Here is a 65,059-nt window from a genome sequence, read left to right as displayed (position 1 = left end):
ATCGGTACCGCTTTTCGTTTGTTAGAATTATTACAAGTTTAGTTTAAAAGCTCTCTCTCTGGAATATTTTTTTTGTGTGTGTGTCAAGTTGAACATTTAATTTTTTTTTTGAACAAGAGAGCTCAATACAATACAGTGGAGCAGCATACAATCAAACTGAGGACATTAAAATAAAGGAAATAAAGCAAAATAAATTAATTACCCCTGTTGTCATCTCCGACATTGCCATCAACAACAACACAGTTCCTGCTACTCCACTCTCTATAACTGGTCAAGGACTATTGATACACCTCTTCTGAACCACCTTCTTTGGAATTAAAAATACGTCTGTTCCTCTCAAGCCATATATTCCAAATGACCGCAAAGAAGCACCTTAACCACCGATTCCACTCCTCATTACTGTTCACGACACTTGTCCAACTCTCAAAATGTTCCTTGAGTGAGCCCGGAATAGACCACGCTCTCCCGAGATCAGAAAGCCATTGACACCATACCTGCCAAGTAAACTCACACCCCAGGAACAGGTGGTAAATATGTTCAACATCTCTTTTACAAAACACACATATATTGTCCCCATGCCTAAGTATTCCCAATCTATGTAGTCTTTCTTTAGTGTTTACTCTTTCTATCAGCACAAACCAAATAAATAACTCCACTTGTGGTGGCGCCAAACCTTTCCAAATGGTTCTGGTGAAGCTGAAACTTGTGATATCCTCTGGGAGAGTCTCTGATTGCACCACCTGCACAAAAGAGTTAGTTAAAAAAATTCCTTCCTTGCCATACTTCCATACAAGTCTGTCTTGCTTATCACTTGCTAGTTTTATAGGCCTTAAAACCTCATGTAACCTATTCAATAATTCCAACTCCCATTGATATAGGCCTCGCCTCCACTGGAAATTCCATACCTACTCTAACCCATCCCAAAACCCGCAATCCCCTATGACAGATCCTTGCTGGTTTGAAATAGAGAAAAGTCTCGGAAACCTCAACCTGAGGGAACCGCCTTGTAACCAAACATCTTCCCAGAAAAGAGTCCTCCTGCCATCACCCACCTCCATAGACAACCCAGTAATCATCTTGTCCCTTACATTACTATCCTTGAGCTGCAACTGGCATATGTCCTTCCACGGTCCCCCTTTAGTAGGCATTTGCTGAGATGATAACATCATATTGGGCTTCAGGTCGTAACAGGAGCAAACAACCTTCTTCCATAAAGGGCACTCCTCCTTTGAAAATCGCCACCACCACTTAAATAGTAGGGCGGAGTTCCTAATCACTGCATCTCCTACCCCCAAGCCTCCCTCATTTTTAGGGGCCTGAACCACTTCCCACTTGACTAGTGCTATCCCATTCCTTCCTTCCTCCTTACTCCATAAGAATCTTCTTTGTAATGATATCAACTTTTCTGCCACGGCCTTCGGCATCTTGTACAGGCTCAGATAGTACACTGGCAAGCTATTCAACACAGACTTAATAAGGACTAGCTTACCCGCTTTATTTAGCACCTTAGCCTTCCACAAACTGAGCTTTTCCTCAACCTTGTCAATTATCGGCTTCCATGTCTTTACCAGCCTCGGGTTTGCTCCTAAAGGAATGCCAAGATAACGGACTAGGAGGTTCGCTTCTTTACATCCCAATAAGCTACACATGTTGTCAGTCCAGAGCTGTTCACAATTGATTGGGATTAAGCTGGATTTATCAAAGTTAATCGTTAACCCCGACATAATCTCAAAACACCTTAAGAGTCTGGCATAGTTTCTAATGGTCTCCTCCTCCGGTGGGCAAAATAAAATAGTGTCGTCTGCGAACTGGAGATGTGATAACTCTATGTTTTTCTTCCCCACCAGCAGCGGCGAGATTCGTCTGTTTCTCACTGCCTCCCCTATCATCCTGTGTAAGACCTCCACAACCAGAACAAACAAGAACGGGGACAAAGGGTCACCTTGTCTCAAGCCTCTCTCCATCTTGAATGGTTTGGAAGGGGAGCCATTTATCAGAATTGCCATGGATGCGGAACCGATACTCTCCCTAACCCACTCTCTCCATCTCCGCCCAAATCCCATCTTCTGCAGCACAATATCCACAAAGTTCCACTTCACTCTATCATAAGCCTTCTGGAAGTCTAATTTAATAATTGCCGCCTTCTTCTTCCTTGCCTTCAGCCATTGCACTGTTTCGCACGCAATCAGAGCCCCATTATGAATTTTCCGACCTTTCACAAATGCATTTTGAGTCTCCCCTACTAAGCCTGGCATCACTGATCTCATCCTTCTGACCATCACCTTTGAAATGACTTTGTAGATGCATCCAACCATGCTGATCGGCCTGAGGTCTTTGATCTCTTTGGCTCCAGTGAACTTCGGAGCCAGAGCCACCCAAGTAACATTGGAATCAGGCGGCAACCTTGATGACCGAAAGAAATCCAGAACAGCTGTCGAGAACTCCTTGCCGATCTCATCCTATCACTTTTTGATGAAGTTCATATTATACCCATCACTACCTGGAGCCTTAGAGGATTCACAGTCCCAAACAGCCTCCCTAATCTCCACCAATGATGGTATGCACTCCAATGCACTGGATTCTTCTTCGTTAATCCGATTAACCAGACCGTCTCTAAACCCTATTACCGGGGATCTCTCCTGGTGATACAACTCTCTGTAGAAGTCTCTGATGGCAATCTTGATCCTACCTTGATTTCTTACCAACCTACCATTAATCACCAAAGCATCGATCCTATTGTTCCTTCTTCTTGCCGACGCCAAACTATGAAAGTACCGAGTGTTTTTTTATCCATGTCCTTCGCATGCCTAGAATGCGACATCTGTTTCCAGTGAACCTCTTTCCTCACATACCACTGCTTGCAACAACTTACTAGAGCCTTCCTTCTAGCCTCCATAGTACCATCATAGACACCATTTCCAACCATATCATCCACCCTCTTAATCTCCTCCTCAAAACGCTGAATTTTCTTTTCCAAGTCACCAAATTTCTCTTTATGCCATTTTCCCAAAGGCACCGTAAGAGCCTTCAATTTATCTGTGAACTGTCCCTCTCCAATATTCCGCCATTCCTCCCTGACCATTCTTAGGAATCCTTCATGTGTAAACCATGAGTCTAAAGTCCGGAACGGACGTGGGCCTCCTCTAAACTTAGTAACTTTGACTATTATTGGGCAATGATCTGACAAGCCTCTCGGACCACCTTTTAAACGAATCTCCGGGAACTCCTCAGTCCATTCTACACTCAGCAGGACTCTGTCAATACGACTACAGGATCCACCTCTATACCATGTAAACTTGCGATCATTCAGCGGTAAGTCCACTAACTGCATATCTTGGATCCAACCCTTGAAATCTTCTGCAGACGCTGTTAATCTGTCCTGATTTTTCCTTTCATCAACCCGTATCACCTCATTGAAGTCACCCAAGTAGCATATCGAGACTTGACATAACCCTGCTATATAGCTCAGTTCCTCCCAAACAACAAGTTTTTCAACTCTCATATGCGGACCATAAACCAAACAGAAAGCACAATGGAACTCATTTTTCAAAAAAACTACCTCAACACATAGCCACCTATCCCCTTTGTAACAGTTATTCATTCTAAATAGCAACTCATCCCACATTAATAACAGACCCCCAGATGTGCCTACCGATCCTACAAACTCCCATCCCACCGCATCATTTCCCCAAATACGTACGACATCGAATTTATTCACAACTTGCAATTTTATTTCAACCAAGCCTAACATATTTAATTTTTGCTTTTTTTTGAGCTCTTTTATCATACTCAATTTTCCAACCCCCCTCAACCCCCTAACATTCCAAGAGCTAAAAATCATTTTAAAACATTGTTACACACCTGTTTAAACTTTTTCGGTCTGCTTCTTCGCACCTTCTCTTTCAGTTTTGCTATCCTCCTCTTCTCAGCTATCGCTTCATTTTGTTCTTGTAATATCCTCATTAAGTCGTCTTCTTCGTCGTACTGTACTGCTCCGGATTCAACAGCTAAATCCCACGCCTTTCTATTCTCAGCCAACTGTTCTTCAATTTTAGATATTTGTTGCCCTTCATTTGTTTCCACGATTCCAGTTGCACTACTGCCCTCATCCACTATTGCAGGAGCCAGGCTTCTCTCTTCATCCACTGCATCAGCCCCCTCGGACATCGCTCCAGCCTCCTCGGCGTTTCTGCCAGTCCCACCTGCGCCGAACAGAGCAACTCTCTTCATATCCTGCCATGGAGCCACAGGACGTCTTGACAGGTTTCTAGGTAGACCATGGAAGCCCGCATCGCCATCTGTCCTCAGCACGGCATCCCCTTCAACTATCCCGATGGAGCCGTGGTAAGCGTCCAGGTGGTCTCTGCCTCGTCGTGGTACTGCCACTCCGGACTGACCATTGCACGGCGTCTCCATAGCCGTCAGGTCATCAGCCACAACGCTATCCTTCACTGCTAGACATCGCGAACCCAGATGGAGCATTACTCGGCCCGCTTGAGATGACGCACGCTCCCCATCAGTCCGAGTTTGATCCTTGGCTGGGCTGCATGTGCCAAATTCAGCTTGGTTTGGGCCTGCGGTGATGTAGCCCACGTTTAAATCCTCCAACCTGCTGTATCTCTTCTGATTTTTGGCCCAAACCTCATCCCATGCTTGGGCTCCCTTTTTTGTACAATAACAGTCTTCCTTCAGCCCATTATCATATTCCCAACTAACCATTTGTTCTGAACACGAATCATTAACCAAATCAGTAAATTCCTTTAATTTAGCGATTCTATCTGAAACAAAGCCTTCCGTTACTCTTGGAATTTGAAAATGAATTGAATTGTCATTATTCCATTCATTCAATATGTCTTCTTGAATTACCAAATTGTCCTTTCCATAATCTTCCTCCCTTGGAGTCGCCATCACCAAATCAGCCGCCGGATCACCAATTACCAAACCACCGCGCGCACCGGAGCACTCGCATATTTCTGGAAAATAAGTTTTATCTGTTTCCGCAATCTTCAGCTCCCTTCCAAGGCTCTCATGATTAACCTCTTTAACTAGAACGTCAAATCCACTAGTCCCAATTGTGATGTGGATCCACTCGTTGATTCTGTCCATACAATAAGTGTCAATTTGTACCCGCACCACGCTGAAGGAGAGGCAAGATTCCGTGGCCTGATCGCATCCAACAACTTCCCCCCATTGGCTCCCTATCAACTTGAATGTATCTGGTGACCATGTATGCAAGGGAATACCGAAACACTCTAGCCATACCCTTCGAGTATCGCTCCGCTCCTCCTCATCCCATCTCCATACCCTATGAAAAAACTTGAGAAGGTTGTTCAGTTCGAACGTGTACGCCTCTTCAGCACTAAGAATACTGTCAAACGTCAGGAGTGCTTTGTGTGCTCCTAATTCTCTGATTTCCACCACCTGGGGTACATTCTTCTTAATCATTGCCTTCAAAGAGTTATAGTCAATTGTCTTTGTCGTTCCGCCTACTAGACTACTCTGCAGCCAGACCAGGTTTTCTTTTGCCACTGGCACTTCCAACTTCTTCATCCACCTATTGCCGAGCGGTTCCCCTGGTGCTTCGTTCTTCTTAACCTCTTTCACATAGCCGATCTCTTCCTTTTGTCGCACTTCATGTAAGGGTTGAGCCTTGATTGAATTCCGTGCGTGGTTTTCCTCTTGATGTCCCATCGTCGATTTCAATTCCTTAGTGCGTCGATATCTAGCTTCTCCTACTGTGATAAACTTCCCTCGTAACCTCATCCCATTCATTTCCGCGATAGCCTTCGTAGCTCCTCCCTTGGTTGTATATCGGATGAACGCGAAAATGTACAGGGTTCCATGTTTTTGTTTTCGTGACAGGTAGATATCATTAATCCGCCCAGTCCAATTGAACAGATGATGCAACTCCTTCTTAGAAATATCTTCTGGAAGATGATCAACGAATATAGTGAACGATTCATTTTCCAATCAATAGTACTCTTCTCTATTCCAAACCCTAGGATCTTTACGAAAATCCTACTTCTACCCCTCTCAGTGTTTCCCACCCCTCTCTCTCTCTCTCTCTCTCTCTCTCTCTCATCCTCATATCTGATTCCAGTACACAACAATCCTCTACATCAAGTGTAACCAAGTAAGGAAGATTGCTGGGTAAATTTCCTTTCAGTTTCGGACAGCTTGTCAGAGATAAGTTGAACATTTAATTTTAACCAATGGAATGTTATTTAAAAAATAAAATAAAGAGAAAAAAATAGGTCCTTGACCTTTAGTCCCACGGACATTTTCGTTCTTGGTTTTTGAAAAATACTTTTAAATTTCTGATTTTCACAAAACTTGGACGGATCAATCCCTCCATTCAAATGCCTCCGTCAGAGTGTCATACCCAACGAAAAAGTCTGACGTGGCTCCTGTAATGCTTGTCACGCGCGTACGCGTTGCTTGGCAGATTTCCCTCTCACGCGTCGCCATGAATTCAACAAATCCTCATTTTTTTCATGAATTTTCTACTTTGCATGATTTTTTTCCATTTCTTTCAAGTCATTCTTGTCTTCAAAACTTTAAATTACTCAAACAAACATATCAAGGCATCGAATGGGAGAAAAGTAAATTAAATTTAGCTCTAACCCGATTACAATCCTTGAAAAGACCTCTTGATATGTGTATCCATGCATTGAATATATGTTGATTGGTAGAAGAAGAGCAAGCCTTAGAAAGCAAGATTAGTAGAGAATTGAGAGAATCGACCCTCAAACACTAGGGAGATTAGAGTACAAACACTTCCGGTGAGGGTTCAATAATACTCATTCCCTTGTTCCTTACTTTCACGAGCTTTCTTCTTGCAAGTATATTTATACTTCATTTTGAGATTTGAATTAGTGGAATTCATAAATCATCATACTATCTTAGCCTTACTTGTTCATATATGTTCTTGGAGATTGATTCATTTTTAACCAAGTAGGTAGACGCATTTTGCATATTAGTTGATGAACTACAAGAGTTTAGCATGAGGATATGCTAATGTTTAAGTGTGAGAAAGTTGATGAACCACAATTTTATGGTTTATATTGTATTGAATTTGATGGATTTTATCAACTTTTTCCATATTTATTTACTAAAATAGCATGGTTTTGTGAATTTCTCCTAAGTGTGTTTAATTATTGAAAACATGCTTTCTAGGTTTTTCTTGAAAGAGCCTAGCAGCGGAAACGACACAAATATCCAACACAAGAATAATATGGAAGCACTCATAACACAATATGGCAGCAACTATAACAAGCAAATATAGCAAGTAAAGCAATAATAAGAACACACTGAGATTTTAACGTGGAAAACCCCCTCAATGTGAGAGGTAAAAATCACGAGTCGTCCAGACCAATGAAATAGCTCCACTATAATCAAATGAGGTACAAGAGATTCTCAAACAAAGCACAAAAAAAGTGCATATAACCCGCCAAAACATCAAAGCACCAAAGCTTACAAATTAGAAACAAGAAGATGAAATATACCCAAAAAACAGAGCTGCTGTCGAAGCCAATTTCTCCCTCTGCAGACCTCCAATTAAAATCTTCACCGTTCAGAATAAAGAAAAAGATGTGAAAAATCTACAGTCCAAATTTCACGTTGATCTAACGGTGAAAGAATGAGAAACTTCTGTTCCAAGATTGCTGCTCTGTATAAAAATGGGAAACCTAATTTCTCTCTTGTGAAGCCAATTTCTCTCACTGCAAATCTCCAATCAACATCTCCACCGACTAGAATGAAGAACAAGATGATAGTAACACACATTTTAAATTTTAAGCTGATCCAACGGTGAACAATTGAGAAAATGCCATTTAAAATTTACTGCTTTGGACAAAAATGATAATTCTATTTTTTTCCCTTCTCTTTTTCTCTTTGGTGGCTACTCTCTTTTTCTCAAATGACCTCCAAAATCTGAATTAGGGTTGTGATACTAGGGTGCAAGAATACACCCCCCAAAATATTGGGCTTGGACCTCACAAAGGAGAGAAAAAAAACCCAACAAATCTCCCCCTTCTCGACTAGGTGGAGGCTCTCGCCATTCCGGCGATCAAACAACATGTTTCAAACTTTTCTCTTGACAATGCTTTTGTCATCATATCAGCACCATTGTCATCAGTGTGAACTTTCTCAAGTTCGAACAACTTGGAATCTAACACATCCCGTATCCAGTGATACCTAATATCAATATGTTTAGATCTTGGATGAAAAGTAGAATTCTTGGCAAGATGAATAGCACTTTGGCTATCACACAATAACACATAACGGTCTTGCTTGAAACCAAGTGCTGCAAGAAACTTCTTCATCCACAACAACTCTTTACATGCTTCAGTTGCTGCAATAAACTCTGCCTCTGTGGTAGAAAGTGCAACACACTTTTGTAGCCTTGACTGCCATGAAATAGCTCCCCCTGCAAACTTGACCAAATAACCTGAAGTAGACTTTCGAGAATCAATATCTCCTGCCATGTCTGCATCAGTAAAGCCAACTAGCAAAGGTTTCTCACCACCAAAACTCAAACTCAAGTTAGTTGTACCTTTGAGATATCTCATAATCCATTTAACAGCATTCTAATGTTCTTTACCTGGATTAGAGAGAAAACGACTCACAGTACCAACCGCATGAGCAATGTCTGGTCTAGTATATACCATAGCATACATCAAGCTTCCAACAGCTGAGGCATAAGGAATTTCATCCATTGCTTGTTTCTCCTCATCAGTGGTTGGACACTGCTTGGTACTCAACTTAAAATGAGGAGCAAAAGAACTAGCAACACATTTGGAATCATTCATGCCAAACCTTTGAAGCACCTTCTTTATGTACTTCTCCTGTGACAAATAAAGCTTCTTGGAATCTCTATAACGAGTAATAGTCTCCAAAATTTGTTTGGCAGGACCCAAGTCCTTCATAGCAAAGAACTTGCTCAATTGTTTCTTCAACTCATTAATCCTCAAAGCATTCTTACCCACAATCAAAATATCATCCACATAAAGCAAAAGAATGATAAAATCATTATCAGAAAATTTTTGCACAAATACACAATGATCTGAAGTTGTCTTACGGTAACCATACTTCCCCATAACAGATTCAAACTTCTTGTACCACTGTCTTGGAGCTTGCTTCAACCCATAAAGACTCTTCTTAAGCTTGCACACAAAATCTTTCTTTCCTTTAACAACAAAGCCCTCCGGTTGCTCCATGTAGATCTCCTTATCTAAATCACCATGAAAAAAAACTGTCTTCACATCCATTTGCTTAATCTCCAAATCAAGAGACGCTGCTAATCCAAGCACAGCACGAATGGATGACATCCTCACAACAAGAGAAAAAATCTCCTCATAATCAACACCTTTTCTTTGGCTAAAACCTCTAACAACCAATCTAGCCTTATACCGAGGCTTAGAATTGTGTTCTTCATTCTTGATTCTGAATACCCATTTGTTCTTCAAAACTCGCATACCCTTCGGTAGCTTCACCAACTCATAGGTATCATTCTCAAGCAAGGACTTCATTTCTTCTTGCATAGCTTCAAGCCATTGAGCTTTGCTTTCATCTTCAACAGCCTCTCCAAAGTATTCAGGTTCTTCCCCATCAGTCAACAAAACAAACTCATGTGGAGAATACCTTGATGAAGGCTTTCTCTCTCTTGTAGACCTTCTAAGTGCATTTGCAGGAATTTCTAAAGATGGTTCTTCATCTTGATCATCATCACCAACTTCATCAAGTATCGAATCAACTGTTCCATCTTCACCTGCACTTGTATCATGCTCATTATTTTGAGCTTCAACTCTACCATCTTCTACCATAGGCATAGAGGGAGTAATATCCAAGTCAGAAAAATCATCACTAGGCTAAACCATTGGCTTCTCCGCATTATCAACATCCTTCAATGTTTGGTCTTCAACAAAGACAACATCTCTACTCTGAATTACCTTCTTGCTAATAGGATCATAAAACCTGTAACCAAACTCATCCATGCCATAGCCAATAAAAATACATTGCCTAGTCTTTACATCAAGCTTAGATCTCTCATCTTTAGGAATATGAACAAAAACTTTACATCCAAAGACTCTTAAATGATCATAAGAACATCTTTACCTGACCATACCTTCTCTGGCACTTCAAATTGCAAGGGAACACATGGTGTCTGGTTCAAGACATGAACAACAGTGCTCAAAGCTTTACCCCAAAAGGATTTTGCCAATCCAGACTGTGACAATAAGCACCTAACTCTTTCAACCAATGTTCTGTTCATCCTTTCAGCCAAGCCATTCAACTGAGGAGTCTTCGGAGGAGTCTTCTGATGTCTTATATCATGCTCTTTACAATAAGCATCAAATGGACCTGAGTACTCACCACCATTGTCAGTACGAATGTATTTCAACTTCTTCCCAGTTTCTCTTTCAACAGAAGCTTGAAATTGCTTGAACACATTCAAAACTTGATCTTTGGTCTTCAAAGTGTAAACCCATAATTTCCTAGAATGATCATCAATAAAGGTTACAAAATAGATAGACCCTCCAAATGTTCTTGTCTTCATCGGCCCACATACATCAAAATGCACCAAGTCAAGTATCTCTGACTTCCTTGAAGGTGGGTGGCTCTTGAAAGAAACCCTGTTCTGTTTCCCAGCAAAGCAATGGTTGTACTTTTGCAAAGCAATCTTACAACCAGATAAAAGATTCCTCTTGGATAACATATTCATGCCCTTCTCACTCATATGACATAATCTCTTATGCTATAAATCAGTTTCATCAACAAACTCAGCAGCATTAACAACATCTTTCACAATCTTTACTTGAGTTAAATAAAGAGTAGCGTGTCGAGTACCTCTAGCAACAACCATGGAACTCTTGGTGAGCTTCCAACTATCACGAGAGAATGAGCTATCCAAGTCTTCATCACATAACTTACCAACAGAAAGTAAGTTCAACCGAATATCTGGAACATGCTTCACACGCTTCAAAGTCAACTTGGTACGGTTGGAGATTTCCAAGCAAACCTGTCCAACACCGGCACATTTTGCAACACCTTGATGAGCCATTTTCACATCACCAAAATCACCAGGAGTATAAGACGTAAACAAATCCCTCCTAGATGTAACATGAATAGAAGCACCGCTATCAATCACCCAACTAGTGCTATTATCAACAAGGTTAACAGATTCAAAATTCTCAACAACAAAAAAATCATCATGAGTTACATTAACCTTGTCTTCCTTGCTACCATCATCTTTATTTGTGCTCTTGTCTTTACTTGCCTTGGCTTTCTCCTTCTTTAGCTGCCAACAAAATTTCTTCACATGTCCCTTTTGACCACAATGATGACATTCAATATTCTTATACTTTCTTCGAGACTTGCTTCTGCTTTGATCTCTACCTTTAGGACCTCGACTTTTGCTTCTCCCCCTAAACTCAGAAACAAGAACATCTGAATGTGTAGTCGATGTACCTTGTGACTTTCTTCTCATCTCTTCATTCAAAACACTACTCTTGGCAAGATCTATAGAGATTACACCATCAGGAGCAGAATTGGACAATGACATTCTGAGAATTTCCCACGAGTCTGGTAAGGAGTCAAGAAGTAACAATCCTTGAACCTCTTCATCAAACTTGATACCCATGAAAGATAACTGATTCATAATTCCTTAGAAATTATTCAAGTGATCTGTCATTGATGTCCCATCTGTATACTTCAAAGCCAACAACTGTTTGATCAAAAATATCTTGTTATTCCCAGTTTTTCGAGCATACAACTGTTCAAGCTTAATCCAAAGAGTCCGAGCATGTGTCTCTCCAATAATATGGTTCAACACATTATCGTCAATCCACTGCCTAATATATCCACAGACTTGTCTATGCAACAAAGTCCAATCATCATCAGATTTATCATTAGACTTCTCTGTACCAAAAACTGGTTGATGAAAACTTTTGACATAAAGTAAATCTTCCATTTTTGACTTTTACAAATCATAATTAGGACCATTAAGAGTGATCATCCTACTAGTATTAGTATTAGCTTCCATTGTTCATAAAATCACAAGCCCAGAAAAATACCAACAAGCTCTGATGCCAGTATGAAAGAGCCTAGTAGCGGAAACGACACAAATGTCCAACACAAGAATAATATGGAAACACTCACAATATAATATGGCAGCAACTATAACAAGCAAATATAGCAAGTAAAGCAATAATAAGAACACACCGAGATTTTAATGTGGAAAACCCCTCAATGTGAGAGGTAAAAACCACGAGTCGTCCAGACCAATGAAATAGCTCCACTATAATCAAATGAGGTACAAGAGAGTCTCAAACAAAGCACAAAAAAGTACATATAACCAGCCAAAACATCAAAGCACCAAAGCTTACAAATTAGAAGCAAGAAGATGAAATATACCCAAAAAATAAAGCTGCTGTCGAAGCCAATTTCTCCCTCTTTAGACCTTCAATTAAAATCTTCACCGTTCAGAAGGAAGAATAAGATGTGAAGAATCTACAGTCCAAATTTTACGTCGATCCAACGGTGAAAGAATGAGAAACCTCCGTTCCAAGATTGTTACTCTGTGTAAAAACGGAAAACCTAATTTCTCTCTTGCGAAGATAATTTCTCTCACTGCAAATCTTCAATCAACATCTCCACCAACCAGAATGAAGAACAAGATGATAGGAACACACAGTTTAAATTTTAAGCCGATCCAACGGTGAACAATTGAGAAACTGCTATTTAAAATTTACTGCTTTGGGCAAAAATGAAAATTCTGTTTTTTTTTTCCTTCTCTTTTTCTCTTTGGTGGCTACTCTCTTTCTCTCAAATGACCTCTAAAATCTGAATTAGAGTTGTGACACTAGGGTGCAAGAATACACCCCCAAAATGTTGGGCTTGGGCCTCACAAAGGAGAGGAAAAAAACCCAACATTTCTCTCATTCGATGCCTTGATATGTTTGTTTGAGTGATTTAAAGTTTTGAAGGCAAGAATGACTTGAAAGAAATGGAAAAAAAGCATACAAAGTAGAGAACTCATAAAGAAATGAGGATTTGCTGAATTCATGGTGACGCGTAGCGCGTACGCGTGAGAGGAAAGTCTGCCAGGCGATGTGTACGCGTGACCCACGCGTATGCGTGACAAGTATTACGGGAGTCACGTTAGACTTTTCCGTTGGGTTTGACGGAGGCATTTGGACGGAGGGACTGATCCGTCCAAGTTTTGTGAAGGTCACGGACTTAAAAGTATTTTTCAATGGTTAGGGACGAAAATATCTGCGGGACAAAAGATCAGGACCTATTTGTCATTTTCTCTAAAATAAAATAAAATAAAATGATAATGCATGCTATGTTCTTTAATTTATATCTATAAATAAATGACATATGCAAGCATTAGACTAGTACTAGTATTTTTACCCATAATAACATTATGAGAATATAAACCTTTTAAAATTACGTCGGATTTGTCTTAACATTATAGATTATGGTATAAAATATTTATAGAATCAAACTAATTTTACAAAAAAAAAAATCGTAGGGGACAAAAGTCGCATCGGCTAAGAAGACCAAGATCTCCGTTGATTTTACGGGAATATAAATATTTTAAAACTACATCGGTTTTGTCCTGACATTATAGATTATGACACAAAAGATTTATAGAATCAAACCACTCTTACAAAAAAGTCGTAGGGGACAAAAGTCCCCGTTGAGTAAGAAAGACCAAAGTCTTCGTAGATAAAAAAAATCAAATAATAAGATTTTTAATTATTATTTTCATGTGAAAAAGTTTAATTTATTAATAATAATTAATTTTAACATTTGATTAGGTGTTAAGTTTGTTACACAAATAGAAATAATTAATTTTTATGCTTGCTATTTAAAATAATTATTTTTCTCTCTTTTTATATAAAAATATAATTAGATATTAGTATAAAAAAATTATATTGATAGTTGTAAAATTAACTCAAAATCAATTTTTTATACAATTGAATGTTGATTCTAACTTTAATCATAACATTAGTATTCTATCCAAATTATATGTAATAAATATTTGAAAGAAAAGAAATAAAAATATAGATTAGAAAGATAAACGGTGAAAATTTAAAACTAAATAAAAAAACTAAACAAATATGTATATAATAATAATAATATTTTTTATTTGAATTATATCATTTTGTTAAATTTATTTTTTGTAGAATAGAAAGGTAGAAAAAATAGAGAATGAGAAAAAAAAAGAGAAAGATAAAGATGAAGAATGATAGAGGGAGTTTGTTAATTTTGAAAGAAAAAATTTATTTTAATTGTAATAAAAAAATTTCAGGTAGTACATTTTAATTTGTCAAATTACTAATATAGAATATAAATTATAAATTATATATAGAGTTGGAAGGGTAGAGAGAAATAGAAAAAAAGGAGAGGTAGATGAGAGAATTTAGGAAGATAATTTATTAATTTTGGAGGAAAATATTTTCTCTTCATTTTAATAAGAGAGTGTCATGTGACACATTTAGTTATTAAATTAGATAGTAATATATAATATATAATATATAATATATAATATATAATAAATTATATATAAAGTGAAAATGGTAGAGAGAAATAGAAAAAAGGAGAGAGGTGGATGAGAGAATTTAGAAAGGGAGTTTATTAATTTTGAAAGAAAATATTTTTTCTCAATTTTAATAAGAGAGTGTCATGTGACATATTTGGTTATCAAATTTAGATAGTAATATATATTTCAATTTTAATACAATTAAAAAATATTATATTGTATATTTTAATTGTCAAATTTGTAATTAGTCATTGATAATGATATATAAAAGAGATAGAGTGGTTGAAGGAATGAGAAAGATAGAGAAAAAGAAAGGGAAGAGGGGAGAACTCTTTAATTTTTTAGGAAAATATTTGATTTCAATTGCAATGATGAAATGACATGTGGTATATTTTGATTGTAAAATTAGTAGGAAGGAGAAAAGGACTCTTTAATTTTAGAAAAAAAATTGATTTCAATTGTAATGAGGGAGTTTTGATTGAAAAATTAATAGGGAAGAGGAAAGATCTTTTTAATTTTGGAGGAAAAGATTTGATTTCAATTATAATAAAGAAGTAACATGTGACACATTTTAGATGTAAAATTAGTAATATATAATAGATAATAGATAAAATAGATATAATAGATGTAGCAACAACAACAATAACAACAATAACAACAATAACAAGTATGATCAAGAAATAAAGATGCAATAACTTAAAGTGACTCTTGACACTCGACTCATGTATAATGTATCAAATTAATTTTTAAGATTTTAATTGTCTTATTAAATATTAATACCTTTGAAATTGATTTTCGAATGCTATAACGATTCTTCAACTTCTTTTAAAAAGTAACTCTTCCGAGTTCGGACAGATTAATAAGTTGACATTCTTAATACCATGCAGGATATATTTAAATAAAACAAAATTGTTAAAATTGTTTTATTTTGGCCACCAATAAAAACATATGCAATGTAATTTTGTTATATCTAGGTTGCATTTTTTGGTTTGATTTTGCAAGAAAAGGTGTGCTAATGTTGGTGAAGAGTAAGGCATTGTTTGGATGCAAGATAAAAAATAAGAGAAAAGAAAATAGAAGGAAAGAAAATGAGAAGAAAGAAAATAAAAGAAAAAATAATTTTTTTATATGTTGTTTGGATGAAGAGAAAATTGATGGAAAGAAAATAGAAAAAATTTTTTCTTTTGTTTGGATGAAAGAAAAGGGAAGAAGAGAGAAAATTATACCAGAGTAAAATTATATTTACCCTTACCTATATTATATATAATTATACTTTAGGGCAAATGACTTGATTAACTCCAATGCATTTCAATATGTCCTGAATGTCCCAAATCAAAAAATGCAACGTCAAAGTCCCAAACTAGATTTCTATGTAAATCGAATTGAGTGAATTTGATTTAGTGTAACACGTAGTAAATCGAATCAATTTGATTCTAATTAGGTAAAAAACGAACTTCAATTAAAATCGAATCAAATGATCAATTCGATTTAGTGATGAACATAAATCGAATGAATTAAATTCAATTTACACATGCAACCAACGTTAAAGTAAATCGAATTTAAATGTTTCGATTTACAAAGCAATGAGGTATATAAAAATGAGCTGGTATACGAAATTTTGTAGAAGAGTGAGATTCACAATGGCTAGTGATGAGAGTTTTGTAGCTCTTGTGCACTATAGAGGGTCCATTAAGAAGAAAACGCGATCGAGAATTAAGTTCACTGACAAGGACCCGCTGAGTGTTTTTTTCAAACCTTCGACCAGTTTCGTTGAGTTTAAGAATACTATACTCCAGAGACTAGGACTGCATGGCGTGAAACGGGTGGAGAAGTTGTTCTATCGAATTCCAATTTCCGTGTTACGCGATGATGTAAAGTATGATTCATTCGTTATTAGCAGTGACGAAGATATGCAGGTGCTGTTTCATTGCCGCCGTCAATTTCCTGAGGTGAGGACTCCGGAGTTGTTGCCAAAAATTGTGGATGTGGCATCTAATTCTGGAGGCTTGAACAGGAATATGCACTCCACAGGACATCTAGCCAGCTCTAGTGCATTGCCTGTTGGATCCTCATCAGCAATGCCGGTGATTGCACCCTAGCCAGATTTAGTGACTTCACCATCCTTTGCCATCAATCTGAATCGCAGTTGTGATGCATTAGTTGGCGAGGCTGGACCGTTGGGAGACAGTGCTTTCGCGGCGCCCAGTTCTCCTCCGTGTGTTCTGGTATTGGGAGAGGTTGGAGCACCCAATGGGGTTGAGGATGCATTGCAGGATGATGATGATGATGATGATGATGATGTGGAGCCTGCACGATTGCTACAGATGATAGCGAGGAGGAGACACCACGAACGACTCCACCTGTGAGTGGAAAAGCATCTAGTTCAGGTACTAATCAGTACCTCCCGGACTTCTCTGCTCTGGACTTAGATGCCATGGCACCTTAGGAGGATCCCTCTGTACCTGTTGGTTTCGGGGCAAGAGACTCCCAAAATGCAGGAGGTGTAGCTGAATTTCAGGTCGGTCAGCAGTTTCAGGATAAAGAGGAAGTCGTGCTTAGCATGAAGACCTATAGCATTCGCCACGGGGTTGAGTACAAGGTATTGGAGTCGGATCACCGCAAGTACTATGGCAAGTGCAAGGAGTTCCGGAGCGGTTGCGTATGGCTAATCCGGGTCAGCCTCCACCAGCGAAAAAGGATTTGGGAGGTAAAATGGTACAATGGTCCTCATACTTGTCTAGCCACATCGATCTCTAGTGACCACAGAAAGCTTGATTATCATGTCATATCGGCCTTCATTATGCCCCTGATCATAGCAGATGCTACCACGTCGATTAAGGTACTGCAGATGCCATGGAAGCACACTTCGGGTTCAAACCGATGTATAGGAGGGTTTGGATGGCCAAACAGAAGGCCATGGCACAAATTTACGGAGGCCCCTTGTCGCTCAAGCTCGGCTGATAACCTCCCTATCTGATAACCAAAACATTTAGTTAACAATAATTTTAAATGCTTAAAAATGGAAAATACTTCACATAAGTAAATGGATACTACCTCGACGCCAACGGCCAATGAAATACATCAAATTCGTCCCACCAGAATCCAGGGAACCTCCAAAAGATCCACGACTGGAGTAGCTACAGTGGACCAGCCAACTTGATGACATTTCTGTTTGCCACACGGCACATGCACCTGTATAGCCATGACAACGTAGCAGAACCCCAACTGTACTGACCCATGTCCTCCAACCTGGCGAGGTACGGCAGCCATCGGATATGGAGGCGGGTACCTGACTTGTCCCCAAACAGCTGCATCGATAGGAGCATCATCATGTACGCACGGGCATACCTCCTAATCGTCTCCTCATCTGCCCCCTGTGGAAGCTCACTAAACGTCTCCTCAAACTATGTGCACTTCACTGTGAACTTGTCGATGTAGTTCGCATGAGGAATACCTCAAGCAGCTCCTCAAACCAAACCCATGGTGGTCGGCCACCCTCAATATATCGTGGAAAGTCTGTCAGGCATCTGCTAACATACTGACCGTCGATCGGGAGACCAAGGTGGTACGCTACATCCTGTAGTATGATCGTGCACTCGCCAAATAGCATGTGGAATGTATGCGTCTCGGGGTGCCATTGCTCTACGAAGGCGCTGACCAACGGCTCGTCCAACCAAAACCAGCGCTCGTTCAATCTTGCAAGATGGTAAAGACCAGCCATCTGCAAGTAAGGAACGATCCTATCATCCAAAATCATCCCGTGCTGCCGTCTCATGTTGTTGATGCATCGATGGGGCTGCATAAGAATACAAGATGACTTCTCACATTCGTCACAAAAAAACTGCTCGATGCATCAAAATTTCTAGTTACCACAGACATTGCATGTCATCACTTTGCAAATATTTTTTCACTAAATCCCTACCAATCTTTTAAAGATAATTACGCTAACCTCTACACTACTCACGATCCAATTCTTCCTTTTAACAAAAAAATATTAATATGAGATAAAAACATGTTCTTTTTATTATTAACACACATAAAAACCTGTACTTAACTCTGTTGATGACTCTACGGCTAACCCTGTTCTATTTCTAATGACTCACTAAGTCTGACATGAACTAAATTCAAATATCTGTTTTTGGATTTATTTTAAAAATCCCACACTAACAGTTCTAACTAACTACTAATTTATTTAAAAAAAATTAAATATTTAAAACCACTAATCTCAAGGTGGATGGCACCAGTAATATGCGCGACTCCATCCAGTCGATACAGACGATTCGGATCGTCCTTCATGCATACAGATTTGGTTGTTCCCGGGGGTTGCTTTCAGAGAATTTCGGATCTGGTGGTGGGGTTGGGAGTGGGGTATGAGGCTTCTAGTTCGAATCAACTGATTTTGATTTGTTTATATAGCAAAGATGCAAGCAAATCGAATCAATTAGATTCGAATTACATTTGACGACAAGTACATGTAAATCGAAACAAGTAAATTCGATTTACAAAACCATCAAATCGAATTAAGTGGTTTCGATTTACATTGGACATGAAATCCGTTGGCTAAAACGAATCTTGTTAATTTGATTTACACGTATTTAAAAATCGAACTCACTAAATTCGATTTATTCATTTCTTTATCATTCACGTAATTCGAATTGACTAGTTTCAATTTTTATTCAATTTCCTATTTCAATTAATTCGAATTCACTCAATTCGATTTATATAGAAATGTAGTTTGAGACTTTGACGTTGTATTTTTTGGTTTGGGACAATTAGGACATATTGAAGTTCTTTTGATTTATTGAAGTCATTTGCCCTATACTTTATTAATATATTCAAGTCATTTTTTTAATAGAAAAAAATCATCCAAATTATATTTTAAGATTTTAAAATATTATCTGTGTTAACAATAATAACTTTTTTTGAAGTTATCATTTTTTATTGTCTTTTAAATGTCATAAACAAAAAGATGTATCATTGTTTTTTAAATATATACAAATAAATAATTTTATAAAAGAATAATAAAATTTATTCATAGATTACATCATTAATCTTTTTAATCATATTTAAGAAAAAATTTTAATAAATTGTCTTTACAAAATAAAATATTAACATCAGAAGTGACTAACATTTCTTTCTTATTACATGCAATAAAAAATCATATACAATTTTTATAAACATATAATAAAATACCAAAAGAGTAACAATGACCAGGACTCCAGGAGAGTAATATTTTATCACCACACACCGATTTCAAAAAGGATAATTCTTCATAGTTAGAGTCATCAATATACGCTTACTTCCAAAAATCAATTCTACGTAGCTGGAGCTATCGAAAATGGATCCTCTCCAGTTTTTTCAACACTTGAGAAAATGCAGTGTGATCTCTCACTGTTAACTTTATAAGTGGGGCCAAAATTAAATATGAGAGAGAGAACAATGAAGGGTGAAAGATCACAATTGACACCATCCAGTTTTTTCTTCACTAGAGAGGATCCACTTCCGGAGTTATCCATACATATCTACTTCAAATAAAAAAAGATTTTTCTTAGTTAAAGATATTACCAGATGATTCATTTCTGCTTGTACTAAATAGTATACTAAATATTTTCAAGTATTATGATTTCTACACAAGCATATACAACAAATATAAATTAACACAAAAATCAGAGTTGATCATAAAAAACTATTTTATCGATATTTTTTTATTTAAACAACCAACCAATCTCAAACTATCAACAAAAAGTGACTTGCAACCATGTATTAACATAAATAAAACAAAGAATGATATGTTGTTCAAATACATGAAGATATACTCATATTTTACGACAATAAAAAACACATAATCAATTGTTAAAAACAGTAACCTCAAATTAACCAGAAATTAAGTGCGTATAAAAATTATACCTGTAATGGTGAATGTTTTCTAGAAGTATCACATCTCCTAAGCGAACACCAGCATCAGTCATGAAATGAAAAAGAGCATCTAGTTGCATTTCAGGTGGGATACCAAAAAGTTTGACAATTTTTCTACCCAGTTTCACATAAAAACTAATAACATTGCATCTGACATGAACCTACCAAACCTAATTCAGTCAACATATCTCATACATCTGAATCGTTGTAAAAGTGAGGCCTGCTTTGTTGCATAATCAAGGTTCTGAAAATCGAACCGGTCATCAAACCGCTCTAGCTACTGGTTCACTGGTTCATAGGTTTAACCGGTTCGACCGTGGTTGAACCGAAAAAACCGTTTTATAATAAAATAATAAATAAAATATAAATAAACACATAAAAATATAATTATATTCTAATGTAAACTTTAAAATATCATTCAAATTAAAAATACTACATAAACCAGAATGTTATAATCTCATTCAAATACAAATTCAAAAGTCAAAAAATAAAACAACCAATCAAACATAACATAGCAACATCAATATGCACAAAATTTCAGAATAGAAGAAAATTTTATGGAGTAAAACAGCTACCTATTTGCTCATTCAATCAAAGAGGAAGGAGGAAGAAAAAAAGGACAAAGTCCATATCATCCATAGTTAACATAGAACTCTACCTCATGCTAGGGGAATGAAGAGCAGAGTAGAGTACTTTGCTAACTTACATATCTGAGTTGAGATATTCAATAAAGGTTCACAAAACTTACAGTGCAAGATGCCTGTGATGGAGGCTTATTTATTTCTGATTGAATATAATCATCAACAAGCTCGAATAACTGTAAAGATGTCTGCATCTTGTAAGGGAATGCTCGAAAGGTGCATATATCTTCCCATCTAGGTTTTAGCCTAAATAAAACAAATGCCTTAAGAAATGAGAAAACAGCACAAAGAACAATATACTAATCATAGAAAGTGACAGCCACCAAAATCAAATGTTATTATATCAAGGTACATGAAAAAATCCAGTTTTAGGATGCATAACAAAACCAATGAGGACTAATTGAAGATCAGATCAGATCCAATATATATATATATACATAACAAAACCTATAAGGACTAATTGACATGATGAAGATTTTGCATTCTCAAAACCCTGGAGAAAAGTATAAACTATTAATATTTATATAAAAAACAATCTCGTCCCAGATAAGATTCTAATGCTGAAAAGAACTCCTAAATAATAGCTACAGACAAATATACTAAGAAATTTACAAATAAGGAGTAAGTCATACATGCGAGAATCAGGATCTTTGCGTGGATCATATCCTTTCTTGATCCAGAACCTTAGAAATGGTCCATTGAAAAAGTAGTAGGAAATTCTAGACAAAAGCCTACAAGAATAAAGAATAAAAGGTTACTGCACAAGTATCTAGCATTTCAATTGCTGCAAATTAAAAAGCCAATGACTAGATTTTGGGCAAGTCACCTTCTAAGCTTGCTATGTGTAAATCTTAAGCCGATATCAAGCAAGCGTTCAGTAAGAGCATTTTTGGACCATATAGGCCGTTCATCAAACAATCTAGATACAGCCATGTTCAGTTCATCAGAATTCAGTTCATCAGAATCAATGAAATCACAAAATCAGTTCATAACAGTTTCAGAGAGTAGAGACTCAGAGTTCAGTTCATCAGAATCAGATTTCATCACAAAATCATGTTCATAACTAAATTAAAAATTACCTGGAAATGAGGAAATCTATTGCTTTCTCTCAGAGCTCGAAGGACAACGCTTCAACGCTTCAACGCTTCTCTATTGCTTTTTCAGAGGCAGAGCTCGACGGAGGTGACATGCGAAGTGGCTGAGGGCGCGACGGAGCTGTGTGCGCGACGGAGCTGACGGCGGGAAGGTGCTGACTGCGCGAGGTATCGGAAGGCGCGACGGACCCAACAGCGCCACGGAGCTGACGGCGCGACGCTGGTGACGGCGTGACGGTGCTGAAGCGCGACGGAGGTGAGTGCGTTGAGGTGAGTGCGACGGCGGTGAGTGCGTTGAGGGCCTCGTGGAGTCGTGGGTGTTGTTCTGTTCTGTGGGAGGCTGGAGTGATGAGAACTGAGAAGCTGGAGGCTGGACGAAGTGGAGGCTGCGAAGGGGAGAAGGGAATTAGGGTTCCCACAACACAAAACGGCGGCGTTTTGCTGCAAGGTTAAAAAACCGGCCGGGTTCCGGTTCGGTTCGACCGATCGGTAACCGGCCGGTTCGTCGGTTCAAGGCCGGTTTTCAAATTCTGCGGTTTTTCTTATTATCCGAATCGCTTCAACAGCCGGTTCACGGTTCGACCAGCCGGTTCGAACCGGTTTTCAGAACATTGTGCATAATAGCTAATACTTTTTCAGCAATTGTAACTTATCTTTCAATTAATGAGACTTGTTTTTCAGTAACAAAAACTTATCTCTTAACCACAGAAGCTTGTCTCTTAACTGATTCAACCTGTGTCTCTGAGCCACATCATCTTTTGCAGCATCGGCCATAGTAGTAATTCCAAATGCAACTTTCTCATATTGTGCCTCCAAAAAATCATTCATAGGAGACTCACGCTTTGTACCTCTTGAAGTTGAAGTCTCTCCTAATTGATTTAGCTAAGTATAAGGTGCACTTGGTGAATCTAAATTAGCAAAAAATGTAGAAGTATCTGTTCCATATTATAACATCTATGTCAGAAAATCCAATATTTTCAAACAAGTCATTCAAGTCAATAAAATTTCTATCAAGTTGTTGAATTCTTTCTCGTGAAGTAGCTGTCTCTTTACTAGTAGCTCTATCAGTTTTGAACAACTCTTTTAAAGTATCATAATGCTTAATTTGTATTTTTTTATTTTTCTACATGTAGTTTTTCTTACCTAAAAAAAAATGCTAAAATTATTTTGTGACTAACTGCATCAATAATAAAAATAAGGGATAAGTACGATTTTGGTCCCTAACGTTGAGGGTCAGAATCGAAACCGTCCCTGATGTAATTTTCAACTTAAAATTGTCCTTAATGTTGCATTTCAATTTAAAATCGTCATTTTTAATAAATTTTTTTAATTTATTCCAAATTTACCCTTACTTTAATAAAAAAATATAAAATAAAAAAAACACGTTTTGTGGGGGGGGGGGAAGCAAAGGGTATACGAAGGGGGAGGGGAGGGGGATGGGGAGGGAAAGGGGGAAGGGGAAGGGGGGAGGGGGGACGGCGCCGGCGGCGAAGCTTGGAGGGGAAGGGGAAAAGACATGGGGTTCGGGGTTCGGGGAAAGGACGTGGGGTGGAGGTGGGGGGAAGGGGAGAGGCGGAGGGGGGAGGGAGAAGGGGAAAGGAGGAAGGGGACGGCGGCTGTCGCTGTCGCCTCGGCTGTTCCCACCGCCTCTGCCTTTGCCTCGCCTCCACCTCTGCCTCGCCGCGTTTGCCTCGCCGCCTCTACCTCTACCTCGCCTCCGCCTCTGCCTCGCCGACCCACCGCCGTACCGCCGCCCACCGCTTCTTCCCTTATTGTTGCTGATTTGTGAAATATTATTGTTGCTTTCTGTTTCTGATTTGCTGATTGGGGAAAGGGGGAGGCAGTGAGGAGGAGGGGACGCGGGGTGGGGGTGGGGGGAAGGGGGAGGTAGTGAAGGGGGAGGGGACGCGGGGTGGGGGAAGGGGGAGGCGGGGAGGGGGAGGGGAAAGGGAAAAGTGGGGAGGGAGACGGCAACGGCGTTAGTGGTGGTGGAGTGGCAGTGGGGAAGGGGGAGACAGGGAGGGGGAGGGGACGCGGGGTGGGGTGGGGAAGGGGGTGGGGAAGGGGGAGACGGGGAGGGGAGGGGAGGGATGCGGGGTGGGGGTGGGGGCGAAAGGGGAGGCAGTGAGGGGGAGGGGGTGGGGGAGGCGGGGAGGGGGAGGGGGACGGCGGCGGCGTTGGTGGTGGTGGTGGAGTGGCAATGGGTGTTGATGATGATGATGATGTTGATAATGGTGGTGGAGTAGCAGTTGGTGGTGGTGGTGGTGAAGGAGGTAATTATGTTGGTAGTGGTGAGGGTATTTTTGTCCAAAAAAATTTAAAAGGACGATTTTAATACGAAAAAAATGTTAAGGACGATTTTAAATCGAAAATTAGAAGAGGGACGATTTCGATTCTGGCCCTCAACGTTAGGGACCAAAATCGTACTTATCCCTAAAAATAATAAAAACAAAGTTTAATATACCTAAATAAAGTCTTATCACATTTCTTCTTCAGCTTTAAACTTTTTAGTAACAAAATTCTATGCAAATTTATTTAAATGATGAAATAAGTTATATACTTCATCAAAATGATTTTTCAGTGTCTTCATTTTATAGAATGGCTCTATAGATAAAGGAAGAGAACCTAGAGTGGTTCTATGAATAAGAAAAGAAGTGGAGAGACGAAAAAGTCTAATCTTGATGAAAATTGTGTGTACAAACTGTTTTGATGCCCAAATATAACAAAATGACGCAGCATTTGCTTTTTACATGTGTTTAGTGTGATATTGGTGGCGTTAATTCATTGCTCCGTTTGCTGAATTTTTATCAAAAAGAAGTTAAAGGATCATTATAATACTCGAAAATCAATCTCAAAAATATTATTAATACAACTGAAACTCCAGAAATTAATTTAGTGTACGAATTCAATTTCAAAAACTATTTTAGAGTTTTAGTCTATGCGACACGGACACCCACATGAATATTAATAACTTCTCCAAAACGGAAGCTATATTTATTTAGTAGAGTAAAGGCAGAATGAGTGCAAAATGCTACGTCAAGCACAAAGGTTTGCGACTCTGATTTGTGGTAATCCATGGATAGACGGTGCAGTAATCCTTGGATCTGGAATCTGGATACACAGATTAAACATAATCTCTGCTCTCTGCTCCAATCCGGGGCATCCACGCTCTGGGTTACTTTCAAACAAAAAAATCGTATTGTTTTTTTTCTAGTGTAGTGGAAATTTTATAATATTGTTATGTATGCATTGCATCAATAATATAAAATTAAGTTGTTATATAATCTTTTAACTTATTCATATTATGGTTGTAAAGCAAGTTGATCATTATCAAACAATGATGTAACCATTAAAATCAGTGTGTAAATTTAAAAGAATTACATCTGATAAACTATTTATTATTTAAAACATCTTTTCTCTAAAGCTAAAAAAAAAAAGAAAAATATAATTGTTTTTAAAAAATATTTTTTATTTTTAGTATTTTTTTTTTACTTAAAAAAATTTGTCAAACATACTTGAAAACTAAAAAATCTTTGTCTTATAACTTAGTGCCATCCAAATATACAAAGAGATTTTACAATTAAATCCTAATTTTAGATTCATTAAAATTCAATGTTATAATTAATATGATATAGTTAAAATCTTTTCAAGTTGTTTCAACGTATAGAGGGAATTTTGTATCGCACAAACTTAAACGGCAATAGCTATTATATTTTTCTACGTGTGAGTGTAAGACGTATCTTGGGGAACTATTCAATTTTTCGAAAGTACATCACTTGTTACTTAGTATAAAAATAAAGAATTTAATTTTTACGTGTCGTCATAGATTAAAAAATTAATTGAAATCTATTGTTAAAGGAAGGGGGGGGGGGGGGATGAAGATTTAGAAAAGGAAATTAAGGAGGTTACGTGTGAATTACAAAATGGTGCCATTTCATCTGCATCTATAAAATCTGTGAATTGGCAAGGCAAGGCAATGTTGGAAGCTGAGCTTCATAAGCAAGCCCTTCTGGCGGAAGAAGGAACATTAAGATGTTGGAAGGGAAAGGTATGGTGAAAGAAACTGACATGCCGTTGAAGATGCAAATCCAGGCCATGGCATGTGCTTCTAAGGCCCTTGACCTTTATGATGTTCATGATTGCATCTCTATTGCTGCTCACATCAAGAAGGTAATTAATTAATCATTAATGTACTTTTGTATTTGTGTGTGTTGATCTAATCAATAATCATGATTCATGAAGTAGCTTTTTTGATCTGCAGGAATTTGATAAGGTGTATGGAATGGGATGGCAATGTGTGGTGGGTTTCAATTTTGGGTGCTTCTTCACCCATTCACCTGGCACTTTCATCTATTTTGCTCTTGAGACCCTTAATTTCCTTATATACAAGGGAACCTCCTCTGATCTCTCTTCCCTTTCTGTAACATAGCATAGGTTTTCTTTATCATCTCAAGTGTATCAATCAAACCATAATTAATTAAAATGTATGTTCTCCTTGCTTTATTCATTTTTATTTCCTGTGTTTTGTTTCTAAGAATATGACAAGATAGGAGAATAAGACATAAATGATAGAGACACATAATTTAATATTTTTTTATTTTATTTGGTGATAAAGTAAAACAAATTATAAAAATTTAATTTATTCTCATTTTTTTCCATTCAAAAATTTTGAGAAGAAAAATATAATAATAAAAAGGGTTATGTTAAGTAACCAATAACTTTTTTTAACAACAAGAACAACGGGTCTTAAAATTTGCACAATAAAGTAAAAAAGTACCCCACCCTCAAATTATCTCCTAAACATTAATACTAGAATAACTATTCGCACACCTAATAAATTGAATATCCTATATATCAATTGTTCACATTATTTAGTATTTTTATTATGTAACTATATTTTTCTTAATAAAAAATATAATTATGAAAAATTAACAAGAATAATGAAAGAAAAAATAAAAAATAAATTGTATCACTTGTTAGTGTCGTTGTATCCTTCCTGAGAAATAAAAATTGAGACAAAATACATCAATTCAATATCTTAAGACACAATATCTCTATTTATGTCTCATATGTCAAACACGATTCTATGTGTCTGTGTCACGCAGCCTAAGAGAATATATTCATTTCCTCCTTTTAACACAATGGGGTTACTTACCATTTTAACAAGAGTTTTGTTGCGATGATATTAACAAAAGAAGAAATTAAAGAAAGATCAAAGCTTGTTCCCTTGTCAGTCTCACTTGTTTGTTTGTCGTTATATCATTTATTTTCAACGAGGCCCGCAGGCCCGCAGAAAGGGATATGTATCACATTCAACTATTCAAGCGTTAAATAAGTCACAAACCAGAACGCAATTGTAAAGGGTTACAACTCACATGCTGTGAGTTTGGAATTGCAACAATTACATGTGATATCATCATCATGTATTGTAACAGAATAAACAGAAAATTGTTGGAGCAAAACATAAATTGTGGAACCTGCCACAATAAATTTTTGTTGTGAAGATATTTACCCTATTTTGTAGTTAAAATATCGCACTATTCCAGAATCACACCACAATTATACAAATATTTGCTTACTACATAAAACACTTTAATTAACACTGCATTGTCATACGTGAAGAAGAGCAGGGAATGTTTGTGATACAAGTACCAAAAAAAGAAAAGAATAACATTTTCCCTCAAGGAACTTAACAGGTGAATATGGTGTCAAGTCTTTCACTGGATTCGTCTAGAACGTCGCATGCGCCATAAGAGGTCACTACCATGCGAGGATCTTCTGTGGCGTCCAACCTTCTGGGTACTCTACCCAAAATTGAAAATCAATGATACATATTAGTGGATTACAGAGTGATCAACTTCATATTATGCAGATCAATCTACCATATGATATATTAGATATAGAGCAGGCACTCACATGGAAATGAAATGAGGAATTTGGAACTTTTGTTAAGACTTCTAAACCATCCTGAACAGGTACCACTGTTGTTTAAGACGGAATTCGGAAAGGAAACTTTTGTTAGAGAAAAATAAGAGAAAATTATGAGAACAAACATGTGTAATATCATTTGTTACCCGTGGCCAGGTTGTGATGCCCCTTATTTGAAGCGGTTGTTTGCTTCAACTTAGAAGCTGGGCATGGTTTGCAAGTATACATAAAGAGTGGCAAATCCACAAGAGCCTCTGGTACATGTTTTTCTTCAGTCTTTGGTGGATTTTGACTTTCAGAATCTCTGCATTAGGGTGCCAAAACCATAAATATCAAGCATAGATGTATAAAAATATCTTTCACATTCATAGATTAAGCATGGTGTTTCTTGATTCTGACTTGTGGTCAGACATATATTACTCTATTAGATTCGGCTATTAAGGATTGAAGTGGTACCTTAATTTGTCTTTGTTTGATCTCTCAAGGGAAGGTGCTGATCATGGAAAATACTTGAAAATAATAAATCATATAAAATAGGAATTGATTTGAAAAGTTTTGAGTGTTACGAAATACTTACGTGATGATAGATAACGTTTATGATACCTTTTCACGTTGTCGCAAAATTGCATTTTTGAAAGACCAGTTGTATGAGCATATTGTTCGCATGAGAGGAGTCTCTGTCAAAAGCATGCATAGTCTTCATTAGCAAACTTTTTTGAATAAATTTATGATTTTCATGTATCAAAGCAATAGCGCTAACTTGTTTGAGGCATTGGACTCGTGACTCAGCTTCAGAAAACGCATTTGTCTGAGAAATAAGGCCATCAAGTTTAGCTGAGACATTTCCAAGATGATCAACAACAGTGACCATTGTCTTGCGTATGTAGTCCTTTGTATTTTCCACCACACTGCAACCCTTATAAAATCCAATCAGTCATTTTCAATTATTCATACAAATTTACTTAGAATGTTTTATCAATTTGTAGTTTGTACATCTAAGAGTAAAAAAATTCACTAAACATAACAGAAACCAATACTGGAGAAAATAATGTTTGAGCATGGTGAATGTTGTATTGTAGGACTCACATGCTTCTCTCTTTGCTGTTCAGGAATGTTGCTTCGCAATACTCTGCAGCATCGTGAAGCTGAGACCGCAGCGCTCTTAGCTCCTGAAACAACCATCAACAATACAAAGATGCAACTTTTCTGAACAATTGGTCGATATGGCATTGCTAAGAGAGTATGGAATATATATGATATATATGGATGTGAACCTTGAGAGACTCGTCAAAGTGCATGATTTCTTCTACCCTCTCCTCAGCTTGTGAAGGATTTTCATAGGAACAAGAGTTCAAATTCATCTCCATGATGCAGTTACTGACTCTCTGGATGAAATACTAATTTGAAGTAGTGAAGGCACAGCTTGTAATGAAAAAGAAGCAAATATAGGGTCTAAATGCTTCTTTTTTGACCGAGAATTGTGCATGCATTGCGTCCAATTATGACAAATCAAGAAATACTATATTGTATAGATTTTGGAGGCATATGTGATATGACAGAATAGACAAACACACAACTCACAACCCCCCTTATAGAAAGGTTCTGCAGCCATGGCTAGCCAACATAGAGGATCATGACAAATAAACAGTTTCATTCCCGTGATTTTCTGTCTTTACCTACTTCTGTGCTTAAAAAGGGAAAAAAAAAAAAAAAAAAAACCAAGGTAAAACGACTCATCGTATGATGTAATGACAGAAAAAAAAAAGACCATGTCCATTTAAAAATTGACACACACAAATTAGAACTGCTCACTCCTCACTACAGTTTGATTGTTATATCTCAGATTTTAAATAGATGCCTTGCAGTGTTGCGGTCAGTAGTAAATATTATATAATATGCATCAATTTCCGGGGCCAAAAGAAAGGTAACGCATCAATCTACCTCTCTGAAAACGATAAGAGAAACAAGAATCAATAATTTCATGTTATCTTTATATTTTGAATTGCACATGACTTGTTGGAGGGTGGAGAGCTTAACTGTGCTAGGCATAAACAGCATTAGCACGTGCAATACCTCATGTCATGTGAAATACAAATAATACACAAGACACAGCACCTTACTGGTTTCTGGTCATATACTAATACAAATTACAAAGTTCCTATGATGGGCCGTTTGGATTTGCTAGACCCAAGGCCAGCATCAGTGATTGGGCCCATTTTCTTGCTGAAGTTTTGTTAAACAGAGATTAATTTATGCCAATGAGTCGTAACTCAAACAGCAAATGTCCTCCCTTCTCGCTAAGAGATCTCGGGTTTAAGCCCCTAATGTAACTTGACCCTTCCTAAAAAAAAAAGATTATTCTATAGCAATCATGAACATACTCAGTTAATTTTCTAGTTCATAGTTCAGTATACTTGAAAAATGACAATTGAACTTCATATATGAAAATCAATGGTACAACCAGCAATCTATCCTGCAGCCGCAATTTTAGATAATATCCGAGTTTGTAGATTAGGACAACAATGCTTAAAAAATATACATTTTTGTACATTGTGATTCCTTAAGCTCTTTGCGCTTGCCAATATTCTGCTGTTGCATTGTAACTCCTTGTTAGAAGCGGTTGTAGTTGTAGGAGCTGATCTTGCAAATTCCCCTGATTAGAGTCTAATTTAAAGGATCAGAATATCATGTTATTCACCATTGAAGTGATATGCAGAGTTATTAAACTAAGTAATGAGTAAACTGATATCAGTAATTTCATTGAAACAACAATAGCCAATGACATTGTAAACTCTAGAGTTCTAAAAGGAACAATGGAAACAATATGTACGAGATACAATCCTCAGTGATTAAGCCTTCAGTTATTTCCAGTAGCCGTTGAAGAATCTTCACAAACCATGCCTGAGGTCGAGCGGGTAATGCACAACCATCTTCTCTCCGATTCATAGTTAATTTCTGTCTCAATTGGAACATGCCAGTGGCCTTGCTCTGATTCCTGCTAACCAAATATGCCATGTTATATTCCCTTCTCATTTTCTTCTCTTTACATATCCATTATTTCTATTCAGCTTCACATTTTTTAGGAAAAAACAAAAGATGAAAATATTAGCTCCTTGATGTTCTAAAGAGCTTTCCAGTACCTGAATTACAACGGAACAAGGAGGCGGCATGTGAAACTGCGGACCAGAATCAGTGAAACTGAACCGTACCTTAAATTTGAACAAGGATACTAGTGTTAGAATTATGGTAATAGAATTAATGGCGATAAATCATACCCTATTTAATCAAATATATTATACAAAAAGCATGCAGCAAGACTATCGAAACAAAGCCTTGATAGAAAAACTTTCTTTGCTCACCTGATGCCTCTCTTTCCACTTGGGGAAGAAATCATTTCCCAGAAGCTGAAATAGATGATCTCTCATCTCATCGTTTGTAACAAGTAAGCATTTAAATTTTATAGCTGCATACAACCAATACCTGAAGCAAAGGTTAGCAAATGAAGGATGATATGCATAATTTGTTGAAACTGTGAATGAATAAGTTGTTGAAATTATATCATCCCATATTGTTCTTACCAGTCATCATTTGATCCTGTAGGTGTTGCATAGAGTGCATCAGCATTGTTCCACCTATCAATTAGCGCCCTGTTGATTGGTTCACCCATTTTCTCTCCTTTGATACGACGATGATGCAAAATAATAAGGGGAAATTTTCTTGAAGGGAGCTTTTGCCGTATTCCATTAACAACAGCATTGACCTAAAGGTTTCACCTCAGAAAAAATTAATCAACAGTCACAGCATGCACAAAAGCTGAATATTTTCCACATTCAGTAACTTACCATGGATGGCTTGAATTTCCTTTGACGGAATAGACCTACATTTGCAGCATCTACTACTGCTTCAAAAGGTCCATGGTAGTCAAGCCAGGCCTGAAATTCACAATTCTATTCATTCAACTGCATCCATGTAAAATGAGACCAGAACTAAAATACATTGTCTAGTTGCTTACTTGAAATTTCTGAAAGTTCAACTTTTTCTCCCTCATCACAGCAATGGATGCCACTGACTTAGCAAAATTCTCAGTTTCAATAGGATCAAGATCAATAGTGGCTAAGTGCACTCCACAGCATTTACACATTCCATCATCTCCAATTGTTGTATGAGAAACTTCCCATTTTCCTTTTCCCAACCAACCTTGTCCATGCCAACCTCCACCACTATTTTCCATTGCTTCCTTTATTGATCCTATATCCCATCTTCTTTTCCCTAATCTAGAAGCCTGCCTACCCTTAAACCAATCAACAATCAAAGATGCAGTAGAAGGTGAGACTTTCCTTACACTACTTCTTAGTTTATGCAACACATAGTATACCTTGTCACCCTTGCCGGCTTGTACGCTTACCCTTAAGAGTGCCTCCAATTCAGGCTCTTCAGGGTAGACGCCATGGTCAAGCATGTGCTTTTCAACATCAAATGCTTTATCTATTTCTCCATTACTGCAATAGGTAGATAGAGCAGGACCATAAGACCGTAACCGAGGATTTATCCCCATGATCTTCATCTGCTTCACCATCTCAAAAGCCCTATCACCATCTCCCATGGACATGGCCATTCTAGCCACAGATGTCAATGCAGCTTCATTCACTTGGACCTTATCCAAACACATACTATCATATATTTCGAACCCTCTCTGCAGTGCATATTTCTTGACATCCTCACTAACCATAATTCCATGATCTTCTTGTCTGCTAGAGCTAGAACCATCTTTTGCAAAAGGGTTTGCTGATTTCTCAGCAGAATTCAAAGCTGACACCAAGACTTCACTGTCTGAAGCATAATTCAAGTCTGCTGAAACATTGGCAGCTTCAGTGGCTGATGAAAGCAATGCATTCAAAGTTCGAGAACCGGTTCCACTTTTAGCGGGTCGAACAACACCAACAGCAGCAGAAGAACAAAGATACAAGAGAACGGTGTAATGGTGCTGGCCCAACTTGACCCCTTTAGCAAGAGCTGAGTCATATAAGGACAATGCTCCCATCACATCCCCTCTTTTGGAGCACATATCAAGAGCAACCCGCAACTTCAACTCTGCCGAATCTTCATCTTTCTTCTTCCTCTTCTTCTTATTCTTCTTGTCCTTCTCCTCCTCCGTCATGTTCACCAGATTCTCCTTCTCCTTCTCCTTCTTCTGCCATCTCTCAGTAACCGCTTGTCTGCCACTACTACTATCACTCAAGGTAGAGGAAGAAGAAGCGGTTCTGTCTCTGTAACCACGTGTTCTCCTATTGAATCTGGTGTCAGTGTCAGCTTTCACTGAGTTTCTGGTTGGTGTTTCAACTAGAGATTTGACCGAAGAGTAGCCAGGCCCGGTTTGATGATGTGAAGAAACACGTGCTGTGAGTTGGAGGGGGTTTCTAAGAGGAAAGGAGGAAGAGGAAGAAAAAGAAGAGAGGGAAAATGAGAGAAGGCGTTGGGGTTGGAGTGTGTTGAAGGTGGCCATGTGTGGCTTTTCCCTTCACCTCTCCGAGCTTTGAAGGTGATAACGAAGATTGGGAGAATTGAACCGGTCAAGGAACGGTCAAGTGACTGGTTCAACCGTTTAAGAATTTAACCATGATCGACCGATTTAATAAAATATAAAATAAAATTATTAAAAATATAATATAAAATTTTTAATATTTAAAATCAAAGACTAATATAATAGAATTTAAAATTTTACGACTCCCATAATCACTTACTTATATTTTATTACTAAAATTTCACATTTAAATCTAACCATCAAAATATATAATTAAAAGAAAATGAAAAATGCACATAAGTAGTAGAATAAATAAAAATAACCCAACAATCAGTCATCAGAATAAAACAATCAAAATTTACAACTTGGTTGACTCCAATATGAAGACGAAGAGAAATAGAGGAGTTCACTTCACTTCCGTGCCCAATTTTGATTTGTGAGTGATAGAGGTGTGCATGGATCGGATGAAATCAGGTTTGATGTGATCTAAATTTAGCTCAAAATATATACCGAGCCTATTTATTAGACTCGAATTCGGCCCTAGATCTGATAAAACCTATATATTTTCGGGCTACGATTATACCGGGTAAAAATCGAGTAAAAACCGGGCCGTTAACATTAGATTACCTTGATACATTCTTATAAGCTAGCATGTGAAAATATTCAAATTTCCAAGATTCCAACCATTATTTGACATAGTAAAATTCACTTAGAAAAATATAACAAGAACTAACTCTTCTCTAAAATTAAAGCATAACCATAATCAATACTAATATTGTCTAATAACACCAAATATTTAAATCAATACAAATAATATAATATTATGCATTAGTCTAAACTCTTATGCAATTTAAACATAAAACATTAACTTATAGTCTTATAATAACTAATAACACAAAATATTAAGGTTTACCATACTTATATTTCACATAAAAATAGCCATCATCCGTCACTAGTAACAAAAAATATTAATTGTGTATGATGACCGGGCCACTGGATCGAATTCAGGTGACCCGAACCATAGTCCGGATCCGACCTGAAATAATGATCAGATCTATTTTTGAGACCCTTACCTAACCCTAAATCTGATGAAATCACACCAAAATAGCCCTTAAAGTGTTCGGTACCGTGCCGGATCTTCGGGTTGGACGGGTCATACCCACTCCTAGTGAGTGACATTTATTGCTCACTACTAATTAACATATCTCTCTATATTGTACTACTATTATATACTACGACTTAGAGTAATCATCCTAATGCAACACTGGCCATGTCATAGAAGCACTATGGCTTCTTAGAATGCAATTATGAGTTAATACTCAAAATGTTTCACAAAATTTAATTTTTGATTCAATTTAATTTTTAATTTTTAATTAATCTAAATTATACTCTAAAATTTTAAAGTGTGACTCAAATTGACTCTTTCTATTTATTTTCGTTACAAAGAAAATGACGTAACATAATTAAAAGACATATTTTATTGTTTGTGCTACAATATTATTTTACTCATCTTTTCTTTTTCTTTCTCTTCAATGTCTGAACCTTCCACTGTCTAATTATCACCATCCTCAATCATATATTTTCAATCCTACTATTCTCATTACCACCACTATCACCACCCTCTTCCTTATCTCTCCCTCATTCACCACTCCAATTTGGATACAGATTCCTCATTTCTTAAATTTCTGAGTTTAAATAAGGAAGATAATGTCATAAGTGTTGCTTGATAGACATGATGTCTCTCATGGTTATTATAAAGTCGATGTCTAAAACATCTTGAATTTACATACAGAAAATGTTTTATTAATAGGATAAGCTAAGAGAAAGATGTCGAAGAAAAAGGGCAATGGATTAGTGAAGGCAAAATGCAAAAGCTTATGTTAATGAACTAAATTTAATCCTTCTATTCCTAGAACAGAGTATAGACCTCGGATCCGGTTCATTCTTTGTTTGCTTTCGTTAATGTTTATGACCTTGTTAGATTTCTGTTTGCCCGACTGTTTGTGCTTTGTAGTTTGATATAACTGAAAATAATACAATACTCTATTACTCTCTCTGTTTATTGCTGATAACGTCGCATGCTGGTAACATTGCTTTGTAGTTTGATGCAACTGAATTGGAGTGATGGATGAGGAGGAGGGGAGGACGAGGGTGGTGTGGTGGTTGTGATAAGGGTGGTGGAATTGAAAAGGTATATTTGAGGGTGGTGGCATTGGGGTGGTGGGAGGTTTAGGCATTGAAAAAGAGGAAGAAAAAGAGAGGGAGGAGTAAAATGACGTCCTTTAAGTACAAATAGTAAAACAACGTCATTTAATCGTGTCACTTAATCGTGTCACGTCATCTCTTGGATGACGGAAATGAACCAAGAGACCAACTTAATAATTTAAGTCAATTGAAAATTAAAAGGCTAAATTAAGTTTGGGGTCAAATTTTAAAGGTTATTTTGAGTATTATTAACTCATGCAATTATTTTTGTTAGCAAGTTAATAAATATAACTAAAGCTTGCTTGTAGTTGTAGGGGTGAGAAATGGACTGGCTCTCTCCGCTTAGTGAGGGGATCCTCTATTCTTTTTTTTTTAATTAATTTTTTTATTATTTTTATTAAAAAATTATTAAATATTAAATAATATATATAATTTTATAACTATTTCAATAAATTTATAATTTCTAAAGATATAAAAAAAATTATAATTTCTAAATTCATAAACATCAAAATCTTTATAATTTTAAATATGTAATAAACATAATCATCAACCAAGTTTTTTGAAACAAAATAATAAAATCAACGTTTAAAAAAAAATAAATATTGTCCAAAATATATAATTAAATATCTTCAAGTTTCTAATAAATCAAACATAAAACATAATCCAAATTATAACTTAGAACATCTTCAATTATTATCTTTAATTACAAAAAAAAATACAGACTCGTCGAGAAAGCCTGCCCCACCCCACTAAAATCTATCAAAGTTCCCAAATTTGGTGATGCGAATTAGGCGAATTTTTTAATTATAGTAGTTTTAAATTTTTAGCCTAATTCACTTTTTTTTTTTAGCGAATTGCACGGTCAACTCAATGAATTTCGGTCCATTTGTCACCTCTAGTGCTTGCAGGTTGCACTTGACAAATGAAAAAATTAGTAATACAAAATTAAAATAAAAACGAAGACCAAATAGAGAAAGAAATCAACAACCAGGTGAAAGTGCATTAGTACCTGTGTTCCAAAGAGGGAAATGCAAATCAAACCCAATTCATGAATGAAGGCTGTAGAAATTAGCCACAATTCCATCATTTTCCTTAAATTTAGTCGGAATTCCAAATATTCCAAAGCTAGAGCCACACCTTGAAGCCCTAAATGCACTATTTTTTTCAATTCCATAGAACCAGGCAACCATCTGTGCACCAAAATTGAAGCAAAAACTACATTGATTATAAAAATAAATTAATTAATTTAGATTTACATTATGATTTCTTTCAAAGAAGTTCCAGAGCTAATTAAACCCAAGTTACCTTCTCCACTTAACAGAATAAACCCAATGACCATCAGCAAAGGATGAAGAACCTGCAACTATTAGATCATTTAAGAAAAAGTAAATTCTTGGAATAGAAAGTGTAAAGAAAAAAAACAAAAAGTAAAGAGGAAAGAGAGTGGTGATGTGAGTGTGTGCACTGCATACTGCATAGATGAAGTCTTGGGAAAGAGAAGAAGGGAGAAAGATGGATTTGATTTTTTGGCAAGGGCCCAGAAAAGGACAAGGAGTGCAACTGCAGCCCTGAAAGTCTTGCTGCAAAAGAGTCAAGTGCGGGACGGCGACCGCGAGCAGAAATGAGGCGACGACGACAGCGAGCGACGCCGGCGACTGTGGAGCTGGTCGACGGAGAGTAGTTCCACGAATGTGGGGGTGAGAATTAGAGTGGGTTTAGCGGTCGGGAGTTCGGGGTTTCGGGTTCCTGATTTCAAATATTTTTTTTGTAAATTATAAAACGAGGCCGTTTAGAGTATCTCTGCAGACCGGTCATACCCTCAAAAACCGTTCCGATTCATGCAATTCAGTAATTCACCAATTAACTACCAGTTTGACCGGTTTTTCATTGATTTTTTGTTAAACATTTTTTTTTATCACTGAGTCAGTTAGAAGACCAATTTTCGGTTAATTCAATTGAACTAACCCGTCTAATTCAATTTTCAGAATCATGGTAATATGACTAATATCTGATAAGCAGTTAAAATGACAAATATGTCCCCCTCACTTAAAATGGTAGGTTAATCACTATGATTTATACTGCTATTATCATCCTTATTTAGATAAAATCAAATTACAAGGAAAAAAAAAAAATTCGCAAGTGTGAATCCCTTCATTTAATATAAAGGGTCAATAACTAAAATTAATACTGCTATTGAAAAGTTAAAAACTGATATAAATTGTAAAAAAAATGAATGAACTAATGTTGTTGGTGAAAATTGATATATAGTGTTGAGTAATAATGAAATATGTATATGTCTATTGCTCCAACAATAATAATACTGTATAATATATTTTCAGAAACATTATGTTTTAGATATATCATTTTTTCACTCGAACAGTTATTACTTATTAGTAAATTATCAGTAATATATAACTAAATACACAATTATCTAAAAAAATTAGTGAAGCATAACAATCAGACCCCTAAAGGCTAAAGAATACAAGTGAAACAATTAAAGTTAGCATAAACTTTAGAAATATTCTAAAAGTAGTCGACATGTCAGAAGAATTTTTCCCTCTTATTACATATCCCGCAATTGAGTAAAAAATCTCAGTAACTTGTTCCTAGGTAAATATTTGAAGGTTGGTCGATTTCAATAATTTATTTTTTTAAGGAAAGAAATAAGAAATAAGAGGTCAGCGACTCTAGGTAGTCAGTTATTGTAGGAGTGCATAGCTAAAATTTAAATGCAAGGATTGTAGGCAATACATCATTTTATATCTTGAGTTCAGAGAATACAACTACATAATTATATGAAACAAAATAGATAATACAAGATCAGTTGTTGAACTGTACGTAACAAAACCGCACTTATAGTGTGCTGTAGGCCAAACTGTAAGGCTCTAATATTTGAACAATAACAAATGAACAAAGCCCAGAAAAGCCCTAAAATGAAAACAAATAAGTTAAATATGAAATTAAAAGTCTGGAATTCACAAGCTATATTGATTCTAATTAAATAATTAATTCAGATATATATGAATGGATAAGAAAATAAAGAAATTGATAAAAACAAAAATTGATTCTGGTTAAAAATCAATGGCCTGCCTGTATGCTTGACACCTACAGTCCTACAAAGCTAAGTTAGAAAAAGAAGAATGACATTAACTTTATATTACACAAGTTCTAGCATACCTCAAAATACTTCTAATGGTATTTTCTGAACATCCTTCATCCTTGTAAGTTAGATTCCTTTCATACCTCTTTTTCACCATTTTCAGGAACAAGATTACTATGGACCAAAGATATTGAATTAGTCAAATTCCTACTTGTCGCCAGAGGATGAACAACAGCTTTGGCAACACCAATTTTAGTGGCTCCTTCATCTACTGTCTCAGTTCTAGCATTTTCAGTGCCATTGACCACTGGGTCCCTATGACTCTCCAATTCACTTCTGGCTAATGAAGAATATTTTGTTTCTGTTCATGGGAATTTAGATTAGCCACTTCTAACGATAAAAATAGGTAATGAAAAACAGAGATAATATTCAATCTATAAATTAATATGAATATATATTCTCCACTTCAGAAAATTAGAATATTTCAATAGTCTCCACCACAATAAGTTAATAATTCCTTTTTCCCTAATATTAACTTACCATTTATTTCTCCCATAGTGATAACTCTATTAAGAAAATCTCTGAACTTTGTCAAAACAATCTTTTCTTGCTCTGCATATAACTCAGTCATTTTTTGTCCACAAGGCAATTGAGAAGATATGTTACAAGTGTGAGAAATTGGCTCACTAGGAGAGACAGCAGTCATAAACATTGTATCATGCTCATCGCACATTAATGCTAAAGTTCCAGGAGACATTGGCCTCCCTTTGAGGACACCAACACCGTCTGAACTAGAATTATCTGGGCTGACCTTATCTATTCGGTTCTCACTTGAACAATCACCAGACGTAGCTTTCTCAACATTAGTTCCCTTTTGGCTTGGTAACTGTTGTTGAGTTGAAGAAGCAAGGGAAGTTTCTGTCTGATCTTCTATATGTTTGTGCATTATATTTTTCTGGTCTGGTTAAAATAATAACGGTAGTTGGTGAGAGGAAATTAATCAATAATTTGCATTGACCATTCTCATATTATTTGGTAAATAACAAGAAGCACCAATTGAGCAGAAACTTAGCACGCTCTAGCCCACAAACTTTAGTTCAAAGTCTACATATAATAATATCGGGGACCATATTTACTGGTGAATTTACTACTGAAATTTTCAGTAAATAACAGAACCAGTTATCTTGCTGTTTTTATTTGGCAATTGAGGGTGGTGAATAGACATTCTGAACCCCTTGTGATTAAAAACCTTTTGTTATTCAGTTGTAGTTGAATTTAGAGCAACCATTTTAACAAAATTCAATTTGTAAACACAGATTTGGCCCCATATATAATTGATGCTAACTGATTATATGGAACTACTCCGACTTCTAGAAGGAAAGTGAAGAGATTCCTCTTCAAATTTACTACCAATCTACACACAAAAAAGATGAAAGAAAATACAATGGTCTTTCCAAACCTGTCAGGAAAATTAGTATCGTGACTTAAATGACAAGTTACCTGTTACTGTCTTCGCGGCTTGTCCAGATAGTAGCACTAGGACTGAACAAAGCTCCTTCAAGTGCTCTGGTTGTAGTATGTCTGCCAATACAGACCTTCAAAAAAAAATCTAAGTTAACAACTAAATTGATTACAAGCATCTTCATTCATGAATATAACTATCCCTACCGGTATATAAATTTTGAAGGACCTAATGTTGCAGTTCCAACATGAGTACTAGGGGCAGGAGAAAAGGAGGAGGAGGGTAAAGGACCTTTGACATGGTTTGCCTGGTGAACATTAAGAAAATATTTAGTTATAAGGTTGTAAGTATATAAAATTCGAGAGCAACTTCTTTTTTTTTTTCAATTTTTTTTTAACAAGAAAAAGTCTCTGCTGCTTCTCATACTATGATAAAGTTCTACCTGTTTTCCTAGCTTTCCAATGGATGGATCCTTGGCTGTTGGCACAAAAGAGAGTTCCTGACCTTTTCTTTTCTTTGATACTGGCGGTGATGAAAAGCCAGAGGAACCGATAGCACCAGTTATTGCAGCATTTGCTGCTTGCTGAATATATGTCATGTTGATATTTTGATCTCCATGGAACAATGCTTGTCTCTCTTCACTTCCCTCAAAATTCTTGCAATCCATGCATTTACAATTTTCGGAACAAAGAATGTTGGCTTGGAAACACTCGCAGTACTTCTTGAGGCAGCCAGACTTTTTACAATGACATCCCTTATTGTGCTTTCCCAATATAACAACTTCGCCAGCATCCTCCTACATTATTTTGAAGTTCACAAATAGAGAAATAAGAAAACTTTAGAGCATAAGAAATTAATAAATATACAAAATAAAAATTCAACACAGTTTATGATACAAACCTATAACATTTGGGGTGGCCCAAATAACAAATACAAAATAGGTTTCAATATCTCATTATATTTGAGTGAGCCTAACTCAACTCCAAAGACTAGCTCATGAGGTGAGGATACCCAAACTTAAAGGCTTTTCAAGTCTTATCTCTGGGCAATGTGAGACTCTAACAAAGACCATATCATCAATCAATACTTATAATTAGAGACCGGGGGGGGGGGGGGGGGGTGGGGTGGGGGGAGAAGTCAAGAACATGGCATACAACACTAACCATTGAAATAGTTAAACCAACATACCCTGTTGTCATGTGGTCCATGAGGGCTGCTCGCAATCTTTGGCCTAAATGCATTTGGATTACGTTCTAAGGTAGCTCCAACAGCTTCTCGTCTGGCTGCTTCATTATCAACATTGTTGTAACAATTTACACAGTTGCAACCATCACAGTATATTCCCGATGCAAAACATTCACAATATCTGCTCACGATACTTTGAATGTTAGTATCACAGTTTTTGATTGCACGCTGGTAGCTAGCCAATATGCTACACCAGTGCAATATCAAGAGCAGAGAGAGTGAAAGGGGATTATACTTACAGCTTTAAGCACTTTGAGTGTTTACAATTGCATTGCTTTTGCTTCTTTGGAGTAGCTTCTTTTGTTTCAAAATTGGTCCTTGATCTTGGTTTTGGAGATTCTGATTTACTGAATACAATAGATGTTGGTTGAAGAATGAAGATTAAATCATTTTAGCTAAGTTTTCATGTAAAGAAAAATAATCTAAATTAGCAAAGATTTGAACTCAAGGGCATAAATTAAACCCTCACTATCTACTAGATTATTCATATCTGGTTTCCCAACCACAGAAAAACACAGAGACCGAAATGGAAATTACAGTAGGCAAAGAAATAAAAGAATATATTGTTTGCAAAGAAATAAGTTGTTAATAGAGTTGAAGCGAAGAATAATAGAGGGAGAACGGTGTTAAGGAAAAGACTGACTAATAATTTTGAACCGACCCTATCCAGAAGGAGGGAAAGCGAGTAATGAACATGAAGTAACAAAGGCCACAATTTTTCGGTTTTAAACTAAAGCAAGAAAAAGAGCAATTTCAAAATTCATGTTGTCAAAACTCAGAAGACTAAAACAGTTAGTACTCACCCAACCCTCGTTGAAAGGCGTGGCGCCTGCGGCGGATGCGGCATCGGCATCATTACCATCGGCTGCGTCATTGTCTGCGGATGTGACCGTGACTGTGACTGTGCCACCACTTGCGGCTGAAGCTGTTGTTGCTGTTGCTGCCGCAACTGCGAGTTCTCTGGAAATGGCGCGCCGCCCGGCATCCCGGCTAAGCCGGTGAAATCAAGCTGCCTTGCAAGCTTCTTGGCGGGAATATCCGACGGCGGCACCAGCACCGGCACCGTAGGTGCATCCGATGCCACATTTCTCAAAGCGCAATCACCTCCTTCTCCTTCCCCCATCACATATAAATACTAAAAAAAAAAAATTAGAAATGTTAAGAATTCACGGAGAGTTCCGAATTCCTTTCTCAATACTTGGATAATCAAGAAGAAAGAAAGCAGAGGTTGGAGCAACGATGATTCCCTCAGAATCAACAAAAATCAGCTGAAATTGGCTGACTTCCAGATCCAAAACCCATTCCAAAGTCTCGAGAAATAAATAAAGCGCAAAAATACACGCGATTGAGCAGCTCGGTAGCCAAGACCCCAAGCTCGAAGAATAGTGGGCACAATTCAAGTGACTTGGATCCGGATAGCAACGCAGAACCCGAGGAACCACACAGAAAGAGACAGAGACTGAGAGAGCGGTTGAGGGAACCGCACAAAGAAGAGGGGAAGATAAGTGATGAAGCTGAACTCAACTCAACCAAGAGATGAGAAATGGAAAGAGAAAGAGAGAGAAAGAGAAGTGAAGGGACCTTTTTGATGTTCGGCTTCGCCCTCCCCTCTTGCTTGCTCTGCTCCCTCTCTCTACCAAAGCTTTTGAAATTCAATTTTTGTAAATATTCAACGGCCGGATCCGCATGCCATCTTCATCGTGCGGCCCTTGGTTAAAGCATGCATCGTTCGGTTCAAATTCATAGAAGCATTGCTCATCTCACCTTTGCAGCCGTTCGACGAAACCCTCATTAGAAGCATTGACTCGTGTGTTGCGACCACCTTCCATGGGCCACGTGTACAATTCCCTCGTGCAGATGCAGTGATAGATGCTGGCTATGCGTATCACCGCTGCGGTTAAAGACAGGGAATTTCACTTCGGGATTAAAGAGAAACGCGTTCAGAAGAGAGAGAGTATTTGGCGCTAAAATAGAGGGGGTCCCAGTGAAAAAATTGTTGACTTCGGAGAGCAAATATTTTTACGGTCAAACTTGCTCTCGACCTCTTCTATGATCGATTTCAGTAAATAAACCTGGTTATTATGGAAGGTCTGGCATTACCATCTGCATATGCCGTTATTCAATCCGTTTCAATTTGACAGGAGGGAGTTTACAATCCGACCCCTTAATGATTGCGGAGTAGATTGATTGAGAAGAGACTCGAATTAAGACTCTTATGTATAAGTATTCCATGCCACTTAGACATTTTAGTTGTTAATATACATAAATAATTTTCGATGACGATGTAATGTTGTATTTGAGTTGGGAGATGAGCGATGATAATCTTGCAACAATTTGAAATTGAAAGAAGTTATAAAAAAATTGGTTGTTTTGGATCTCATAATATTAACTCTTTGGATACCTTATTCGACTTAATATGTTTAAGATTGATAGTCTGCTTTACTATGAAATTGGAAGTGGAGCAATTGAACTGTGGATAGAATAAAGTTCGAGTTTGGTACTAATCTTACCCAATTTACCCATATCATTGAATCTGTATTTTTAGCGTGGGTAAATATTTAATTGATTATATGTAAATGTATTTTGTTTCTGAGTGTGAATGTGCATTTCTAATTTTTTAATAAAATAAGCAATTGAATATATATAAATATTCTGTTTTTTATTGTGAATGTGCATTTCTAGTTTTCTAATAAAACAAACAATTGATTATACATTAAATATTTTGTTTGATTGAAAATAAATTAACATTTTGTTGATAGAGTCAGTTGGAGAATTTTAAAGTACAAATAGTGTTCAAACTAAAAAATTTTAAATTCGTAAATAGAGTAAGATTGAATTTAAGAAAAAAATTTAAATTTGTAAATAGAGTTAGGAGTTATACCTAAACTCTCTCTTTAAATTTTGAGTAATTAGTAAATAATGAGTTAATAAATTTATTATTATTTAAAAAAATTAAAAAATTAAATTTAATAAGTTAGAATGGTAAAAATAATTAAAATATGAATTTTGACACTAATTTTAAAAATTTTAACTCAAAATTGGGTCAAACGAGCCAAACCGACCGAACCGGGCCCATAACGGGCGCAATGCCCAACCCAATAGCCTTTTAATGAAGAGCTTCAGCTCTTCTTCTTCCCCAATTCATATGGGTTTCACGCTGAAGACACAAGGAAGGAGAAGAAGCCATAGCCAAACCCTTGATTGAGTTTCAAACCCACACAACTTTTGATTCGGAGTTCTGATCGCTACACTATTTGCGGTCACACAATCACTGCGTGGAACTCTACAAAACCCACCGAACAAAATTGTTGGTAATCCTCATTCTCATTTCCAGCTGCCCAACCCTTGAATTCAAAATTTATTGAGCTTTGGTGTTGAGATTTTGTGTAATTTTGGTAATTTAGGATCAAATTAATTTTGTGGACTTGCCGGATCTTGTTCTAAACCTCCGTTGGTAAGGTGGAAATTATCTAACCCTTGTGTAATTGTTGGTATAACAAACCCTATGTTGATTTAGTGATATTTATATAGTATTAGATTGAAATTATGAGTTTTTGGAGGCTAATTGGTGGTATTAAAAGCTTGAATTTGGGTCTCGATGGCTGAAATTCTGTTTGGAGAGGCTTTGGGGCTTTGGACACTTGAGGAACGGGTATATTTGTGGTGCTTCGGCATTAGGGAGAAATCAACCAAGGTATGATTTTGGTTTCTCATAGGTAATATATAATGTCGTGTGAAAACGTAGGCTAGATGACCATAAGATAGGTTGAAGCATGTTTGTATGTTATGAGTTAGTAATTTTAATGAAAATATTGAGTTGTCTTGAAATGGGTTGATGATTGGTGATTTGATGATGATTAATGAGGATATTGAATGTGAATGTTGATCCTATAATGAGAATGTGGCGAATCATTGATTGTTGATGAGTTTTGATGTTGATTATGAATAATGATAATAATTAATTGTTTATTTATAAATAATGTTGGTTGATTATGAATTTGTTGGATTGAAATTGATAGAATTGGACATTGATACGTTGAGAGGGGATGATAAGGGTATGGAAGGATTTTGGTTGGAATTTGGGTTGTTTTGGGTTGAGAAATTTTGGTTTGAGGATGAAATGTTGGAAAATAGAGGTTTTAAACTTTTTGGAAGAAATTTGATTTTTAATGAACTTTGCCGATCCATAACTTGAGCCTCGGATTTTGGATTTGAATGAAATCTATTTCAAATTAAAGATAATTTCAAGAGCTTTATAACGATATAAAGTTTGTGAAAAATAGAATTTTGTAGTGAAAGTTATGGATATCGGAAGTTATGTACCAAAAACTAAATTTTTCTAAGTTGCAGAAAACCAGGAATTCTGGTGTGTGTACGTACGCACACTAGTGTGCGTACGCACAGAACAGGGAGTGCGTTTTGGCTCGTGCACACGCACAAGGGGGTGTGCGCATGCACACCCTGAGGATTTTGCAAGTGTGCTTACGCACACAGCGATGCGTACGCACAAGAAGGGAACGTCATTCTGTTGCGTGCGTACACACAGCAATGATGCATATACACAACACTCTGTTTTACCCAAAAACTCTATTTTTGACCGTTTGACCTTTTCGGTAAGCCTGTAAACCTCTGAAATAACTGTTTTGATAAAAATTCATTGTTTTTGAACTATCAATCATTCCTCTAATTTTTCAAACCTCTAAAAGTTCTATTTAAGGCTTATTAGTGAGGTTTTAGGTACAAAGTAAAGGTTAGTGAGTGGAAGAAGATAGAATTGCTATCGGAGGAGTTGAAGAAGGGGATATTTGATTTGATGAGATGATGAAAGTAATGAATGAGACAATTTTGAGAATAATGCAATATTGATGATACTGATGAATTGTAATTTGACTGAGTGAATGAATTGAATGGTAACGAGGTATACGTGACCGGGTAAGAGGAGGTGGCATTGTCCATTCGCTCCGGGTATGTGTTATGACTCCGGGTAGGATGCAGTGGTCTTTTTCACTTGCTCCGGGTAAGAGTCAATAAGCCGGGTAAGATGCGGTGATGTTATCCACTTGCTCTAGGAGAGTTCGAGACTCCGGGTAAAATGCAAGGGTTGAGTTTTGTCGTCGTTAGCTCCGGGTCGAGAACTGTAACACTGCCTGGGTAAGAGGCAGTGGTGAGGTTGTCTCCTGCTCCGGGTATGCGGGTAAGATGCAAAGGTTGCAGTTTGGTCCCACTTACTCCATGTTTGGTGTTCTGTCCATGGTTAGCTACTGGACATGTCGGGTTTGGATTTATAACTGACAGATGAGACTCATCGGCTATAGGACAGGCATACATCATATGTATTTGTTTGAGCGTGCATTCTTAGGTTTTCCTATTTGATTAACTATGCTTATTTGCTATATGTTCTACCTGCTGTAACTACATTCTATTTGTGTTTTCCTTGCCTGTATTGTTTGTCTATGCAACTGAGAGGCCTCTTGTCTGGCGGAGGAGTGACGAAGGTAGTTCCACCGGAGTTCGAAGGGTTGGAGGAAGCATGAATTGAAGGGTTAAGCTAGAATTTGAGTTATAACTTGGAAACCTTAGAGTATAATCCCAAAAACTACTTTAGCTTATTCACAAGTTTAATTCTGAGTGTTGGATTTCTAGGATTGCCTCTGGCTTTTTCGAGACCTTATATATTATTTATATGGACACCATTACTATGCTGAGAACCGGTATGTTGTCGTTTTTCAGATGTAGGTCGAGATGCACCTCGGTGAGCATCTGAAGTTCCCTCTGCAAGCGAAGTTGATTATTTCGGCGTTATTGTATTTTATTTTATGCCTTGTATATATGTATATAGATTCTCCACCTTGTATATATTATGTTTTGTCCCTCTTAGAGGCAGATTTGGAGAAATAGGTGTTTTATCATATATTTTGGGTTATATATATGTATATGTATACTCTGGTTGGCCTTTGCTTCACAGGCTGAGCCTAGAGCTTGTTAATTGTATTTTTGGAAACTCTGATCTTATATATACATTATCCTTTTCCGTTTGACCTTACCTATCTTTCTACATTTATCCGTTTGTGAGTGGTGCGCCTTCCTGTTTGTATTTCGTTTAACTTCTTTTCAAGGATCCTAGATATAATATCCTTGTTATATTTATATGCATGTATTTTATTTTTAGAGGTCGAAGCGCCTCGTCACCTTTGATTTACGTCCTAGGCGTAAAGCTCTGTGTGGTAGGGTGTTACACTAGCAAACTATATCCATTACGAGTCTTACTTTTAATTTTAGCATGGATTTAATGATGAGATGAGTTGTATGGTGTAGAAGTATTAAATTTTCTATACATGTAGAAATGTGATGGCATGATAGAGATCGTGACAAGTGGCCAAATAGAAGGAACATAGAGAGGACATGATATGGGTTATGATCTGAAGTTATATAGTGCTCCTAGGGAGTATTGCAGGCTTTTTCTAACTCAATTACTAATATTCTATCTACTTATATACTATAGTTGTTAAATTTAATTTAGTGTTGTTGAATTTAGAAAATAATAATAACATTTTTGGTGATGACAAACATACTTTGGTTAGGTTGATTACCCAAATGTGTTTTTTATGAGTGGTTTAAGTGTTGCAGGCCCAAGTCAAAAATCATTAGTGCGGCCCAATATAAAGAGCAAGCAGTATATTGTATGGAGACTTAGACAAAAGCATCAAATGCAAGCACCAGCCCAATGCCTTCATGGATAGAATAGTTTCTAGCTGATGGTGATGTTATGATTTGGGTATGGCACTAAGAAGGAATAGAAAAACACTTTTCTCTTGAGTACCAAAGAGGAAGAAAGAAAAAACAATCTCTAATGACTATGTCAAATTAAGATTGAAGCAAAAGCAAATGTTCAAGTCAAGAAGAAAAAGGTAAAATATTTCCATAAACATGCAAGTAAATTACTTGTTGATCTCACTTTCTTCTCTGCACAACTATTTTGAGTAATATGGAAAAAGTGGAGGTTACTTTAATTTGCTGTGAATCAAAGGCTAATATTGAAACTTGGGGCCAAAGCACTAGATTAATAATTTTGATTTATCAAATCCATTGAGGATCTATTACCAATGAACTCGCTGATGTCAATCTACTCGCTACATTGCTTACCTCTGATTTTAAATCCCTATTTTTGGGTTTGAGTAAAGAAAAGAAAGTGAAGACCTCAGCTGGTTCAAGAATCAAAGAGCTAACTTTAAAAAGTAAGCCCTAGCCTTGGCAACCTCACTCCATACAGAAAGAAAAATCAACTTCAGTTATGATACAGGAGGGAGAACCCAAATCAGAGAAGAGAGAAACCTCACAAATTGAAGCTTGAAGTCTTGGAAGCATTGCACCTACACAAAATGGAGTATTCTGCCAAGATGAATGGTAACATTTGAGAGTTCAGAAACTAGTTAAGCGTATAGAGTTTGAGCTATTCAACATCATCTCCTTCATGATTTATTATTAATTATTCTGTTTGTATATTGTATCTTTCTTTGTTTCTATTCAGAGGAAAAAGGCATATAAAAGAGACATTAAAAAAAAAGCCATTGAGAGAAAAGGCTAAGAGAGATACTTGAAGAGAAAAGTCAAGATTTATTTCAGATCTCCTTTGGTTATATTTCTGTTTTGTATCTTGTATCTGAGGTATCCCTTGCTAAGTTGGGTGAGCACTTAGTGTGTTAAAAGGCTAAGAGGTAACCTAGCCAAGTTAAGCTTATGTTGAAGCTTGGTTTGTCCTTGATAGGGTTAGGTTGAATTGTTGGAAATTGGTGTATGTAATACTTAAAAAGATAGTAACAATTTTACTATTGTTGTGGTGGAGACTGGATATAGGTTGCATTGCACAAGGTAATTGAATTAGGATACATGGTTGAGTCATCTTCTTCTTCTTTCCTGCTCTGATTTTGTTTTCCTGCTCTGATACATGGTGACTCCAAAGAAAGAAGCTGAATGGAATGATGAAGACAAGAAGAAGGTGGAGTTAAATGCAAAAGCCATTAACTCGATACACTGTGCTATCAGTTTCGAGAAATATCAGAAGGTATCTAGATGCAAGATGACAAAAGAGATTTGAGATAAACTCTAAGTCACACACGAAGGTACCAAACAAGTAAACAAAACAATGATCGATATGCTACGAAAAGAGTATGAAATGTTTTCCACGAAGGATGGAGAAACCATTGATGAGATGTTTGAGAGGTTCTCAATCATCATAAACAGCTTGGATGCTATGGGTATGACCCACACTGAACAAACACTTGCGAAAAAAGTTCTTAGAAGCCTATCAAAAGAGTAAGAAACAAAAGCCACTGTTGTGGCTGAGAGCAACAACCTGAGACCTTTAACCTATGATGAGTTGATAGGAAAACTTCTAGTATATGAAACCACACACACCAGTCAAGACACAAAGAGAAAAAGATTGACCCTAAAATCAAAAGTTGAGTCATTGGATGATGATTCCAATGATAGTTTTTCGGATGATGAAATTGTCTTTTTTTTTTTTGCTAGAAGATTGAGAAGGCTAATGAGGAGTAAAGGCAAGTACAAGGGATCAAGTTCAAAGGAGCAAAAAGGGATCTAAGTAAAGTCATCTGTCATCACTGTAAGGAGGCAAGACACTTCAAGTTCAACTTCCCTAAGCTCAAGAAAGAAGAAAGTGCTTATGACTTCATGAGAGGATCTAAAAAATGATTCTGATAAGGATGAAGACTCCGAATATGAAGCACAAGTCTGTCTAATAGCTGGTCATGATCAATTAGATGAGGTAAATTACTTTAATTTGTCCATTGAAGATTTATATGTTATTATTGATAATCTCACTCATTATTCTGAAAAATTGCTCAAGTCTGTCTAATGGTTGTCACCCGTACAGGCTGCTTTTGAACGAAGTTGAAAACTTGATAACAAGCCTGCAGAAAGTTGAGTGGTGTCATGCCTTGAGAGAAGCTAATAGTGCTACGGACCTAATGGCTAAAAAAGGACAATATTTACCTCCTGGAGTTCATTGCCTCCAACGAACATAGTACATTCTTTGGAAATGGATTTTTCTAGCACTTTTAGATTAAGAGGAGATTAGCTGTTTTTTTTTTTGTGTGTTTGTTTCCTTGTTTCGGTCCCTGAACCCTACTTTCACCAGTTTTTTTTGTTTTACCCTTTTATTTTTTTTTCATAATTTTTATTCTGTTATCATGCTTATTAAACAAAAAATAATGTTTATGAGCTTGCAATTAATAAGCATTCATTAATTAATCTATCTATTTTTATTATATAAAAGTTCATACTAACTTTTTTTATGTTGAATTTAAATCATGTTTTCTTTTTTAATAATGTCATGTAGCAATTTTGGTTATTTGGCAAAGAAAAAGTATTGGGGACCAAGAGATAGTTTGCCAACTTTTGACAACAATAAATCAATAATTATTTTTATATTTTTTAAAAAATAAAATTTGAATAATCATCATTTAATCAAAACTTACTCTTTCATTTTCATTTTCACTCTCAGAAACCTAATCTCTCTCCCAAGCCCCCTACGATGCCCTCTCTCCAAAGACAGCAGCCGCTTCGTTCGTCCCGCCTCCACCCTAGTCTCCTTGCATTTGTTACCACCGCCTCATCCGCGGTTCATCCAGAAAAGACAGCCAGCATCGCACGTCTGCTTCACTGCCATTGCGCCCCTTCAGCCACCCTTCTTCGCGTGCAGCCAATCTCCCACTCACCGCCTATCCACCACGCGTCCTCCATCGCAGCTGTGACGCGTCCTGCCTTGCCGTTGCACCATCCAGAGTTCAAATTTGAATCAGGTACAGTCACTCAATGGTTCAATCTCCCTCTTCAAATTTTTTATTTGTCCAAGTATGTGTTTGATGTTTGAATTTTGGAGGATCAAGTATATTCACTGGTTTTGGAATTTTTGTTGGTTTTATATGTGAATCCACATGTGTATGGTGTTTGAATTTTGGAATTATTTTTACTAGTTGCAGACCCAACTCTTTCACACACTAAGGAGGCTCGTTGCAGTAAATGCAACCATGGAGAAGTTGTGTTTTTTCAGGTAAATTCTAACTCAATGGCATTGAAGAATTGATTTTTTTATTATTTTATTTGACATTAAATGTTTGAGGAAAAGAGAAAAGAGGGTGTTCCAATCCAATGTTATGGCAATTCCAAATTTTCAATAATTGTCTATCCCATAAGTAGGATTCTGATTTTGCAATTTAGGAATTTTAATCTGTTGTGTGTGTTCATGCATGGGAGAATAATAAGTAGAGTCATTTTGACTCGTTGAAAGTCATGACTTATTTTGTGGATAAATTAAAATCTTGACTAGTTAGGAAAGATTTCAACTTCTATCATCTACTGAAGAACAAAATTTGTCTAAGGAAAGCTTATGAGTGTTGTTGCTTAAACAGGAATATTTCTAGCTTAAACTTCATTTATGTTTGTAATCTAACTCCCTTAAGTTGTAGATTTTTCGTTTTTTGAGGTTTCAGATGTGTCTTCTTCTATTATTTTGCATGTTTCTTTTTTTTCTCTATATTTTGAATGTTTCTATTTTGTAAGTTTCAAATGTGTTTTTTTTTTAGATTTTTTGTTAAAGATTTTGGATTTTTCTTGTTATTGTACATTTGCAGAGTAAAAAACATACAAGAAGAAGAAGAAGACGACATCCGAAAATAGCCTTTGGAGAGTTTCTTATGAGTTGTTGTTTGTGTTTATGTACAATGGAGGGGTTGATGTACTGGGTTTTATGATGTAAAGTTGGGTTGATAGAAAGTTTTTTTTATTAGATTGATATTTTTTGCATTGTAGATGGATTTTATGTATTGTACAATTGAGAGTTGATGTTCTGTTTAGAGGCAACCAACAACAAATAAACGAAAGAAACAACGAGTCATAATATAATTTTTGTATAGCATTAATTTGTTTTTGGTGCAGGTAGAGATTTCAAATGCGGCATCTTAAAAGTACAATATCTATGTATGTAGTAGATTGCCAAAATTTTAATTATTTATTGAAAAAGTATTTCCTATTCTTGTGTAGAATTATCTAATCAAAAGACACCTCCATGTAGGAATAGTTAGACGACTCTCTACCTGTGTTGTACATACTTTTTATGTGATGGTTTACTTAGTCGGTTTTGGTTATTTATGAAGAATAATTATTTTTTTATTATGTACGTTTTTGAAATTCCACAAGTATTAAAATGAAGCGGAAACTAATGGACTATACTATTGTTTTTGTGTGTGATACATTGATAATTATAAAGCATTGAGAATGGGCGAGTCCTGTGCATTTAAAATTGTAACTTGAAATCTAGACAAGTACATGTTATTATATTATGTTATTATACTATTATAAGTTTTTTAGGTTCAAACTTTAAGGTGGATCAGCTCTAGTTATACAACTTATAGTGTTGTACACACGTTCACAAAAAACACCTCCATGTAAAAGACACATGAATAAGAAGATAAATCTACAAAGACACCTCCATTAGAAGACACGTACATAAAAAGATACTTCCTAAAGACATGTCCACAAAAAGATACTTCCATGAGAAGACACATGCATAAAAAGACACTTTCTGAAGACATATTCACAAAATACACTTCCTGTAGGAGACACATTTATAAAAAGGACACTACACCTAAAGACACATCCACAAAAGACACCTCCTGTGGAAGACACATGCATAAAAGACACTTTCTGAAGACATATCCACAAAAGACACCTCCTGTAGATGACACATACATAAAAAGACACTTCCTGAAAGAAACATTCAACAGAAGACACCTCCATTTTAAAGACACATGCATAAAAAGACATATCATCTGAAGACACATTCAACAAAAGTTACCTTTCAGTCTGCGTGGCCACATGCATGAACAAAAACACCCATTAATAAGATTAATGTCCCAACATAGGATTCAAAACCACCATAGACGGATCTTACATGTGAAAACAAAATTCCACAAGAGTATAAACAAAAACACCAACTAATAAGAATATATGAATCCAAAATAAATAATCAATATGTGTAACACAAGGAAACTATCAACATGAAACAAATGTTGTTCAGCAGGAGGGGTATCATAATACTAGTTAAACAATAATATTCTATGCAACTTTTTTCTTTTCATGTTTCTCTCATTTGTAGTGTTTTTTTTTTTTTTGGGTATGCCGTTAGCACACCAAATCATACTTTTCGTGCTCGGTGCTATGAACGAAGTCCTTACCTCCTTATGTTTGTTCCTGGGATGATTGTGTCGCACAACAAGTTGAGGACGTTTGTCGAGGGCCTTCAGTGCTTGATTAATGGCCGAATTATTAGGATCCATGATGATATCGAGCATTATTTTCTTCCTATATTCCTTCAAGGTGTCCTGCATGTAAAATCCATCAACTAGAACTAAGTTACAAGGATAACAAAACATAAATTCATTCAATAGCAAACTGCATTAATGGAGTGAAAAACATTGAGTATTGAATAAAACCAATTAAATTCAGTCGAGAGAAGACACATTCACTCAAGTCACATTCAAGTAAGTTCACCCGAAGACACCTCCATCAAAGATACATTTAATAAAAAGGTCAGATAAGAGAAAAATGCATAAAATCTTTCACCAGGCAACATGAACTGATCCAACAAAAAAATCATGTAACACTTTCAATAAACACAACTTGAACAAAGTCAGATAAATGAATTTACTGACAAATAATCTGAATCATGGAGCAGAGCAGAAAAATCAAATTTAAACTAAAACACTAAAACACTTCTACTTAGAAAAGTTAATTTCATCAATTATCACCCACATGATCTTATACTTAGAATAAATTCGAACAATACACATAAATAAGTACTAAAAAACACATTCACTAAAGACACAGTCAATCAATTTTACCTGAACACACCTCCATCAATGACACATCTAACAAAAACTCAGGCAAGAGACACGAATAAAATCTTTCACTGGCAACATGCACTAGTCCAACTGAAAAATCATGTAACACTTTGAATCAACATAAATTCCAACAATCAATTAACACTTTTATCAACTACCATCCACATGATCCTACAGTCATACTAAATTCAACCAAAACACAAATATAAGTACTAACCAACGAGTTCAACGAATAATAGCTACACGACGACACCGTAGACGTCCAACGCGGCGAGCGTGGAGGCAGAGCACGCGGAGGGGCCATTTGGTGGCCAACTAGGGAATGCAACGCGCCTTCATGAGAACGGCGATGAGTGACCTGCGTAAGGACCCACAGTGGTGGCGCCGAACTACAATTCCGAGTACCAAGGGTTGCTCACCGATAAAATCGCTAGCGACGCAGGCGTCGAGACCAGTGTTGCTCACTGACAAAAAGCGCGGCCGGCGCTGACCAATGTTGACGTCAGCGATAGAAAACACAACTGAGGATGGAGGGGATAGGTCGGGAGTCGCAGCCGTCGGGGATTGGGGTTGACGCAGTACTGAAACAGTGAAAGATTGTGTTAATTACGATTACTAGTGGTAATTGGTGGTAAATCAGGTTTATTGGATGATTGAGAATGTGCTTTTTTCTACTACAATGGGCTTTGGGGTCCAGCCCAATAGGAGTTGGCAGGAGTTGGCTGGACCCCTCTTGGTTACCTAGCGGAGTTGTTTGGCAAAACTTAAAAATCAATTAATCAACTTTTTTAATGAATTTGCCCTACAACAATGAACTGTCACAACTAATTAAAATTATAACCGCATAATTAATTAATTTATTACATATTATTATTTAATAGAAATATAAAACATTAATGAAATGCAATAAACATTCACATTAAAAATGTCATAATAATAATATTGATCATAACAAATTTTACGTTATAAATATTAATATTTTATACTATTTAACCTACTTATATGTCATACATATGATTCTTACCACTATTACTTCATTCTCAATCAATTTTTTCTAACTCTAATTTCTTTGAATTATTTCTGAACTATAAAGCATCTCAAAATTACACAATAAAATACCATCTTTTAGACAATATTGTCAAACACACAGAAAATTGGTTTTTCAAAGTTCGCATAATTTATCTGTGGAAAATATTTACACTAAATGAAAAAAAGCCCATCTGTTTAGAAATGATTATATTAGATGATAAGGTACAAAATAAAAATGGTGATTTCTTCGATACCCAACTAATTTGAGGGTATTACATACCCTTCTTACATGTTCCAATTAATTGGTGACAAGTGTATTCATTAATTTCAATCAGCAAATAAATTTTTAATTTTAAAAAATAAAAAATAATGAATTTAATACATGTATTAAATACTATATATATACATAACTTAATACACTGTACATACGTTTTAACACTGGTTAAATCAAATCACCATACGTGGTAAACCTTAAATAAATTATTTCAAAGAAAAAAAAAAGAAAAAGAAAAAATTGGTTTTCCTCTTCTTCCCTAACCCTAATCCCCTCAACGGCACCAATTTCCCAGTGAGGCAGCAAGCCAACAACCCCTCCAGGCTCCAACCCCGCTGGCCGTCTCGTCGTCTTCGTCTCGCCGGACACGGTGCGACTCTGACGACCTCCCTGCACATCGCGTTTTGGCTCGTAGCTTCGCAGGTCGTCTTCTTCATTACAGCTCCTTGCTCTGTCGGTGCTGTCATCGCTTCCTGTCCGTCACTGCTGCCTCCCCTTCGCCAGAGTCTGCTTTGCCGTGCTCAAACAGGTTGGTCTCCTACTCTCCTCACTTCTCTGCGTTGGTGAAGTGAAAGTGTGAAACCCATTATCTCTGTTTTTTTTGTTATTCAACTGGATTTTAATTTAATTAAGTGAGTGAGTAACTGATTAATGATATTGAATTGTTGATTATGAATCTGTTTATATTATATTGTTAATGGCAGATTGATGATGTTTATGTTATATTTGTTTATGAATCTGATTAATGATGTTGAATTGTTTATTCTTGGCTATGTAACATACATAGGTTAATGGCAGATTAATGTTTGTTTTCTGATTATTAGTGTTTATGGTTGTTTTGTTGGCATACCAAACTTTATGCCATATTCATCCCAGCCACTCTTCACTGCTACACAGTCATCTCCAGAAACTATATATCAATCTTCAATTCTGGTGTTTGTGCAAGAATCTAAGAATAGGAAAAAAAATCAACAAAATGTAAGAAAAAAAATTTATTAATCTATATTCTATATGATTTGTTTAGGCACTCTTAGTTTGTTGTTTGGAGACGGAGTAATATAGTCTCAAACTCTACTGGGATGATTTAATCGATAGTCATATAAAAAGTTCTAACGTTAAAAAAAAATTAAACATACTTGCTGTGTTTTCAAGATGCTAAAGCAAACACTCCCTTAATAGATAGATGCATGATATTGAATCTGTCATGTGATTTGCTTCCGGCGTTGAAGCATAAGAGAATCAAGTGCCTCATAACTTGACCCACCTTTGGCCAACGATTTCAATGCACTCTCTTTGACCTCTTTGACTCTCTTTTTCACTGCCTTCCTTTCTTCACCCTCCATTACACCCCCTCACCACTCTCCCTATTAATAGTAGTTGTTATTTTGTTGGTGTCACAAAAGTCAAAAACTCAAATGTGATTTTGAAATGCTTTTAAGACTCCAATTTGAATAATGTGAACATATATATGAACTAATAACTATATCACAAGGATAGGATTATTATTATTATTATTATTACCTGCTGTAAGTTGGATGAACATGCCATGATCGTGAATTCAGGAGTGTTAGATTTGAGATTTGAATATTGTTCGAGAACATTAATTCAATTGTAGTAGTACGACTAATTTTATGGATTGTTATTCTTATTGTGTCAAATTAAGATACTATTGTAGTAGTACTAACTAATTTCATGTCTATTTTTGTATTAGTTATCTTTAGAATTTGAATCTTGGTTGTTCTTAAAATGTTGGTGAAGATATTATTTTAAATTTTTTAAGTTTTTAACTATTTTTTATTTTTTATTTATGTGGGAACAGTTTTACCGGTTCAACCAGTGATTTATCGGTTGAACTAATAAATCAGTGAACCAGTAGCCCGACCGGTTTGATCACCGGTTCGGTTCTTACAACTATGAATATAGTTTTTAATGGGAAGTTTTGAAAAATCTAAGATGCTGTTTTATAACTTTGAAAACTAAATATTGCTTAAAACTATCATCATGAACTTATAAACAACTTAAAATTAATTAATACATAAGTGCGTTTATTCAAATTTTTCTTATGTATATCTACATTTGTTTACTATTAGTTAATAATTTTTTGATTACATTGATTGATTGTGTATTATTATTTATTGTGATAATATATTTTTTTTACTATTCAAATTTCCTTATATGCAATTGAATAGTATTGTGCTCATACATTTTTTTATATTTTATATTAATAATAGACTTACAACACAAGTATGGGGAGCGTTCACAAAAATTCAACAAAGAGTTCTGTTGAATTTGATGATTTGAGTTTTGAGTATAGTGGTTCTAGTGAAGAAAATGATATAAATATATCTCAAAAGAAGGGTACAATTGATGAAGCTATGAAAATGGTTGATCATGGAGATGGATTTGGTGAAGTTGAGAAAAAGTTAACTGAGTTGACCAAGGATGACATTTGGGGTATTGAGCAAGATAGTGTAGAGTAGTGTGTTTAATTCTACAAAAATTATGCCAAAGTACATGGTTTTGTTGCAAGGTGTGATGAAAAGGGTTATGATTTTAACAGCAACCTTAACATGAGACAAATGGTTTGTAATAGAGAGGGTACACGGAGAAAGAAGTATCTGGAGATGGAGAATAGGAAAAGAGACCACAGGCCGATAACACGTGTAATGTGTCAAGCCAGAATTAAATTTCACTATAATATGAAATTGAGGAAGTGGAAAGTCACTGCATTTGAAGAGACTCACAATCATGACCTTATCCCACCTAAATATATACAATTTGTCTCCGCATATCGCGTAATGACCGAGGCCGACAAAGCACAAGCCAACAGTCTGCATGATTATGGTGTGAGAACTTGCCATATAATGGGGTTCATGTTAAAGCAAAAAGGAGGACCTGAAAAAATTGGTTTTACAAAGAAGGATTTGTATAATCATTTCGACAAACCAAAGCGTGCTAAAGTTAAAGATGGTGATGCATATGCAGCATTGAGTTACTTGATTTCTAAGGCCGATGAGGATCTATTGTTGCAAGGAAAATTTACTCTGAAAGATAATAAACTTGAAAATTTAGCATGGGCTGACGGAGCTAGCATAACCGATTATCAATGTTTTAGTGATGTACTAGCATTTGACACAACATACCAGAAGAATAAATATAACAAGCCATTAGTTGTCTTCTCAGGAACTAACCATCACGGTCAGACATGCATATTTGGTTGTGGCTTGCTAGCAGATGAGAAGCATGAGACATATGTATTAGTTTTGAAGATTTTTCTTGAAATAATGGGTAATAAACATCCAACAACAGTGGTGACAGATGGTGATCTTGCAATGAGAGGAGCAATTAGAGAGGTGATGCCAAATGCAACGCACAGACTTTGTGCGTGGCATTTACATCGCAATGCGTGTGAAGCTATCAAAAATTCTGAGTTTCTTCATGGATTGAAGCACCTTATGTACGGGATTTTTTTTCTGGATGAGTTTGAAGATAAATGGCATCGCTTAGTATCAAAATTCAAGCTTTCTGAAAACGAATGGGTGAAAAAAACATACGAGATCAAAAGGATTTGGGCTTCTACATATTTGAACGACACGTTTTTTGGTCAAATTAGAACTACGTCACAATGTGAAGGAATTCATTCGTTGATAAAGCACTATATTGGTAAAAAATGTTATCTTTTGTATTTGATGCATAATCTTAACGAGTCAGTGAGGCAATATCGGACAAATGAGCTATTATCTGATTTTAAGTCATTGTTCTCAAGTCCAGTTTTAACTACATGTTTCGAAGACATCGAAAAGGAAGCAGCCAAAATTTTTACCCATAATATGTTTAAAGAGGTAAGGAATGAGATACTAGAAGCGAGTAAACTAAACGTTGTCGGCCATTCAAAGAATGGTAACAAAATTGAGGTGAGAATGAACAAATATCAAGAGCCGGCTATTGAATATAAGGTTCGGTATGATAGAAGCACTAACAACTTTGCTTGTGATTGTCGATTATTTGAGAGTCGTGGTATCCCTTGTTCCCATATTTTTTGTACTATGAGACATGACCATATTAGCACTATTCCTAATACTCTTATTCACAAGAGGTGGACGAAAGATGCTAAAAAAGAATACATTAGTTCACTTACCGCTGAGGATATTGAATCTGAAAAGATTGCTGGTGTTAGGTACGGTGCTCTAGCGACGCTTTGTTTTACACTATGTGATAAAGCATCAAAACATCGAGATGACTTCATGGAGATCAGAGAAGACATTTTTGGATTGATTATGAAACTCCATAAAAGACACAATCCAAATGAGAAGCTTCCTTCTACCGCCAACTTGGTAGGTGACCCAAGTGTTGTGAAGACAAAAGGAGTCCCACGACAAACAACCAAGACTGCTAAGGCCCGTAAGTATTCGCATTGTAAACGGATTGGTCATACGGTTTGTAGGTGTCCAAAACTATATGGTGGAGAATGCTCACTAAGTTTGAACGAAGAAAAATTGAATACTTACAATGACCAATCAAGTACAGAATCAAATGGTGTTACGGTAATATCTATTATTAATTTTTCTTTGTTTAGGGTACATTCTTTTCTGTACTACTTAGTTCTTTTAAAATTTATGTGTTGTTGGAATATATTGTATTACAGGATATGTCTGATGAGGAAACAATACACCAATGTAATGAAAAACGTAGTGATTTATTTGAAAATATCCAGAAAAAAGTGAATAAGCCTCATGTCCAATCTACAGAAGTTCAAAGCAACCACTACAACGAAAACAGAACAGAAAAGCCTAGTGCACAAACAAAAATAAATGCACCTGAAGCTGCTTCTGAGGTATATAACTGCGTATTATAATATAATTTGAACTGCAAGAAATTTTTTGATAGTTTTTATAACTTTGCATGTAGGACACAAAGAAGGATAGAATTTCAAGTGTCCAAAAGAGTAATAAAAGAAAGCGGTTAGATAATAATCACATCGAAAAGGTTAGTTTGCCTTGTTGTATTCTCATGTATTGATGCAATAATGTATAAAAAATGTTTTTAATAATTTATTTTTTTATATTTATTTAGCAGAGTAGAAAACCAAATAAAGAAGATCATCAAGTCCACCGAAATTGGAACTTATGGTGCTATATCCTCTACAAAGGGTATTGAGAATTTTCAATACATGAATGGATTACCTATGTACCCCAGTTTTAATGGATATTCCATGCCACCTTGTTATTCATACAGTGGAGGTGGAACACCCATGTTCCAGATAAATCCATCACATGCTAATGTACCAAATTACTACTATTATTGGAATGCAAGAGTTCAAGATTTTAACAAGAAGAAGAATTAATGCATTCGTCAATAATTATTAGTTGTGACTTGTGTTCGCTATGGAAGTGTATTACTGTACTCCAAACAAATTTTATGTTTTGCCCCCAATTTATTAACCATCAATATTCTCTACCTTACTCTCTGTCTGTCTTTCTACATAATTTCATTTGGTTGAAACCCTTTGCATATGGCAGCTAGTCCAATTGCATGTTGAAAAACATGTTCAATGAAAATTTTTTTGACATTGATAATAGATTTTTATGATTGAATCCATATCTTATCTATCAATACGATAGTTTTTATATTTATTTGTGGTTTATCACTAAAAATAAAGTTGTTTATTTTCATAATATAAGTGAAATAGTAAAAACTTAGAGATGGTCATATGAAGAAGATAAAGAAATGCTTAAAAATGTGATTAATCCCATGGGGAGAAAGCCTTCAATAATTAATTCACAATAAACTAAAAACATGAAAAAGAATCATTACAGTTTACAAATTCCTAACAAATAATATATTTTATTAGTGAGGATTAAAAATACAACTTTGTATGATATAACATAAAAGTAATAAAACCAGGAAAACTTGCTATGTGGGTAAAGTTTTAAAGAGCATTGATATAAATTATATTTCAAATTTTATGTGCTTAATATCTTTTATTATTGATGTAATTATTAATTAATGTTTTAAAATACTATGATACTTGGGCTTCTGGCCGTTTAAAAGTAAACTAAAATTATTTCTAAATAATTTAATTATATTTAATAGAATATTATTTTTTAATTAGACGGTATAAAAATGTATGCTGAATGGATATGTCACAAATAAATGAAGAGAATGCAGAAGTAACTTTTGGACGCCTCTTCTCACCCTATAGTAAGTTTTCTATCTTTAACTCATCTCTTTCATCTTCCGTCTTTCACCCCATAATAAATTTTCCATCTTGTAATCACTCCTTTCATCTCCCGTCTTTCCTTTTTCTTTTTCTTATTACAGAAATATGAGAAGTCAGGCTTTATGAAAAATTACTTCAGAAATAATTGATGCGAAACCCATATACATGATGACCTTTCATGTATCCAGTTTCCAAACTTCCTATAAATGGATGAAATTATTTTCAGTTACCACCATGGAATTCGAATGTCTTACATTCATATATGCATATTGCTTTTTCTACTTGTAATTATGTCTTCAAGAGGAACTAACAACTCCAGTTCAAAAAAAGCCAAAGCTGAAAGCAATCACACACCTCAATCACCATCTGATGACATTGGGAAAAATCTTGGCAGCGCTCAACAAAAATCAAATGTAACAAAAGCACAAGTGAAGAACACTCTGATGGAGGCCATCGAAATTTCGTCTAGGTTGGAATACACTTCAATTGATTCTATGAATTTTAAATTTTTTTCCGTATTTTTCTTAAGAATTTTGATATTTATTTATTTATTTATAATGATTTTCAGTCTCAATGAGGGCGTCAAGACGGTAGAAAATAAGGAGGAATTAAAATCAAAAGTGGATGTGCCAGGTGAAACCATCTTTAACAAGGTGATCTCTAATCTCTTCTCAGATTGTTATGTTGAATTCACTAAGTATTGGTCAGTCTTCAATTAATTCATCTGACAATTAGTTGATTAAACGTCTATAGCATTTCGTGGAATACTAATGTAATCATTTTCTTATCATTTTTCAAATATTTTTTAGGAGAATAAAGGTGAAAAATATGATGCGCTCAACTCACAAATCATAAAGATGCAAGAAGTTGTCACTAACTTGCAAAACATGGCCTCTGTCAATCAATCTATGATGCCAATGATGCCTTACTTTCACCCCATGCCGTCACAATTTTATAATCATTTGGGAGGATTTAACCCAAGCTCACCTCCTTATCCATCGCTTTCAATGCCAATGACCATGTCTCCATATGCAAGTCCCTTTGAAAACCTTTCTTCTGAGCAAGCCATGACAGACACGATAATGAAAAAGTTGGCCACTCCCCCGGTTAAAAAAGCTTCTTTTGACAGAAAAAAATCTATTCTCGGTGTGAAGAAGACTAATCCTAAAATTTCTAGAGCCCAGTCATCCAAAAAAATACATGATAAACAAATTTGTGTAGTAGATACTCCATCAACTGATATTGTCAAATCATTGATGAGTAATGCATCTCCTACTGGTTATCATATAAATCAGAGGATTCCAGAGTTTACAAAACTCCAACCGAGAAATCTTGGGGTTGAAGCTCCATTTGTGAGTGTCAATTGCTTAAGTTTTATTCATCCAAACACTTTTGAAGATTTTTTAATTCTTGAGTTATTTTAAATTTGGAGGCTTAATTTTTGTTACCTTTTATTTTTCTTAATATTGGCTACCAGTATTGTTTGCACCGCCAACTACCATGGAATTAGATGACACTGAAATCATGGTTGAAACCTACATCTTTGGAACAAATAAAGATAATGAGTTTGGGAGGTAACTTATTTTGAAAAAATATTATCTTTGTACTTGTCATCTTACGATCGTATTAGAAGAACAATGATAAATTATTTTTTTTTATATTTAATCAATTGTAGGCAAGAGATATATATTAGCAAAAGGATGCAAATTTGATGCAACCAGAGATTCTTTTTTTAACTTAATTCCAAAGGGTTGGATTGACCAAACTGTAAGTTATTTTAGTTGATTTAATTTTGGATACCAATCCAATCTCATGATTATTACCATTATCTAACCATGTTTAATATGCATTTAGATACTGGACGTATATGTTCATATGCTAAATGATGAGGAGAAGACTACTTCCGGAGTTTTAAGACATTAGTATATGTCCACAGTCTTTTCGGTAAGCCACGTGTAATTTATAATAAATTTTTTAATCAACATTTCAATAATTATCAATATTTGTCACACTTGCTTGTATAACGTAATATAAGTGCTCCAAATGCTTATATTATGTAAATAAGTTGAAATTTTTGCACCAAAAGAAATATATAATTTTCATCCTTATTCTGTGCAATATTTATATGTAATATTAGCTTGGCAATTTAACATTGACAAAATTATATTCTTCACATTGTATAGCAAATGAAATTGTCGGGAACTATCCCAAGTAGTCAAGCTCGAGAGGATTATAAAGAGGCATTTATGGGCAAAGTGGAAGTCTTTAGAAAGGTAAAATCATATGATATAATTTCATCTCTACTAAATAAATATCTGTTCCTCTATTTGTTATGCATGATTAATAAATAAAATAATTATCTTTGGTTTGACAACTTTTTTCATCAACATGTAAAGTGTTAAATCTTGTGATAATAAGTTTGTTTTGGATAATAAGTCTTTGGTTTGATAATAAGTGTAAAGTTGGCTTTTTCAAACGTTGCAAAACAATGCATCCTTTTCTTATACAACTAATTGAAGGAGTGACTAATTTTTAACAAATCAAATTTATAACTTCTTCATTACCTGCATGTCATGAAACTATCATTAAATAAAAATAAAGAAACCTCAAAGATATAATTTTGTATCACAAGTAATTACAAAAGCTCACATCTACAATAATTTTAACTCAACAATGATCACTATTACATAACTAATTTAAACCCGTATATTCAAAGCAATTTTTATTCAAGTAAATATTACAAAATGCTTCAAATTAAGTGCTCTGTTTCTGGTAAATTTGTGTACCAATTTTTATTGATTGGTTAAGCTGCTCGAAATGAACATCACATCTATATAATCAAGTATAAACTAATAAATCATAAACAGGAGATTATAATCATCAATACCGAAAATTTTATATGAGCTATAACCTGTATCTATGTTGTACGATTATTAAGAATTGTTACTATTAA

General features: G+C 35.9%; 6 protein-coding genes across 26 annotated transcripts; 2 read left to right on the top strand and 4 right to left on the bottom strand.

Moving 5' to 3' along the window:
* Positions 1–8,588: 8,588 nt before the first annotated feature.
* Positions 8,589–22,886, bottom strand: LOC112733579 (retrovirus-related Pol polyprotein from transposon TNT 1-94). 17 transcript variants are annotated; one of them, XR_011869618.1, is made up of 7 exons: positions 22,188–22,886; positions 21,935–22,027; positions 21,741–21,839; positions 20,633–21,354; positions 20,459–20,537; positions 17,606–18,347; positions 15,989–17,524 (listed from the first exon to the last, which is right to left on the bottom strand). XR_011869618.1 is itself a non-coding variant. In XM_072211779.1 (6 exons), the coding sequence occupies exon 6, from the start codon at positions 9,828–9,830 to the stop codon at positions 8,589–8,591; it is 1,242 nt and encodes a 413-aa protein (XP_072067880.1). In that variant the 5' UTR covers positions 9,831–13,275; positions 20,459–20,537; positions 20,633–21,354; positions 21,741–21,839; positions 21,935–22,027; positions 22,188–22,886. The 17 variants fall into 17 exon arrangements, 7 of the variants coding, with proteins under 7 accessions (XP_072067880.1, XP_072067881.1, XP_072067882.1 ...); XR_011869619.1 differs by having other exon boundaries at positions 20,459–20,495; XR_011869620.1 differs by having other exon boundaries at positions 21,216–21,354.
* A 3,198-nt stretch (positions 22,887–26,084) lies between these two features.
* Positions 26,085–26,705, top strand: LOC112735882 (uncharacterized). Its single transcript, XM_025785328.3, has 2 exons — positions 26,085–26,372; positions 26,464–26,705. Exons 1-2 carry the CDS (start codon positions 26,235–26,237, stop codon positions 26,629–26,631), a joined length of 306 nt encoding a protein of 101 aa, XP_025641113.1. The 5' UTR covers positions 26,085–26,234; the 3' UTR covers positions 26,632–26,705.
* A 1,037-nt stretch (positions 26,706–27,742) lies between these two features.
* Positions 27,743–29,950, bottom strand: LOC112738102 (protein ABIL1). 2 transcript variants are annotated; one of them, XM_025788396.2, is made up of 8 exons: positions 29,405–29,950; positions 29,217–29,299; positions 28,891–29,038; positions 28,708–28,807; positions 28,587–28,623; positions 28,277–28,434; positions 28,119–28,183; positions 27,743–28,006 (listed from the first exon to the last, which is right to left on the bottom strand). In XM_025788396.2, exons 1-8 carry the CDS (start codon positions 29,495–29,497, stop codon positions 27,920–27,922), a joined length of 771 nt encoding a protein of 256 aa, XP_025644181.1. In that variant the 5' UTR covers positions 29,498–29,950; the 3' UTR covers positions 27,743–27,919. The 2 variants fall into 2 exon arrangements, with proteins under 2 accessions (XP_025644181.1, XP_072067878.1); XM_072211777.1 differs by having other exon boundaries at positions 27,743–27,997.
* Positions 29,951–30,541: 591 nt separating this feature from the next.
* On the bottom strand, positions 30,542–37,580 carry LOC112738101 (proteinaceous RNase P 1, chloroplastic/mitochondrial). 3 transcript variants are annotated; one of them, XM_025788394.3, is made up of 9 exons: positions 37,329–37,580; positions 37,162–37,219; positions 36,866–37,046; positions 32,143–33,719; positions 31,973–32,062; positions 31,709–31,890; positions 31,490–31,610; positions 31,271–31,339; positions 30,542–31,125 (listed from the first exon to the last, which is right to left on the bottom strand). In XM_025788394.3, the coding sequence occupies exons 4-9, from the start codon at positions 33,631–33,633 to the stop codon at positions 30,988–30,990; spliced, it is 2,091 nt and encodes a 696-aa protein (XP_025644179.1). In that variant the 5' UTR covers positions 33,634–33,719; positions 36,866–37,046; positions 37,162–37,219; positions 37,329–37,580; the 3' UTR covers positions 30,542–30,987. The 3 variants fall into 3 exon arrangements, 2 of the variants coding, with proteins under 2 accessions (XP_025644179.1, XP_072067877.1); XR_011869614.1 differs by lacking the exons at positions 36,866–37,046; positions 37,162–37,219; positions 37,329–37,580 and having other exon boundaries at positions 31,490–31,593; positions 32,143–35,729; XM_072211776.1 differs by lacking the exons at positions 36,866–37,046; positions 37,162–37,219; positions 37,329–37,580 and having other exon boundaries at positions 32,143–35,729.
* A 1,014-nt stretch (positions 37,581–38,594) lies between these two features.
* LOC112738099 (protein tesmin/TSO1-like CXC 5) lies at positions 38,595–43,379 on the bottom strand. Of its 2 annotated transcripts, XR_011869613.1 has the most exons (10): positions 43,245–43,379; positions 42,467–42,798; positions 41,903–42,010; positions 41,607–41,784; positions 40,861–41,214; positions 40,625–40,725; positions 40,457–40,551; positions 39,497–39,916; positions 39,034–39,317; positions 38,595–38,784 (listed from the first exon to the last, which is right to left on the bottom strand). XR_011869613.1 is itself a non-coding variant. In XM_025788393.3 (9 exons), exons 2-9 carry the CDS (start codon positions 42,784–42,786, stop codon positions 39,094–39,096), a joined length of 1,800 nt encoding a protein of 599 aa, XP_025644178.1. In that variant the 5' UTR covers positions 42,787–42,798; positions 43,245–43,379; the 3' UTR covers positions 38,595–39,093. The 2 variants fall into 2 exon arrangements, 1 of the variants encoding a protein (XP_025644178.1); XM_025788393.3 differs by having other exon boundaries at positions 38,595–39,317.
* A 15,305-nt stretch (positions 43,380–58,684) lies between these two features.
* On the top strand, positions 58,685–61,166 carry LOC112733573 (protein FAR1-RELATED SEQUENCE 5-like). The gene is made up of 4 exons (XM_025782580.1): positions 58,685–60,430; positions 60,532–60,720; positions 60,795–60,872; positions 61,122–61,166. Exons 1-4 carry the CDS (start codon positions 58,685–58,687, stop codon positions 61,164–61,166), a joined length of 2,058 nt encoding a protein of 685 aa, XP_025638365.1.
* Positions 61,167–65,059: the final 3,893 nt, after the last annotated feature.

Source organism: Arachis hypogaea, chromosome 13 (assembly GCF_003086295.3).
Source record: "Arachis hypogaea cultivar Tifrunner chromosome 13, arahy.Tifrunner.gnm2.J5K5, whole genome shotgun sequence".
Lineage (NCBI taxonomy): Eukaryota > Viridiplantae > Streptophyta > Magnoliopsida > Fabales > Fabaceae > Arachis > Arachis hypogaea.
This window is presented reverse-complemented; position numbering and strand designations above follow the sequence as displayed.

Coding starts and splice junctions, on each gene's coding strand:
- LOC112733579 (XM_072211778.1), bottom strand. CDS start 9,830: ATGCCTATGGTAGAAGATGGTAGAGTTGAAGCTCAAAATAATGAGCAT.
- LOC112735882 (XM_025785328.3), top strand. CDS start 26,235: ATGTTGGAAGGGAAAGGTATGGTGAAAGAAACTGACATGCCGTTGAAG. Junction 26,373..26,463: donor TTGCTGCTCACATCAAGAAG/GTAATTAATTAA, acceptor TTTGATCTGCAG/GAATTTGATAAGGTGTATGG.
- LOC112738102 (XM_025788396.2), bottom strand. CDS start 29,497: ATGGAGATGAATTTGAACTCTTGTTCCTATGAAAATCCTTCACAAGCT. Junction 28,624..28,707: donor TAAACGTTATCTATCATCAC/GTAAGTATTTCG, acceptor TTCCATGATCAG/CACCTTCCCTTGAGAGATCA. Junction 28,184..28,276: donor GCATCACAACCTGGCCACGG/GTAACAAATGAT, acceptor CTTAAACAACAG/TGGTACCTGTTCAGGATGGT.
- LOC112738101 (XM_025788394.3), bottom strand. CDS start 33,633: ATGGCCACCTTCAACACACTCCAACCCCAACGCCTTCTCTCATTTTCC. Junction 31,611..31,708: donor ACAGGATCAAATGATGACTG/GTAAGAACAATA, acceptor CCTTTGCTTCAG/GTATTGGTTGTATGCAGCTA. Junction 31,340..31,489: donor AGTGGAAAGAGAGGCATCAG/GTGAGCAAAGAA, acceptor TTCAAATTTAAG/GTACGGTTCAGTTTCACTGA.
- LOC112738099 (XM_025788393.3), bottom strand. CDS start 42,786: ATGGGGGAAGGAGAAGGAGGTGATTGCGCTTTGAGAAATGTGGCATCG. Junction 41,215..41,606: donor ATGGACCACATGACAACAGG/GTATGTTGGTTT, acceptor AAAATAATGTAG/GAGGATGCTGGCGAAGTTGT. Junction 39,917..40,456: donor AGCCGCGAAGACAGTAACAG/GTAACTTGTCAT, acceptor TATTTTAACCAG/ACCAGAAAAATATAATGCAC.
- LOC112733573 (XM_025782580.1), top strand. CDS start 58,685: ATGACCGAGGCCGACAAAGCACAAGCCAACAGTCTGCATGATTATGGT. Junction 60,721..60,794: donor CACCTGAAGCTGCTTCTGAG/GTATATAACTGC, acceptor CTTTGCATGTAG/GACACAAAGAAGGATAGAAT. Junction 60,873..61,121: donor ATAATAATCACATCGAAAAG/GTTAGTTTGCCT, acceptor TTATTCATACAG/TGGAGGTGGAACACCCATGT.